The following is a 72089-nucleotide window of genomic DNA, read 5'->3' on the forward strand; positions in this document are numbered from 1 at the left end:
CGAACTATAGGCAAATACACACACACCACGTAGTATAGTGGTTAGCATGCACGGCTCACAACCGAGAGGGTCCGGGTTCGAGTCCCGGAAAGCAGCAAGGTAAAGGAGCAAGCCTCTGAATGAGTAGCCCCTGTTCACTTAGCAGTAAATAGGTACGGGATGTAACTCGAGGGGTTGTGGCCTCGCTTTCCTGGTGTGTGGAGTGTGTTGTGGTCTCAGTCCTACCCGAAGATCGGTCTATGAGCTCTGAGCTCACTCCGTAATAGAGAAGGCTGGCTGGGTGACCAGGAGACGACAGTGGTGAATTACACACACACACACACACACACACACCGCGTAGTGTAGTGGTTGGCTCACAACCGAAGAGGCCCGGGTTCAAGTCCCGGGCGCTGCGAGGCAAATGGGCAAGCCTCTTAACGTGTAGTCCCTGTTCACCTAGCAGCAAGTACATACGGGATGTAACTCAAGGGGTTATGGCCTCGCTTTCCTGGTGTGTGGAATGTGTTGTGGTCTCAGTCCTACCCGAAGATCGGTGTATGAGCTCTGAGCTCGCTCCGTAATGGGGAAAGCTGGCTGGATGACCAGCAGACGATCGTCCTACACACACAGATAGATAAGACCTGGTATCACTGACTGAGGATGGAGGTAAACGAACAAGAGGACGCTCTAAGATCATGAAAAGTCAGTGAGTGCTCTGGAAACATTAGAAAGGTTAGGTTTCCACATAGGACGGGATATTTGGAATGGATTGAGTGAAGATATTTTTATTTTCTGTCACAGCCTATAGCGCCTGTAGGCACACCTGAAGAGATCTGTGGGAAGCGCTGTTCAGCTTTCACCCAATAGTGACGCAGGCAATTTTATTTATAGTGGTAACCATATTAGGACCAATATAACCACCCAAGTGCATCTTCAGTGTAACCACCTAGAATCTGACATGTAGGTAACTTCCACTCGACAAATGGCATAGCTTCAAAGTGGTATGTGGTGAGATTCGAACCTACGTGTGGAAGTCTGCTCGATCCCAAGCTCACCACCTTATCCACTACGCCACTGCCTCCCCAGTGGAGCGTAAAGTGTGCACAAATCTAAGGAAAAGTTGGATAAATGTAGATATGGAGACAGGTCACTATGAGCTCCGCTCGAACCCTGTAATATACTACTAGGTAAATACACACATGCACACACACATACACCATGTAATGTAGTAGTTTGTACGCTCGGCTCACAAACGAAAACCCCCGGGTTCGAATCCCGGGCGCGGCGAGACAAATGAGCAAGCCTTTTTATTGAGTAGCTCCTGTTCACCTAGCAGCAAGTAGATATAGGTACGGGATGTAACTCGAGGGGTTGTGGCCTCGCTTTCCCGGTGTGTGGAGTATGTTGTGGTCTCAGTCCTACCCGAAGGTCATCGGTCTATGTCTCTATGAGCTCTGAGCTCCCTCCATAATGGAGAAGGTTGGCTGGGTGACCAGTAGGCGACCGTGATGAATCAAGGCCGCCTGGAGAACAAGGCCGGTCCACATCCTTGTGACGTCACGTCCCGACGATCTATCCCGCTTGCAGCTGGCTAAGGTGTTTACCAGTGGCCTACAACTCGTCTCCCATCATTCCCCTAATGTTTATAGCTTACTAACCTGTTGTTTTCTCACTTTTAAGCTTACAAAATGTAATGTGTTATGTTATAATGAAGATATTTAGTACTGCACTTACATCTTCATTTCCTTTTCTCTATTTTCATACCCAGTAAGCTCCTACACACACACACACACACACACACACAAACCGAGTAGTGTAGTGGTTAGCACGCTCGACTCACAATCGAGAGGGCCGGGATCGAGTCCCGGGGCGGCGAGGCAAATGGGCAAGCCTCTTAATGTGTGGCCCCTGTTCACCTAGCAGTAAATAGGTACGGGATGTAACTCCGAGGGGTTGTGGCCTCGCTTTCCCGGTGTGTGGAGTGTGTTGTGGTCTCAGTCTTACCCAAAGATCGGTCTATGAGCTCTGAGCTCGCTCCGTAATGGGGAAGACTGGCTGGGTGACCAGCAGATGACCGTGGTGAATTACACACACACACACACACACATACATTATTGTAGAACAAAACGCTCAAGGATAGGTTATCAAATATTAAACAAAAAGTTTAGAAACACATAGTACATTTTATTAATAACTATTCGATCCATCACAAGTCTATACAATTGCTTTATATATAGAAAAAACTCTAGTAATAAGCAATAATATAATATTGATAATAACAATAATAATAATGATAATAAAATAATAATAATAATAAAAATAATAAGGTAACTAGTAACATAATCCTAATAATCTTCTAGCAAAGTCACATTGCCTGCGTAAAGACAAACTTAGTGTGCAATTTTCATTTCAAAGCTTGGATTATCACAGAATACTTGGATAGGTAATTGCACTCAATTAAGGTCAACCCTCATTGTAATATACAATAGCTTTATATACCCTTACCTACTATATGGAATAGAGGTAGTGCAAGCAGATGCCATATTGATTCTTTATTCAAAATGCAGAAAAAAGCTATCAGGATTACTGCATCTGCAAATTACAGAGATCATACTGCACCACTATTCCTTTCACTACAAGTACTGCCTCTCCATAAAATTTATATATTCACTGTCAGTAAACTAATGTATAGATACAGCAACAGGTGTTTGCCCCCAATATTCAATGATATGTTTCTCAGGAATCATCAGGTTCACTCCCATATAACAAGACAGTCATAAAATTCATGTACCATTATGTAGGACAGCCATGATGCAGAAAACATTTAGATATAAAGGTGCAATAATATGGAATAATATTGCAAGACATGTACCACATAAATGCAGCATTGCTACATTCAAACACAAACTTAAACAGTTTGTGTTAAATAATGATCTCAGTAACACATAGCACTATTACTGCAATAATGAGTATTAATAGCTAGAAATATTTATGTATTATTTTTTTCTCTATATATTTCTCCCTTCTCTCACTCTCTATCACTTCTTAAATACTCTGTATATTTCTCAATAGTATTAATATTCACAAAGCTTTACCTATTTTAAGCATCTTATACATGTATTTAATTACAGTTAATGTATTATTTTTAAAGATTTAAGTTAGTAGCTTTTACTCATAATGTAGTCAGTATAAACAAATTTCATAATAAGGTAATAAATTTGTATCTTTGCTTTAATTTTTTTAAAGTATCTTTCCTGTTATTGTCCCACCACTAATTTTCTGATTTTTCTATTGTATTTGATTTTCTTTATCTCAGGTTAGGTTAGGTTAGGTTAACTAATTTTCTAACCTAACCTATCTTAAATTAACTTAACCTAACCTAAAATTAGTGGTGGGGCAATAACAGGAAAGTACCCAATTCGTAACTTAGCAAGTAGATCATGTAAAACAACAAATACCTGTATAGTGCTTACCCTGCTGTGATGAGTTGGAGTGAAATGCTTCCTCCTGATGGCTTGTAACCATTTCCTCCAAAGCTCAGGCTGTTGAGGGAATCAGTATACACTCACTCTTGAACCCCATTTGGGTAAAATTCTAGTTTCTGCCCGTACGCCCCCCTCCATCCCCCAACAAGCTTGGGGACAGGTGGGAATGCGGGGTTTTGGGTGGAGTACATGAAATGCATCGGGGGAGCGCAGTCCCCTGGCTAGGTTAGGTTTGTTAGGGTTAGGTTAGTGCTGTAGGGGGAGGTTCGGGGAGGGGCACAGCCCCCCCTGCGGTTAGGTTAGGTTTATGTTAGGATTAGTGTTGTAGGAGGGGCGCAGCCCCCCCGTTTAGGTCAGGTTACGTTAGGTTAGGTCTATGTTAGGGTTAGGTTAGTGTTGTATGGGGGGCCCCGCCCCCCCCGGTTAGGTTAAGTTAGGTTACGTTTATGTTAGGGTTAGGGTTAGTGTTGTAGGGGGGAGGGTTATGTAAAACTTCCCTATATTTAGGTATATTTTCGAAAATTTGGGGAAATTTCCCTAGATCCTTCAAAGTCCATGTATCACTCAAATATGCCTACCCCCCTAAAACCCTAGATTCTCCACAGGCCCCCAAGCTTGCTGGGACTGGGGAGGGATAATTTCAGTGAAAATTATTCTTGATTTTTTGTATTTTTTCAATTTTTCTTGAAAACTGCAGTTTTTGTCCTTAGAGTTTTCGGATCCCCATATTTCGCGTATTTTGGCTTCCCCCCCCAAAAAAAACCGATTCCCCACAGGCCCCCAAGCTTGTTGGAGGGGTTAGGGGGGTGTAAGTAGAGAATAGGGGGACGGATGTATTGTAAAGAATTACCGAAATGAGTAAAATTAGGAAATTTGTAATGAAAATTCCGTAGACTTTGTAATGGGAATTTTTCCATTTTACGCAAAAAATACGCATTTCCGACGTATTTCATGTACCCACCCAAAACCCCGGATTCCCACCTGTCCCCAAGCTTGTTGGGGGGTGGAGGGGGGAGTATGGGCAGACTCTAGAATTTTACCGTAAGGGCGCGCGAAGCGTGCCCCACTGCTGTCCATTCAAAACTAACTGAGGCGACGACCGGTAGCCGATCGTCGGTTGATAACGTACAGGAGACCCGCGTAACTGTGACCTGGCCTTGTCTCCAGGCGGCCTTGGGTGAACACACACACGGCCCGGTAGCTCAGTGGTTAGAGCGCTGGCTTCACAAGCCAGATGACTGGGGTTCGATTCCCCGCCCGGGTGGAGATATTTGGGTGTGTCTCCTTTCACGTGTAGCCCCTGTTCACCTAGCAGTGAGTAGGTACGGGATGTAAATCGAGGAGTTGTGACCTTGTTGTCCCGGTGTGTGGTGTGTGCCTGGTCTCAGGCCTATCCCAAGATCGGAAATATGAGCTCTGAGCTCGTTCCGTAGGGTAACGTCTGGCTGTCTCGTCATAGACTGCAGTAGATCAAACAGTGAATTACACACACACACACATACACACACACATGCACCTTTCGTCTTTACAGTTCTTTATGGTCACGATTTAAAGTGTTTTAGAAGAGTGATAGACATCAAGATGGATAGACCAGTAAGAAACAAGTTACCAAATTCAAAATATGCTGATGAGGCTCAGGGAGTTAAATCAAAATCAATCATTCAAAGTATGAATCCATCACCAGGAGCATCGGTTCAAAGTAGATTGGTAATGTTAGAGAAGAAATTTGAGGATTTGGTGAAGGAGTTAAAAGTTCAAAGGAGTGAGGATGAGCAAGATAGAGAATTCCGCAAGGCTTTGAAGGAAAGTCAAGAGATTAGAGGAAAATTAAAAACAATTGGAGGATGAGAATGCACACTTGAGAGAGGTTGAAAATATAAGAGACGGTTGGAGGAGAAAATGGAGAAAGTTGTAAAGGAGAAAGATGACTTTAAGGAATTGATCAGTGAGCAAAGTGAGTTTAAAAGAGAGTGGGAACTGAAGAAAACACAATGGACTGAGTCGAGGGAAGCTGAGATGGTTGGATTACAAGAAATAATTAAAGATCAGTTGAATGAAGACAAAAAAGAAAGGACTAAGGAACTGGTTAATGTTATGAAGAATAAGGAAACATTGATAAGAGAAATAGCAGAAAAGAAGAAGAGTGTGATAATATTTGGGATGAAAGAACAAAATATAACATATAAGCCTAAGAGAATTAAAGAAGAATTAAAACGGTAAGAGATCTGTTCAAAAATCTAAATGATGATGAAAAAAAAAGACCTACAAGAAGAAGTGGAAGAGATCCATAGACTGGGTCCGTATAAGGAGGGAGTAAGGAGACCGATTAAAGTAGTACTGAAGTCACAACAAACTGCGGAGGACATTTTATATAGAACATCAAAATTAAGAGAGGTAGAAGGTTGTAAAGAGGTGTACGTAAGAAAAAATAGAAATGAGGAAGAGAGAAGATATAAGGAATTGTTGGAAGAGGCGAGAAGGAAAAATGATGAACGGTCTGAAGAGGAAAAGAAAAGTTTTTTGGAGAGTTATAGGAGAGAGTCAGAAAATGGTATGTGGAAAGAAGGAATGCGGAGGAACCCCTAGAGGGAGCAGTGGGTGGACCGTAATGTATACTAATATAGATGGGATACTGTCAAGTAGATTGGAATTGCAAGACTATATGATGGTGGAGAAGCCTGATATAGTGTGTTTGACTGAGACAAAATTACATGAAAAAACAAAGGTAAATTTGGATAATAAATATAATATATGGAGAAAGGATAGAGAGGGTAAAGGTGGAGGAGGAGTTATGATTATGACGAAGAAGGAGATAAATGTGGATAAGGTTTGGTATGGGAAGAACAACGCAGAAGTGATAAGCATAAGGTTAAAAGTGATGGAAAAGAATTAATAATCATGGTGACCTATGTACCTCCTAAAACAAATTCTTGGACATTAAGGAATACGACAATATGATCAAGGATACTTTACAGAGTTTGGAAAGTGTATTAACTGGAAAAAGAAAGGTGATACTAGTAGGAGATTTTAATTGTAAAGAAGTGGATTGGGAAAATCTAGTAAGTGGTGTTGGAGAGGAAGCATGGGGAGAGAGATTCCTTAATCTAATGATGGAAAATATGATGGAACAGAGGGTGAAAGAAAATACTAGATATAGAGGAGATGATGAACCGGCTAGACTGGATTTGGTGTTAACACGAGAAGTGTACCTATGTGGGATATACAATATAAATGTCCATTGGGAAGAGTGATCATGTGGTTATGGAAATGCAGATGGCAATAACACAGCGAAGGAGAGATGAGACATACAGGAGTGGTAGATTGAATTATAGAAAGATGGACACAGAAAATTTGAAAAATTATTTCAGAACATTAGATTGGGAGAGATGTTACAAATCAGAGAAGTGCAAAAAAATATGAGATTTTTATGAAATATTATAAAGAAGGAGTTATGAAATTTGTACCAAAGTATAAACCGAGAGAGGAAGGAAGAAAGGATTGGTTTAATGCAACTTGTGTTAAGGCTAAAGAAAAGAGAGATGTGGCTTGGAAAAGATGGAAAAGAGCAGGAATATACTAAATAAGGAGAATTATAGAGTGGCGAGAAATGAGTATGTGAGGGTAAGGAGGAGGAAGAAAGAAAATTTGAAAAGATATTGTAGACAAGAGTAAGGAACATCCAAAATTGTTTTACAGGTTCATAAATGGTAAACTTAAAAGAGAGAGTCCATTGAAAGATTAAAAGGAGAGCAAGGGATAGTAGATGACCCTAAGAATATGCGGAATTGCTAAATAATAGGTTTCAACAAGTATTTACTAAAGAAACAATGTTTGTAAAGCCTCAGAATGTAGAAGGAAATGTGCACATGGATGACATTAAGATACCTAAAAGGAGTTATATAAAATGTTGGAGGAACTTAAAGATGATAAAGCGATGGGACCAGATGAAGTTTCAGGAAAATTATTGAAGGAATGTAGAGAAGAATTGATAGATCCATTATATGATATTATAAGGTGCTCATTAGAAACAGGGAAGTACCAGTAGAGTGGAAAAGAGCTGAAGTGGTGCCCATTTATAAGGGAGGCAGTAAGGAAGAGCCTCTTAACTATAGACCTGTGTCTTTAACAAGTGTGGTCGGTAAGATTTGTGAGAGGGTGATAAAGAAATATTGGATACGGTTCCTGGAGGATCATAAGTTATTATCGGATCATCAATTTGGCTTTAGGAAAGGGAGGTCATGTGTAACAAATCTACTGAGCTTTTATTCAAGAGTGGTTGACAAAATACAAGAGAGAGAGGATGGATGGACTGTGTATATTTGGATTTAAAAAAGCTTTTGACAAGGTACCTCACATGAGACTGCTATGGAAATTAGAGATTTATGGAGGACTGAAGGAAAAGTGTTAAAGTGGATGGAAAACTACTTGAGATGGAGGGAGATGAGAACGGTAATAAGGGATGCAAAGTCGGACTGGTTGGTGGTGGAGAGTGGAGTCCCACAAGGTTCAGTGCTGGCACCAATACTTTTCCTTGTCTATATTAATGATATGCCAGAGGAGTAAACAGTTATACTAATTTGTTTGCGGATGATGCGAAGTTGTGTAGGTGTGAAGAGTGAAGAAGATTGTGAAATTTTACAGGCAGATCTGGATAGGATTTGGGAGTGGAGCAAGAGGTGGGAGATGGAATTTAATCTGAGCAAAAGTCATGTAATGGAGATGGGGAAGAGTGGAAGACGGCCAAGAGGGTCATATAAGATGGGTGAAGGAGTAGTGTTGAAAAAGGTGGAAAAGGAAAAGGATTTGGGAGTGATAATACAAGACCATGGGCAGTTTGAGGCTCATATTGACAAGATGTTTGGAGAAACATATAATTTGATTAGAAATATTGGATTAGCCTTTCATTATATGGATAAAGATATGATGAAGAAATTAATTAGTACGGTAATTAGACCAAGATTGGAATATGCTGGGGTGGTTTGGTCCCCTTATAAAAAGAAGCATATAAGGAAGTGGGAGAGATTGCAGAGAATGGCAACAAAAATGGTTTCGGAATTGTCAGAAATTACCTATGAGGAGAGATTAAAAGAAATGAATTTGCTTACCTTGGAACAAAGAAGAGAAAGAGGAGATTTAATACAGGTTTATAAACTGTTGAGCGGTTTGGATGAAGTGGATAATGAGCAAATGATGTTGAAATAGGAAAATTTAAATAGAACTACGAGATCGCATAGTAAAAAGATAGCCAAGGGAGTATGCTTGAAAGATGTGAAGAAATATAATTTCCCGCAGAGATGTGTGGAAGTGTGGAATAGGTTGAGCGAGGAGGAGGTGTCAGCGAGGAGAGTGCATAGTTTTAAAGGAAAGTTGATGTGTGTAGATAGTAGATATGGAGACGGGGCCACACGAGTATATTACCCAGGCCCTGTAAATTACAACTAGGTGAATACACACACACACACACACACACACACACACACACACACACACACACACACCGTAATGGGGAAGACTGGCTGGGTGACCAGCAGACGACCGAGGTGAATTACACGCACGCACAACCGAGAGGGGCCAGGTTCCAGTCCTGGAAGCGGCAACGCAAATGGGCAATTAAGCCTCTTATGTGTTGTCCCTGTTCACCTAACAGTAAATAGGTATAGGATGTAACTCAAAGAGTTGTGGCCTCGCTTTTCCGATGTTTGTGGTGTGTGATGAGGTCTCAGTCCTAACCGAAGATCGGTCAGTATGGGGTCTGAGCTTCCGTAGGAGGAAAGGCTGGCTGGGTGACCAGTAGACGACCATGGTGAATAACACACACACACGCACACACACACACACACACAGCTTAAGTTACAGTACTAAGTGTAGGTTTCAAAACAATGCAAATTTTCATTTTTATATAATGTATCAACAAGAGTCATGAACACCATCAACATTACGTAACAAGTTTTTAATAAGAAGCAAATTCATGCAAGACTATAATATTCAAAATATATACTACAAATATACTAGTGATGTGTTACTGACAAACAAACGTATTTAGTATCAAGTCTTGTTTTTATCCTAGTGTGTAGTCAGGTCATTCAAGTTATGTGCAGTTGTTGTACTTTACCTTCCCCACCCACAACGAACATTCCCACTCCCTTCTCCAAGTTCCCCTTCTCGTCAGTTGACATACCACCTCCTTCCGCGTCAAGAGATTTTTCCACGAATTTTCCGTTTTTCTGTTCCAACGGATGGGAGGAGCTGCTGGAGGTTGTGTGGGGCGGCGTGAGGTGTTGCGGCGTGATGGTGTTGTGACTTGCAGGGCCAACGAGGGACAGCAGCACCGGCAGAAACACGAGACCATGATACAGACCATAGACGCACACACCAAAGAAGATCTGCGGGGTGAAACAGTCTGGGGTGAAGTAAACCTTGTAAAGACGAAAAGGAGCAGAAATTAGGTATAATGGAATGGATGCTGATAACTAGATATGTGGGTAGATATACCTTTTGAGTTGCATGATTATGTCAAGAATTGGTGCGTCACGATAAATTGAATCAACTTTGCAAACACAGAAGGGAGCTTCAAACGCAAAGTTGCAATGAAGTTACGCTATACCTATATATAGTTTGATGTGTCACAACAAACTCGTGACATTTGATAATAGTACATTGGGCATGAAATGTTTCAAGTCTTTAGGAAATCCTTAGCGGAGTCTTGCGTCATCTCACCTTGAAGAAGCTTTGGAAAACGTAGGAAGATGAGTTCGCCAGGAAGGCAAAGGCGAGGAAAGTGGAGAATCCCCCGCTGAGAACTGGCGGTCCAATGGTAGCCAAAGTGTCTGCCGCTCTCTGTGCGCGATCCCCAATCCTTGTGAGGAAGGTGTGTGCCACATGCACCGCGTAGTCCACACACAGGCCCACTGCCAGCACCAAATCGATGCAGGTGACGGTGTCTATGGTAAGGCCCCACCAGTGGATAAGGGCGGCTACATCCACCAGAGTAAAGAGCACGCACAGCACCACCATGCTACTGGCCACGACACTAGCCAGCAGCACCATAGTCGCCACCGACACCACCACCAGTGCTATCCCAAGATTACGAAAAAGTTCTTCCTTTATCACTTTATTGGTTTCCCAAGAGGAGAACGCCCGCCCCCACACCCTCGTCTCGCCGCTCATGTTCGTTCCCTGCACAACGGTTCGCACTGCATCCATTGCTTGCACTTCCTCCCGGGAAGACGACAGTAACTTGTAGCTGAAGTCAATTCTGGTGGCTGTGACCAGGGGCGCGTCCTCTCTGCAGCTTAAGGTAGAGTTGAATCTAAAGTTGCGAGAGCGGTACTGGGCACCTCTGGGCGAAAACAGGAATTGCGTCAGGCGATCAGGAAACAAAGTTTGGTTTGCCGTGATTGCATCGTCCCAGTACTCAACATATTTATCCACCCAGCTGTCAACTTTAGCTACGTACTCATTGGACCGGAGACTTTCTGAAAGCTCTTGTATATTGACCAATTCGTTCGCTAGATCAATGTTAGATAGGTATACAGACCCCGGCTCCTCAGACGAGGGAAAGTAATCTCTTTGTTTTTCAAAGTATCCATACAAGTAAGAGTCCTGTGGGAGGAACCAAATTGGATCAAACTCTTGTCTGAGGTTAGTGAGGCCCCATGTGGATGCAAAGAACAACGCGCTCGTCCAGAGGATTACAATGACTCTCACAGCGGGATGCAGCAAAAACTTGGCGTAGAATCGAGAGAAAAATTCATTGCACAAGTCGCGCTGACTACAACCGCTTGGTGACCACTCCGGGGACATTTTCCAGCACCAGAAGAGACCATGACGCCGGTCCTCCAAGCGGCGTTGATCTAAGGTCAGACAGGCCACGAAGAATGTAGCTTGAAAGAAATACACTGACACTATGCCGATTGCAGAGTAAATGCAAAAATACCTCAGGGCAGGGAGGACAGTGGTACAGCCCACAGCAAAGGCAAGGAAATCTGTCAAGGAAGTGACCGTGATGGCCACTCCTGCACGACCCAGGGCCAGCCCGATCCTTTCCCTCAGCGGTTGTTGCTGCTCCTCCGAACTCAAGCTCTGCCATGCCTCCAGAATTACGAACATGTCATCTATTCCCAACCCGAGCAAAAGAAAAGGAAGAATGCTGTTGACAGGTCCATAAGGAACGCCATAAGCAGAGCAGGTGCCGTAAGAAACAACGATGGCCAGACCCACACATGACAGCCCCATCAGAGAGAGTAGCGGTCGAGCCTCCACGTGGTTGCGACGACCTAACATCAATACCACAAACACAAACACTACTCCAAAGCCTAAGCTGAGAAACTGTAAGTCACTCTGAATGTTTTCGCCGCCTACTGTACCGAAACTGGACGCTGACATAATATAAAACTGTACTTCGGGTGGACGTTGAGCGGGATTTAGTAAGTTACGAACCATTGTTTGTTCCCATTCGTGAGTATTAGCGTCTACTTGGGTGCCTGTCCCTGCATCATTGATCCCAACGCCGCTCTCCAGTGCTGACCTGTTTACCCGCGTGAACCACATGTGAGAGGCAGCCCTGGCACCGAGAATATAACCCTGTTCATCACGTCGCACCTGTGATAAATACTGAGTTACATTAAGAGGAAAGCCCGTGATACTGCTCGTCTGAGCGTCGTTGATTTCATCCAGGATTTGTTCTCGTGTCAAGCTAGTAAGGAAGTCCCGGTCATAGCCGAACACGTCAAGGAGGCCGTTTTCTAGGCACACTTCTTGTATAGATTCCTGAAACTGGCAGTAGTCGTCACGGGGAAGAATACGACTGAAGTCAAAGTCACTGTTGGTTTGACGCTTCTGGCGTACTGTCGCTGCGTCTCGCCGCCGTCTGCCGTATGAGAAGGAGGGGATGATTGGCACTGTCGAGCAGGTGGTGTTCCAGGTGATGCCGGCACTCGTGGTCGTGGTGGTCACTAACTCGTGGACACGCAACATTTCAAGCAACACGTTTTTCTCCAGCACATTGTCTGCCACATAGATGGCCATGTTAAGGCGTGTGTCTGAGACAAAGTTCTCCTCCATCCACTCCTCCACTCTCACAGATTCCGAACCTTCAGGTGTCCATAGCTTTGTGGGACGATCTTCTTGCTCGAATTTTAATAGGCCTACGCCACAGCCTGCCGCCATCACTAAGCATACCACGATGACGACGATAGGGGAGGTAGCGATCAACCTTCCATAAGTATTAAAGGTCAGCTCCATTGCCCGCACCAGCCTAGCGCTTCCAGCACTCAGCAACTTTCCCATTTTCTGCCTTGTCTCCAGCATGGTCACGGTTGCTTTCAGTCACAAAGGGCGATTAAAAAACTAATAAATTTGATAACTTGGTTGGAACGAGTGACAGTGTGGTGGTGAAGGCTGCCACTCAGTGACTGAGGAATAAATCACGAAGATCAATCAATATTTCCTGTTGCTTAACTCTCGTCCCATTTTGTTTGGCTTACTAAACACTCGTTGTGCAATACTACGTGACCCTTATCAGCAACAACGCTCCTTTATAGACTCTGAATGACCTTTTCTTTTTATTCTGTATCATACCCAAATCATTATAAACCTATACACATTGCCACTACCAAGGAAGACAGAGACTTTATATATCCCTTGGCTGCCACATACTGGCCGCCTCAACTATAATATAACACCAATCAACCATTCCAGATATTTTGTTACACAGGTTTAGTAACAATCCCATTACAAATCATCAGTTTATACAATATATATATATATATATATATATATATATATATATATATATATATATATATATATATATATATATATATATGTATGTATGTATGTATGTATATAGATACATCATGTTCACAAAATAGAACTTTATTTAAAAAAGATGAACAATAATAGACACAGCTGCAGATGTACGTCACTCCACTTCTCGGCGCGGATTTACGGCGTAGCTCCGAATTCGGCAACGGTGGCTCGTCATCCCAGAAGGGTAACTTGCAATAAACCTGAGTTACCTTAAGCAGACAGTAGCTATTAAAATGAGTAAATGAAGGCCTTAAGTATAACAACACTTAATGAAATGATAGTGAGTGAAGGGCTAGTAGACGTGATGACTAAGGGAGGAGGAAAGGCGCATTCCAATCACGTATATGGTATACGTAATGCATTCCTCAGATTGTCGAGTCGCATTTTCCCTCCTGTAGAGAAGCGATGCCCGTGTTCTGCATGGCAGTATAGGTTCTTGCCTGACCCTGGTCGCAGGGGGTCCACCTGGGGTGGCCTGCCTGCGGGGCGGCAAACAGGTCACATCCTTGATACACAAACCGCAGTAATTGCCGTCTGAAAGCTTCACTAGCTTCTCTATCTAAGTCATCCTCCTCTTCCAGGTCGTCCATGTCTACTAATTGATCGTCATCCTCCATGTCCTCATCTGAACCATCCTCGTCATCTTCATCTTGCACTAGGGTAACCTGGAAGCCAGCATTTAGCGAAGTGACGGAGGTGGGGACGGTCGCTACCTGCTGAGAGAGCTTGGCCAGTTCAGTGTGAGCATGTTGGCGTGTGAGGTGAGTAATCAATCCCTGCACCACGGGATGGTCTCCTGGTAGCTGTTCCTCCTCCACCAGAAACCTGAGAACATTAGTAAGCAAAATATCACTTAATGTAATACGTGAAATGTGTTACATATCAGTAATATACATCCAGTTCTCACATCGGCCTCTCATTATTTATTTTTCTTACATACTTTTTAACTAATGGGAGTCGCTTGCATTTGTGCCTCCAGGTCATTCGGAGAGAGAATGTTGGTTGTCTTTTTTTTTATATAGTAATAACAATTATAACGCAAATGAATGAGAGGTGAAGGGCGCTACCTTACCTCAAAGTTTCCTCCAGGCAGTCCTCGTAACCCGCTACTACATCGGGGTCCGCCGCGTCTTCCCCGTGCTGCGGGTATCGAGTGGGGTTAGCACCGGGAGGAAACGCGTGGTGGACCTCTTCACCTGCCGCCGCCCCGTCATCATCGCGACTAGATTCTTGCTTACCTGGAGAAACTGGAACTGGCATCTGTAGGAAGAGTGAATTACATTTCCACTGTTAACTAAGTATTATAGAAAAAAAAAATAGGAAAAAGCTAAGCGGGTGACAAAAATTAAAAGACAAGCATTAACCACACAAACTCGCTTCTTCAATCTACGTTTTGTGACAGCGTAGAGATTAAAAAAAAAAAAATGGATGAGGAAGGAAGATTAATAAGCAAGTACAAGGGATAAGTGGGATGGCTGGCCCGCGTCTCTCTCAATCTCTTTGTTGACAGAACCACACAAGCCACCGCTGCGCACAGTCACACCACTTCCTCTCCCACCCGCCTCACACCCATAGTCCCATCACCATTGGGCTCATCCTGCCAGCACTCATTGCCGACTTCATAATAATGACGAAATGTATGTACTCTCTTTAAGGAAAGGAAAGAATAGTTTTTTTTACTTTTCTTTTTTTCTATGCGTTATCAAAAACCGTAAACTTGTAATTATTTGGTAAAGTTTAATAGCAAAGTTGGGTAAAGAAATTCCAACAGTTTTAAATGTAGTACTAATGATTGATTCACACACAAGTAGTCTATACACTTTCGACACAGCAAGCGGTTACACAAACATTTTACATTGGTAATATCAATACTAATGGTGCTTCCGTCAGTTTTCTGTCAATACTTGTATATATATTTAGGATAAACATTTTTTTTCTTTCTCTCAAGACGTGCTCAAACGTTCATTGTATTCAGTAGGACAGGACGTTGATGTAACACTCACTTTCTCACTTAAAAATAGTGACTAGAATGTAGGGGCGGCGGTGGCGTGCGAGCAGGGTGCTATGCGGCCTTCCTGCAGTAGGAGGAAGCGTAGGGTACTGTGGTGCCCCTCATGTCGTGCTCCCCCTCGTGACGCTCCGGCCGCCCATCTGGCCCGTGATAGTTGCCACATATCATGCCGAAAAAAAAAATTACTTGCATATTAGGAGTTCGGAATAATATTTGTAAATTTGCCTCATTGATCTAGTATTTGCGGCACACTTGTGATGCCTTCCGTAAACAGAGAAGGGAAAGTGAATGGAGTAGTTGCGATAAAGCCTCGTCATAAAAGATAAGTGTAAACCGTCATGCTCAGCTGCTGTGATCCTGCAGCTGCCCTCTCCCTCCTGGGGCTGAGGCTGACATCTGCTTCCTCACTGTTACAGCTTGCTCTGGAAATCAATGACCGCTATAATGAAACGCAGACGCCATAATGTAACTGAGAGAGAGAGAGAGAGAGAGAGAGAGAGAGAGAGAATGTGTGTACTTTCAAGAAGCATTAACTCATAAATTTTCCCTATAAAATATTTCAGTATATTATCACCTGGCGTATTGGCAGCATGCTATTTATGAGAAAATTGCTAGGGACGCCTTACTTAAAGTACTCGGGTGCACTGCCAAAATATTACAGATTTTGTGTCGCACTTTGTTCTGCTTTGTTTATGAACATGTTTCTTGATCACATCTCAGTGAAAATACCATGTGTTGACTATCCTTTGTCAGCAGTGTAGATGACGGGAGATGTTGCCTCTATATAGCAGCTCTCTCTCTCTCTCTCTCTCTCTCTCTCTCTCTCTCTCTCTCTTAAAATAAGTAGTCTATAATGCTTTCTTGAGGTTATACACTCCTATTAAGATACAGAATTTTAGGTATAATGAGCCACCACTGCAACCGCCACTGTCAGTGTCATTTATATTGGCCTGCTGGTAACGCAATCATCACGCACCACACTCCCCGACTGTATCATGTCTTGTCCGCTTGTTCCTCGACCCTTGTGTTCTAAGTGCAACCACATGATGCCTCTTATTACGTTGTTGTTGTTATTGTTGTTGTTGTTGTTGTTGTTATTATTATTATTATTATTATTATTATTATTATTATTATTATTATTATTATTATTGTTGTTATTGCTGTTGTTGTTGTTGTTGTTATCATTACTCAGAGTAAATGGCTATTATCTTTTGTGATACCCACTTTTGTATTATAACATGGCTACAAATGGATAGATAAATAAATGGTTGTGGAGAGAGAGAGAGAGAGAGAGAGAGAGAGAGAGAGAGAGAGAGAGAGAGTCGTATATAGACATGTATTAGACAGACAGACAAATAGATAGATAAGTGGGAAGTAAGGACAGGTGTTACAGATACGTAGATACAGGAGCGTCACAAATTGTACGTAGTACCAGGAAGGGGAGGGGCGTGGTGGGGTGAGGTGGGCGCCAGGTGGAAGTCCCGCCTCACTGCCTACCTCCTGCCTGCGTATAGGGAAGCAGGTGTGTGACTGTGATCCCTCACCCACAATCCTTCCGTTGATTCTACACCCTTGTCAATACCGAACATGGCCTACACACAAATAAGCTTTTGTACTGTGGTTTATTGAAGGAAGTAGATAATTAAGATTATTACTCTGAGTTTCATTGATAGAACTTGTCAAGATTACTATAGGATACTGCAGTTTGATCTCTCTCTCTCTCTCTCTCTCTCTCTCTCTCTCTCTCTCTCTCTCTCTCTCTCTTCAGTCAGTGACATAATGGTTTAATGTTTGGCGCCAGCGATCAATCAATTTATATATATTATTTATATATATTATATTTAAATATATATATATATATATATATATATATATATATATATATATATATATATATATATATATGTGTGTGTGTGTGTGTGTGTGTGTGTGTGTGTGTGTGTGTGTGTGTGTGTGTGTGTGTGTGTGTGTGTATATATATATATATATATATATATATATATATATATATATATATATATATATATATATATATATATATATATATATATATATATATATATATATATATATATATATATATATATATATATATATATATATATATATATATATTTACCTAGTTGTACCTAGTTGTAGTTTTACAGGGCCTGGGTTTTATGCTCGTGTGGCCCCGTCTCCATATCTACTTATCCAATCTTACTTTAAAACTATGCACACTCGTTGTAGACACTACTTCTTTATTCAAACTGTTCCACGTCTCAACACATCTTTGCGGGAAACTATACTTTTTTAATATCTCTTACACATCTTCCCTTCCTCAGCTTCTTACTATGCGATCTTGTGCTTCGACTGGCATATTCTTCTCTCAGGATCAGATACTCATTGTCCACTTGGTCCATTCCGTTTTTCAATTTATGAACTTGTATGAGATCCCCTCTCTCCCTTCTCTGCTCCAATATTGGAAGATCCATAGCCTTTAGTCTCAACTCATATGTCATCCCTTCAAGTTCTGGTATCATTCTTGTAGCCATTTTTTGTAATCTCTCCAGCTTCCTTATGTTTTTTTCTTTTTGTGAGGGATCGACACTACTCCTGCATATTCCAATCTGGGTCTTATTATAGTACTTATCAGTTTCTTCATCATTTCTTTGTCCATGTAGTGAAATGCTATTCCAATATTCCATAGCAAATTGTATGTCTCTCTGAAATTCTATCAATATGGCTTGCCGGTTGATTATTTTCTTCCATCGTCACCCCCAAATCCTTCTCCTTTTTTACTTTCTCCAGTTCTACTCCATCTCAAATCTTATAGATTCCCACTGGTCGTCTTTCACTCTTTCCCATTTCCATGACATGGCTTTTGTCCACATTGAATTCCATCTCCCACTTTTTACTCTCTTCCCAGATCTTATTTAGGTCTTCTTGCAGTATTTCACAATCCTCTTTTTGCTTTATAATTCTGCACAGTTTCGCATCGTCCGCAAACAGATTTATGTAACTCTTCACTCTTTCTGGCATGTCATATATATAAATGAGAAAAAGTATTGGCGCCAATACAGACCCCTGTGGCACTCCGTTTTCTACTGCGCTCCACTTGTTTGACTTCATATCTTTGACTACCGTCCTTATTTCTCTCCCCCTCAAATAATTTTCCATCCATCTCAATGTGTTTCCTTTTAAACGACCCTTCTCCTCTAATTTCCACAGTAACCTTGCCTTTTTTTAAATCCAAGTAAATACAATCAACCCATCCCTCTATCTCTTGTACCCTATCAACTATTCTAGAGTAAAAACTCAGTAAATTTGTTACACACGACCGACCTTTTCTAAAACCAAACTGGCTATTTGATAGTAATTTGTTGTCTTAAAGGAACTCGATCCATTGTTTCTTTATTACTCTTTCACACATCTTACATATTACACTAGTTAGTGATACTGGTCTGTAATTTAGGGGTTCTTCCTTCCTTCCGCTCTTATATATGGGAACAACCTCAGCTCTTTTCCATTCCACTGGTACTGTTCCATTTTCTATTGAGCATTTTATGATGTATATAGGACTTGCTAGTTCTTCCCTACATTCTTTCAGTATTCTGCCTGAGACTTCATCCGGTCCCATTGCCTTTTCTTCATCCAGTTCCTTCATTAATTCTTTTATTTCAAGCTTGGTTACTTTAATCTCTTCCATATAGATGGTCTCTATTACCCTGTGGCCTTTCAAATTTGGATTCCTTAGTAAAGACCTCCTGGAACTTATTATTTAACAGTTCTGCCATACTTTTTTTGTCTTCCATCATCCCATTTTTTTCCTTTTAACCTTTCTATTGTTTCTTTTTGTCTTATTTTTCCGTTTATGAATCTGTAGAAAAATTTCGGTTGCTCCTTATATTTTTCGACTATGTCCTTTTTCATAGATCTTCTCCTCTTCCTTCCTCACTTTAACATATTCATTTTTTGCTATCTTGAAGTTTACCTTATTTACTGCATTTCTATTTCTCCTCCACCTTTTCCATGCTCCATCCTTTTTCTCCTTTGCCCTGGCACACTTTGCGCTAAACCAATCTTTCTTTCCTTCTTCTTTAGGTCTATATTTCGGGACATATTCCTTGACTCCTGTTTTGTATATTTCCAAAAAAATGTTATATTTCTCTTGCACTCCCTCAGGGTTTTCTATTTTCTCCCAGTATTTGAAATAGTTCTTGAGATCCTCAATATCAGCCTTTCTATAATTTAATCGGTCTCCTTTGTATGATTCACCTCTATCTTCTTTTCCCCAGTTGCGTCCTTCCCGCTGAGTCGGAAGGACGTCATAATTATCACTCTCCGTGTTTAAATGAGTTGCAGCCCCTACAAGAGAAAATCAGAAGTGATTTAGAGTGAACACGCCTATTCAGTGGCTACTGAGGGAGGTCTAGGCCCGTTTTGCCAGCCAGAAATAAGCCAGAAGAAGACAGAAAATAAGCATCCGTGCCTGGGTTTGGTGGTGCCCCCCCCCCCCGCCACAAAGCCTGCTTCTTCCCACGTGGGCCCAGCACAAAGGACTATGCTCGTCGCATGCACTGTTGAGGTGGAGGTAGGCGTACCAACCCTAGAGGACATGGAGATTGTTGAGGAGCCTCGTCCTCCACCATCTGGCAAGGAAAAACACCAGGAAAATGCTGCTGCTGACCAGATTCCCTGTCGAGATGTACCTCGGACCGTAAACAAAGGCGTCGTCTGTTCTTCCCTGTTGGCCATGGGAAGACAGCCAGTGAGCTTTTCAGCTGGTTTGCTGCCCTGCTGAAACAACACCCAGACCTGCAGCCACTCTACAAGGAGGGACGGAACCAGCCCTATATAACAGTCAGTACTGACTCCTTTTACGCCACCCTGTTGAGCGAGGGCTTTCTGGGCCTGGTTATGGAGTGCCCTGGCGAGGAGGGCACTCACCCTGTTATTATCCATGGAGTGGCGACCCACATCAATGTCAGCCTGATAGAGGTACCAGCTGGATTCCATGGGCTGAAGAGGAGGATGGTGGGGCAGATACCTAGGCTCCAAATGTTGGGAGTGGTGACAGGTAAGGTGCCTAGTGAGGTGCATCTCCTGGGTCTTGAACGTCGGCGTGTGGAGCGGTATACACCTGAACCTGACCTGTGCCGCCACTGTAGTCGCTGGGGACACAAGGAGTGGCGCTGCCAGTCTGCCCCTCGCTGCAGGTACTGTGCTGGCCCCAGTCAAGGGAACCACACGACAGCCCCGGAGCCCCTCAGTAATGGCTCCTGCTCCCACTGCTTCAGAGAGCAAGTCACCTGTAGCAGACTGTGAGGAGGATAATGCAGGTGAATGGACACTGGTCAGCCGAAACAAGAAGCGGTACTACAACCCAATCCCTGCCCGGACTGCCAGCCCCGAGCCGGACCAGGGACCCCTGAAGACTGCTAGCCCCGAGCCAGACCAGGGACATCTGAAGACCGCCAGCTCCGAGCCAGACCAGGGACATCTGAAGACTGCCAGCCCCGAGCCAGACCAGGGACATCTGATGGCAGCCATGCAGATGCTGATTGAGCAGATGTCTTGCCTGACACAGGAAGTGGATGGCCTGAAGACACAGATGCAACACCATCGCGATGAACGGTAAGACTTTCCACACCCTAACATGGAATGTCAATGGTCTACATGCCCGTTTCATTGACTTACACTCTCATGTCCTTCTAAATAAGCCTGACATTATTGCCTTACAGGAGGTAGGGCCAAGGGTGCCTGAGCTGCGGGGTTATGCCTCCCACACCCTCAGTTGTGGTGACGGCAGTAGTCGGGGGATGGCCACTTACATTAAACATGGGATTCCAGTTAAGTTCATGGAAATGGGGGTCACTGAGGGTATTGAATTCATTACTGTTTTCTTGGACACTGTGGGTGAAATTATTTACTTTGTAAACATGTACATTCATGCTGGTGCCTTAAATATTGCAAATTTTCCTGAATATGTTCTTGAAGAGCAAAGTGTTATCATGGGTGACCTTAATGCCAGGCATAAGGAATTAGGAAGCCACCTCACCACCAATGCCAATGGTGTGCGCTGGAAGGTTTTCCTTGACACCACAGATACAGCTGTACTTACTGCGAACCACACACCAACACATGTTCAAGGAGGCAGACTTGATTATGTAGCCCTCATCAATATGCCAACATATACTGCCCAAACTTATCTTGTCAGGTCATTGCTGAGCGACCACTTCGCCCTGGAGACGACTCTCCCGGTGCAGTCCGCCCTGTCAGTGCCCAGGAAGCGCTTGATGGTGCCACCATCCAGGATGACGGACCTCGTCGTCCATGTGGTGGCATGGTACGCTGCCGTGAAGGGCTCCTTTGCTGATGCAGAGGCACTGTACGACAGACTCCTGCACACCATCGAGGGATTCATTGTGACTCCAAGGGTTCCAGCAAGGGCCCATGCTCAACGCTGCTGGACTTACGCTACCAGCCCTGTGATTCTGAACTGCCAACAGATGCTCGCTGCCTACCAGAGACGTTGGCAGCTCAACCTAGCAGACACAGAGTCAAGGGATGCCATGGTTACTGTGGCTCGACACCTCACGGATCTGCGGCAGCAGGAAAGGAAGAAGTACTGGGTCTTCTTCCTGGACATGGTGCGCAGGACCCGGTTCCTCCGGGAGGTGTGGCACCATGTCAACAGCATCCGGGACAAGTCCAGATGGCAGCTGTGTGACCCTGATCCTGCAGGCAGGGCACGAGAACTCGTCTTGCAGTGGAAGGAAGCCTCATCCTTCTCTGGCCTTCCTGTGGAACACCAGGAGACGCTTGATCAGCAAAGACCACGAAGGATGGAGTTGCTTCGCCACAGTGTTCCTCTGCTGGACGACACCTGTGTGCCTATCACGCATGACGAACTCCTCTCAGCAGTCAAGTTGGGCAAGTCAACAGCTCCTGGCAAGGATGGCATCACCTATGATATCCTCAATGCTCTCCTGGAGGTAAAGGTAGACAACCCTATCTTGGATTTATTTAACATGTCTCACACTGCAGGCAAGCTTCCCCCACTTTTGAAAAACAGCCATCGTCATCCCAATCCCCAAAGGTGATGGCACCTTTCGCCCTATTTCTCTCACCAGCTGTCTGTGTAAGATGATGGAACGGGTAATACTGAACAGGCTTATATACAAGGTGTGCCATGTACTCTCTGGCAATGTACATGGCTTCCTAAAAGGTCACTCTACAAGCCATTGTTTTGTTGAGTGTCTTAAAAATAAGGATGCTACCTGCAGAGCTTTCGTTGATCTCAAGGGTGTCTTCGACAGGGCCAACAAAGATGTTATTATGGAGGAACTCATTCTCAAAGGTGTAAAAGGTAGCTTATTAGGATGGTTCAGGGACTATTTGTACAATAGAACAGCACAGGTTTGGTTTCAAGGTGCAGTCTCCTCTGAGGAAGTCTTTGAGCTTGGAACACCACAGGGTGGAGTCCTTAGTCCAATGCATTTTAATGTTTTAATGGACAAAATTGCGCGCTGTTCCTTTCCGTAGGGCACCCAGGTCCTCATCTATGCTGATGACATACTCCTCCAATGCCCCACACCCATGATTCTCCAGTTAGCTTTGTCACAACTGGCAGCGTTGTGTATCCAAATAAGACTAGTAATTAATGAATGTAAAAACAAAATTTCAAGCTAGAGGGAAGGTCTCTCAGCTGCCCACTGTAAACAATGTTCCCATCCCTAGAGTTCATATACACAAGTACCTGGGTGTTCAGATGAGCTTCAGGAAGTCTCTTCAAGCCCTTCAAGCTCTGACTCTCTAAAGGGATCACTGACCCTCCTGTATCATGATCCTTGCACTCCTACAACACCATACCTCAGGAAGATCTTGGGAGTACTGACAAGTGAAGGTGTAGCCGAGGCTTGTATAAATGTTGTTATGTCACCGCTACAACCCGCCTGGAACCCTCACCGTGTCAGTGTTGATATTCACTCTCTGCATCAGCCCAAGAAGGCCTGGCTACCTCATGTGCTGCAAGACATGTTCATGACTAAATTGTCAAAGTACCCACACGTTCAGGCTATTCATGTTTATTGTGATGGGTCAGTCAATGGCAGCAGGTCTGGATATGGGCTGTTCATCCGTGACTACATCTCTGCCAGTCTCTACACTGACACTGAGGTTTCCAGGCAGACATGTCTTCCACTAGAGCAGAACTGTATGCTGTACTGGAGGCGCTCCATATTGTGATGCCTCTTCATAAGAATGTATATTTCTTTATTGACAGCCAGGCTGCATTGTATGCAATCCACTTTCCCCATGGACTGTGATCTAGTTTATAAGTGTTTTGATTTCATCCACGCCCTAGAAGGTGCTGGTGCCACGGTCCATTTCACCTGGATACCCTCTCATGCCGCTAAATGAAAAAGCAGACCACCTTGCTCAGTGTGCCCTATAAGATGACACAGTGGACCCTGGCACTGAGCACACTCTGGGCAAACTCATAACTAAGTCCAGAGATTGTTGCAGTCAGGTTGTCCACTTTGGCGGCTAGTGCACTCACCACCGCCATTAACTGCTGGGTAGCGTCGGTGGCAGGCAGTTCCTGAGTGATACCTGCCTGGGACACTGTGTATCTTAGACTCTCCATACTTGTACTTCTTTTTTAATCACGTTCTGTACTCTTTCCTCTTCTTTGTTTACTAGATCTTTCAGCTTCTCTTTTTCTTTCTCGGCTTTACCGAGTCCTTCTTCCATCTGTTTCTTGTAGTTAGCTACTTCCTTTTTCAGTTCTTTATTTTCCGCTCTTAACCTAGCTTCGTTTTCTTCCACTTTTTTTTATCCTTTCTCTCAGTTTTTGAAACTCTTTTTCCTGTTCTTCATTCTCTTTCATTCCCATACTCTCCTTTATCCATTTATCTAGTTTACGTTCAATAGTCAACACTCTCTTAAATAGTGAAGTATTCGCCGTATCAAAACCTTCGAATGCGCTTACTCCCTCATCAACATAGTTATCATCATCTTTCATTATTTCCCTAATCTCATGCCTGCATTTAGATGGAATCTCTTCTTTACTAATGATTCTCTAACACTTGATTTCATGAAAAACGAGTCTACACTACTCGTCCAGGCCACAGCAAATACTATACAACAGGTAGTGAAGATCAGCTGAGAGCGATCGCCTCTGCGTCCTTCCTCGACCGCGTCTGGTCTGTGTGTGTGTGTGTGTGTGTATTGCATATATATATATATATATATATATATATATATATATATATATATATATATATATATATATATATATATATATATATTACGTTGACTCCACTTATTTGTAATGTTTCGACCTTTTATAGTTCACATTATTTTGTAACGTATAGCAGTCATATGCTACACTATGATAGTAGCTATACATTCACTTCCATAAACAATTTTGTGGTATACTATTATAGTAGCTATATGTTACGGTATATTCAGTACATAATAAAAATCGGTACCGCAGCTCCTTCGATCGCTTTCTAGTCGATCTCTTCTTTCCTAATGGTCATGTACACGCTTATCAGCTTAGCTCATCTACATAGACCACTGTTCTCCTTATCATACCATATTTTGGCATTCCTCTTCATAACCCTACTTAGGTTGACACCGTCTCTATTCCTTATCACACATCCATACAAGGCCGTTTCTATAGCTATAGGGCCAGGTGGACTAAAGGTGATTGCCTATAGAGCCCCAAGCCACCAGGGTAGCTTGGAAAATTTAAATTTGACAAGCCATCTATGGGCCCTGATGAAAAGTTGAAATTTCCATTTGGAAATTTTTAATTTTCAAAACGTCTACAAAGATGCAAGTTAATTGCATCTTTGTAGACCATCTAAAGGGCTAGGAATCGCTTTATCACAGTTTGACAAACCCCTCAAGGATGAATGAAATACATATACCTACCTATCTATCTAGGGCCCCCTAAACAGCATCTTGCCTAGGGCCCCCACAAAGCAAAAAACGGCCCTGCATTCATATATAACCTTACTCTCAACATTGCTGTCGCGCTCTCCAATTTGCATTGGTCTTTCTCTGTACACCTCACTTATTATTTTTTCTGCCACATATCTTTTTGTCTACACCTGTGCTTCGCTACTTAATATCATCATTATTATTATTTTTATTTTTATTTCTGCCACGCGTATTAGTGTCTACACCTCTATTTCGCTTAACACCGCAGCCTCTCTTCACATTATCTCACCCCTACCCTTGCACAGAATATATTAGGGATGGCAGTTTTGGTCCGAGTAGTACTCGGTTTTTGGATTTGAGTGAGTACTACTCGGTTTACTCGGTTTTCATAATTCAATTACATGTTCAATTTATGCGTTGAAAATGTAATACAAGCCTTTAAACTAAGGAGTAAAGATTTTTTTTTTTTTTTCGGTATTTTGTTGGGGAAGAAGGCGGTGCATGCCGCACAACCACCCAGACATTAAATCTCCCGGATGGGAGATTTAAAGTCAAACTCTGACAAATAAAGTGAGCTAGCAATTTCCCATTAACCCCTTCAGTCTTCACTACTGACCGCCGGAACCCGCGCTTGGAGCCATATCCGGGCTTGCCGCGCGCTCGAGGATTTGAATCCAAATTATTGAAATTAGCCATAAAACTTCACAAAATCATCATATATATATATATATATATATATATATATATATATATATATATATATATATAGATATATAGATATATAGATATATATACATATATATAAATACTCAGAATTACATTAGTGTGACTTGGAAAATTTCCCATTAATCCCTTCAGTCTTCACTACTGACCGCCGGAACCCGCGCTTGGAGCCATATCCGGGCTTGCCGCGCGCTCGAGGATTTGAATCCAAATTATTGAAATTAGCCATAAAACTTCACAAAATCATCATATTTTTATATATATATATATATATATATATATATATATATATATATATATATATATAAATACTCAGAATTACATTAGTGTGACTTGGAGAGAGAGAGAGAGAGTGTGTGTGTGTGTGTGTGTGTGTGTAATTCACCACGGTCGTTTGCTGGTCACCCAGCCAGTTTTCCCCATTACGGAGCGAGCTCAGAGCTCATAGACCGATCTTCGGGTACGACTGAGACCACACCACACTCCACACACCGGGAAAGCGAGGCCACAACCCCTCGAGTTACATCCCGTACCTATTTACTGCTAGGTGAACAGGGGCCACACATTAAGAGGCTTGCCCATTTGCCTCGCCGCGCCGAGATGTGTTTCACTGTTTGATCTGCTGCAGTCTCTGACGAGACAGCCAGACGTTGTTACCCTACGGAACGAGCTCAGAGCTCATTATTTCCGATCTTCGGATAGGCCTGAGACCAGACACACACCACACACCGGGACAACAAGGTCACAACTCCTCGATTTACATCCCGTACCTACTCACTGCTAGGTGAACAGGGGCTACACGTGAAAGGAGACACACCCAAATATCTCCACCCGGCCGGGGAATCGAACCCCGGTCATCTGGCTTGTGAAGCCAGCGCTTTAACCACCGAGCTACCGGGTGTGTGTGTGTGTGAAAAAGATAACCCACGAAGGATACAATATCACCGGATGAGAAACAAACACCACACACGACTAGAACAGCCAGCCGTCTCCCTGACACACACACACACACATACACACAGGTTGTACCATGGTACAATAACTTTTTGATGTCTCGTTATTGTACCATGGGTTGTACTACGTCACAGCAGGCTGCGGCAAGGCGGGGCCAGCTGCCTTCACACCTTGTGATGCCCAATAAATAAAAACGGGTGGAGACGTTACCCACAATAAAAAAATTAAAACACACACACACACACACACACACACACACGAGAGAGAGAGATGGAGGGGTGGAGGTGACGGACAGGATCTCTCTCTCTCTCTCATCAATGGAGAGATTGGAAAGAAAGTGAAGGAGCGAAAAGGAGGCAAGTCTATTGGTCGAAGTGGAATAAAACAGGGTCAAGTAATATGACATGACCTTTAGGAAAGGGAGATGGAGGGAAGGGAGGAGTGAAAGAGAGAGAGAGAGAGAGGAGAGGGAAGGAGAGAAAGGAATGAGAGGGAAGTGGATGGAGGTAAGGAGTTATAGGGAGAAGAGAGGAGGAGGAGTAAGGAGGTAGAAGCAGGGAGGATGGAGACACGTGACGCTGAGCCCCGCAATGATAGTCTAAGCTTCTGGCATTCTTTTTTTTTTTTTTTTTTTATTCTATATCCATTATACTATTATTTTTTTCTATTTTAGTTATATCTAGAAAGAAATTATCTGCTAATGTCAACTATAAGTGGATGCACATAGTTCACATTCGCATATTATAATAACATTGAAAGTCAAGTGAAATATGGTCTCATGATATACGGCCTACCTTGTACTGAAGAAGTTAAAAACCTCAGTCTAACTACACCAAGAGATTAGTTTTCTTGCACGATTCTCTCCCTTACTATATTCTTACTTTTTTTTTTTTTTTTATCTCCGCTCAGGTTACGTTAAGTTAGATTAGTGAAAAGTAATCATTTCGTACTCGGTTTACTCGGTTTCACAGTGTAATCAATACCGAAATACTCGGTTTGCAGAAAGTACTCGGTTCGCCCATCACTACAATATATCCCTACCTCATTCCAGCTCTCGACCAAGGATATTCCTTGATCTCGACATACCCCTCAGACTCTCTCTCTCTCTCTCTCTCTCTCTGCTTAAATACAACTTTCTGACAAATGCCGTTCTTCTATGTATTTTCATCAACACTGCACATTTAAACTACTGTTATAATAGTATTTACATGACCCTATTAAAAAAATTATCTGTATCTCGACCCATTTACCCCTTTTCCTATTGTAAGAGAAGGGTGCAGGTTGACTGGTCACCACTCAGCCTCAGCAGACGTGGGAGAGTTTTGAGCATCCCGCCTGAGGCTAAGACCAGTCACTATTCACTAGCAGCAGTGTCAGTGAATGGACAGTGATCAGCTGATGTTGGCCTCTTGTGACGGTGGGCTGATGTCATTGCCTGTTGTCGAGCGGGGCACTGCCAGGCGGGGAGGACAAGAAAAACTCCGAGTTTGGATGATAATAAGTAATTTAGTTCAGAGTATGATGTAATGGAAAAGTTGTGCGCGAACTGTCGTAGAAATCAGGAAAGGTTTACTTTAGTAAGGAGTGTAGTACAAAAGTGGAGAGTGGATTGAGGAGTGCCTTCCGATGCCATAAAGAAGATGGTAATCTGTGTAGTGGACAGTAAGACCAAGGGCACTGTGATTAGATAGCAGCGTGTATGATAGTGCATGATCATCTCACACCGGTGATCACTCTGGCTCTCTAGGAGGTACTGGTTGTGTGTCTGGGTTATCTTCAGTAGTAATAACAGGAACTTTGTGACTTGTCGTTTAATCATAGTGATTCATCTTATTCACAAGTATTCATTGAGTGTATCTTTCCAATCATCTTTAGTCATTCTTTGTGCATCTCATCATTCAATGACTTCGTAAGAACAGGTATTGGTGCCATGTCTTTCAACCATCAATTTAATTTATCTTCACAAGTATTCATTGAACCGCATCTTCCATATCATCCCTACTCCTTCTACTGTGTATATCTCACCATTCCCACTGCACCAAGATGCTACCCTCAGCCCTATGGCTTATAAGTACAGGCAAATATGTATCTTGTCTTTCAACCATCAATTGCATTAAGCCACATAATCCTTGTCATCCTTACTCATGTCTTCTTGGATATCTTACCATTCCAAGTACTTTTTATTGCTAAAATGAGTCAGCTGATTGGGAGATGTATAGGTAGCCATATATGGGAGGACATGTTTGTTTAATCAAAAAGCATGAAGCATCCATAACCAAATAGTTATGGAAAGATGTATGAGAAGATGCATGTGACACTCGGGAAAACAGGAGAAAACCAAAGAAAATCAAATGTTCAGTATTTCAAGTACACATACCTATAAGTCGTAGTTTGAGCTCCTATGATATAGTAAGGTGGCATTGTGGATAAAGTGGTGAGTGTGGGATCAAGCAGATGTCCATTCGTAGGTTTGAATCCCACCACATATCGCCTTGTTTCTTTGCCATTTGTCGAGTGGTTTAAAGTTACCTACACATCACCATGATACTCAGGTTCTAGGTGGTTACATCAAAGATGCACTTGGGTGGTAATATTGGCCCTAATATGGGTACCACTATAAATAGAATTGCCTGCACCTTTAATGGGTGGAAGCTTAACAGTGCTTCCAATACTCTTCAAGTTACCTACAGGTGCTATAGGCCAGGACATAAAAAAAAAATCTCAACCAAAGGCTGATGGGAATAAGAGCGTGAATGATGCACGTATAAGTGCATGGTACTTTTTGATTCCTGGCCTGGTGCATAGATAGAAGTTCACACCATAGCTCACCATGTCTTCAAAGGTTTATGTCAGGTTTTTTTTTTTTTTTTTCAGGCCCCCACTTGATGAGGTAGCATGGCTTTACTTCGGATGGCTGTGGTGGTGGGAGCGGTGGCCCTTGTCTGGGGTGCCAGCCTCCAGGAAATGTCTTTGGGAGGCTGGACAGTGCCACCATTCACCCTTTGCCAACTTCTTGGTCTAGCAGCACTGGTATACATTGCCTGTGGAGGATACTACACCCTATGGCTTGTGTACATGACTCTACCACGGGATTTGAGGTGAGTGTTGTCTCTGTCAGCTTCCCTTTGCTGACTGAGGATGGGCACTGTAGGATATTCCCTTTTTCTAGTTATATGTATGTCTCTATATGTTTTGTGATAGTGTGATATTGTTATGGGGTGACTTTTATATGTTTTAATCCATCATTTTACCTTTTTTTTTTTGCAGAGCTGGTATAAGATATCTGAAAGTTCTCATAAAACTGAAAACAGCATCATACTTTAATAGCAATATACCTAAGCTATTTATGGAGAATGTACGCAAAAATCCAAACAAAGTTGCTCTCATATTTGAAGATCAAAAATGGACTTTTGCACAGGTTAGTAATGATTCTTCATTTTATGTTTTATGATGTAATGACATTAAGGAGGAGGCAGTAGACACCAACTGAAATGATAATTTACTCCCAGCAAGGTCTAATAGCACTAGCTCAGGTAGTGCTGTGAACTTTCCATTAAAGCTAGTTGTGATTTCACTGAACGTTTCCCTTTGTGTCTCACAACTAAAAGGGGCAGTCACAGCCTACACTCTAAAGACAATTCTCCTTCTTCTCACGAAACTGCATGCACTTACCACACATAAACCCTTCACTTTAAATTAAAAATTGAAATATGGCGACTCCAAACCCAGCCTTTTGGGGAGGAGACCAGAAATGCCCCCAAGTCGGACTCCTCTCTTGATGACGACCTCAAATGTCTTGACACCTCCCTCAACTTTTTCTACATTAACTTCTGCAACATTCACAGTCTTAGATCTAATTTTCAATCTGTGGAACACCACCTCTTCTCTTCTAAACCTCATCTTCTTTTCCTCACCGAAACACAGCTGTCTCAGGCTACTGACAGTAACCCCTTCTCTGTTCACTCCTACTTTCTCTATTCTCATTTTCATTCTGAAACTGGATGTTGCGTCTGTGTGTGCAATGACTTTACATACTCTCGTGCCTGTGCTCTCGAATCTTCTGAGTTTTCCACCATCTGGCTTCGACTCAATAGTCACTCTATAACTAAATTTATCTGTGCTGTCTATCTCTCCCCTAGCTCATCTGACTATATTAAATTCTTTGACTATTTAACTTCCAAAGTGGAGCACATTCTGTCCCTCTACCCTTTTGCTGAGATTTCCATTCTTGGAGATTTCAATGTTCACCACCAGCTTTGGCTTTCCTCTCCCTTCACTGACCACCCTGGTGAACTAGCCTTCAACTTTGCTATCCTCCATGACCTAGAGCAACTGGTGCAACACCCTACTCGTATTCCTGACCGTCTTGGAGACATGCCCAACATTCTTGATCTCTTCCTCACCTCTAATCCTTCTGCTTATGCTGTCACCCTTTCATCTCCGTTGGGCTCCTCTGATCACAATCTCATTTCTGTATCTTGTCCTATTTCTCCAATCCCTCCTTAGGATCCCCCTAAAGCGGCAGTGCCTCTGGTGTTTTGCCTCTGCCAGTTTGGGGACCTGAGGAGGTATTATGCTGATTTTCCTTGGAATGATTACTGTTTCTGTGTCAGAGACCCATCTCTTTGTGCTGAACGCATAACAGAGGTGATAGTGTCTGGCATGGAGGCGTACATTCCTCATTCTTTTCTCAACCTAAACCTTCTAAACCTTGGTTTAACTCAGCCTGTTCTCGTGCTATACATGATAGAGAGGTTGCCCACAAAAGGTACTTCAGCCCTCCATTTCCTGAATCTCACGCACATTATATTTTAGCCCAGAATCATGCCAAGTCTGTTCTTCAACTTGCTAAATAGAAAACATCAAAATCTTTCAAACTCAAACTCCCTTCAAGACTTCTGGCATCTAGCCAAAAACATCTCCAATAACTTTACTTCTTCATCTTTCCCTCCTTTATTTATTTTCATCCTGATGGCACCACTGCCATCTCTTCTGTCTCTAAAGCTGAACTCTTCTCTCAAACCTTTGCTAACAAGTCTAGCTTGGATGATTCTCGGCTTGTCCCTCCCTCTCCTCCTCCTCCTCCTCCTCCTCCTCCTCCTCCTCCTCCTCCTCCTCCTCCTCCTCCTCCTCCTCCTCCTCCTCCTCCTCCTCCTCCTCCTCCTCCTCCTCCTCCTCCTCCTCCTCCTCCTCCTCCTCCTCCTCCTCCTCCTCCTCCTCCTCCTCCCTCTGACTATATCATGTCTTCAGTCAAATTAATTGTAACGATGTTTTCCATGCTTTCATTGGCCTAAACCCTCGGAAAGCTTATGGACCTGATGGGGTCAGTCCTATTGTTCTTAAAAACTGTGCCTCTGTGCTTGCCCATTGCCTGGCCAAACTCTTTCAACTTTGTCTATCGACTTCTACCTTTCCTTCTTGCTGGAAATTTGCCTACATTCAGCCTGTTCCTAAAAAGGGTGACCATCCTGATCTCTCAAACTATCGTCCTATAGCTGTAGTCTCTTGCTTGTCTAAAGTTTTTTAGTATATCCTGATTAGGAAAATTCTTAAACATCTTCAATTCACAATCTTCTATCTGATTGTCAGTATGGCTTCATCAAGGTTGCTTCACTGGTGATCTAGCTTTCCTTACTGAGTTCTGGTCATCCTCTTTTAGAGATTTCAGTGAAACTTCGTGTTCAACATACCAAAAGCTTTTGATAGAGCCTGGCATAAAGCTTTGATTTCAAAACTGCCCTTGTACGGTTTTTATCCTTCTCTCTGCAACTTTATCTCAAGTTTCCTTTCCGACTCTTCTGTTGTTGCTGTGGTAGACAGCCACTGTTCTTCTAAATCTATTAATAGTTGTGTTCCTCAGGGTTCTGTCCTGTCACCCACTCTTTTTCTGCTATTCATTAATGATCTTCTTAACCAAACTTCTTGCCCTATCCACTCCTATGCTGATGATACCACCCTACATCTTTCCACGTCCTTTCAGAGATAACCAATCCTTCAGGAAGTCAACAGATCATGCAGGAATGCCACAGAACACCTGACTTCTGATCTTTCTAAGATTTCCGATTGGGGCAGGAAAAACTAGTAGTTTTCAATGCCCCAAAAATTCAATTCCTCCATCTATCGACTGAACACAACCTCCCAGATAACTATCCCCTCTTCTTCAGTGACACTCAACTGTCTCCCTCTTCCTCTCATAATCTTAACTGGAAACTTCACATCTCATCTCTTGTTAAAACAGCTTGTATGAAGTTAGATGTTCTGCGGCGTCTCCGCCAGTTTTTCTCGCCCCTCCAACCGCTAACTCTGTACAGTGGCCTTATTTGCCCTGTATGGAGTACTCTTCACATGTTTGGGGGAGTGTTCCACTCACACAACTTTATTAGATAGGGTGGAATCAAAAGCTTTTTGTCTCATCAACCCCCCTCCTCTGACTGACTATCTTCAGCGTCTTTCTCACCGCTGAAATGTTGCAGCTCTTTCTATCTTTTAATGATATTTTCATGCTAACTGTTCAACTGATCTTGCTAACTGCATGCCTTCCCTCCTCCTGCAGCCTCACTGCACAAGGCTTTCTTCTCCCTCTCATCCTTATTCTGTCCAACTCTCTAATGCAAGTACTCTCAATCATTCATACCTTTCATTGGTAAATTCTGGAACTTGCTACCTGCTTCTGTATTTCCATTTTCCTACAACTTGACATCTTTTGAGAGGGAGGTATAAAGACATTTGCTTCCTAATGCTGGCTAACGCTCTACTTATCTTTTAGAGAACCATCACTCAAGTGGGCCTTTTTTCTTTTAATATTGTATTGCTCTTGGCTGGCCTCTCCTGCACACACACACACAAAAAAGAAAATTCTACAGATGTACATGACCTTGTGTAGTACACATATCCCTTCCTTTAGGAATTTCAGAGATACAGAGAAATTGAGTTAAGTAGCCATGAGAGGCAATCTCAAGACATGAAGGTAAACAGTCCAGCATGTTGCTTATGAAAAATGATCACCAAGAGTTGAGTGGTCCTTTGGTTACTGTTAGCTGGTCTCATTTCACAGCTTGCTGGAAGGAACAATGCATCCTGGCCACCTTAAGAATTGAATGATGTTTCATTTATTGTGCAGAACTAAATCTGGCTGGTTGCATGAGTTTGCACAAGCTAGAAAATTAAGGAATGATAGCTTATTGCCATATTGTTGACAACTCATGTCCTTTTGTTCTTATTACTATGTATGTTATTTTACTTTTTGTCCTTTCTGTAAAATATTTGCAGTGTTTTAACTGTTTCACTTTTTTTGCTGAGGAAAAGGCAACTTGCGTAGTGGTCACTGTATTGAAACTTGTAGAAGCAACTTGGTATAGGAACACGACTGTCGCCTTTACCCTGTTTATTCCTTTTCCCCACTCCCAACTCACAGAACAACTTTACAGGTAGTATTCGAAGCTTCAGACACAATTTTTTATACATATCAGTGAAGCACTCATCCAAACATGATCCAACAGTGTTAATATCATTCGCTCGTACAACAGTCATACTGAAAGACAGAACAAACTAACTGCTCATTCACACACATACACTACACTTCCCCCTGATCCTATAGATCACAGTATTGACACAGCTGTGTAGGACGATGCTCTCGTGTACTCCGTCGTAGCTGTGGTCTTTCTGGGCTGCCTCTTTCTTCATCTTCCTCCTCGGTTCTTTCTTCGTTGTCCGGATCCATAGCAGGGGCTCATAACTGGAACAGTATGGGGTATTCCTCTTCCGCATCCAGCCTCCTCGCGGGTGGCACCTCTTCTGGGGTAGGCGGTAGCGGCGCAGTGGCCAACCATAGGTCCCGTATGTGGCGAGGCATGCCGTCAACCTCAACACTCTGTGCCGATACAATTCTTGTCACCGTGCCCTGGAGGCTCCTGGAGTTGCAACGCCTGCTGGAGTGACGAACCCATACACGATCTCAAACGCTGTAGCGATGCGTGCCGTTCCATGGTTGCTGTTGACTTATCCCATCAATGCCGAGCAACCTAACTTCATATTGGAATATCTGGTTGGCTGGGGTGGATGCCGCGCTGTTCCCTCTCGGCATCACTTTATAGAGGTAGATTGCCTGTGCCACCAGACAGCCTGTGCGCGCCTGTATTGTCTTCACCGTCCGGTGACACCGCTCTGATATACCGTTGCCTGATGGGACGTTAGCACAGCGGTACCGAAGAGCTATGCCCCAACGATCAGCAAACTCTGTGAACAATAAGCTGCGAAAACTAGTAGCATTGTCAGTCAATAATTCCTCAGGTGCTCCTCGCTCCAAAAACACTGACTCCAACTGCTCGATGACGTTGGCAGTGTCTTGACGTCTTATGTTTCTCCAGATGGTGTAGCATGATGGTTCGCAATCTATAAGAGTGAGGTAATGTTTATTATTAACATGACATATATCCATGCTTACCCTACTCCAAATTCTAGGGACGCCAAGTTCTCTTTGCCATTTTTCTGGTGCTGGATCAATTGACTGACACTATCGACATTCTTGAACAACATCACATACCTGTTGTCGCTGAACTAAAGAAAAAAGCTTCTTACAAAAATATAGTGTGCGCCTAATACCTGGGTGTCCACTGGTCTCATGGATCGTGGTTATTTCTTCCGGAGTGACGGTGTCGGCAGCTCCACATACCAGGTGTTCACGGTCTGGGCTAAGCCACTTCTTCGGCACACGAGTGAGAGTGTCTGCTTTGTTTTCTGTAGATGGTACTAAGTTTACATCCAGTTTTAAGTTGTATTCCTCAATGATGGTCCTTAGTATCCCAAGACGCCGACGGATCAACATCTCACTCAAGGCCTTTGTTTTCACCCGGGCCTTTTTTGACAACATATCTTGAATCCAGTGATAAAAAGTTACCTTCTTCATCTTCCACGCTATGGCAAGGTTCAATCCCTTGATAACTGCATCTAGCTCAGCGAGGTTAATGTGCACGCACTCGTCCCGTCTCAACCAACACGCATCTTCAATAATGTCACCATTCACTTCCAAAGCGGCACCTAGGGCAAGAGAGCTTGCATCCACCCACAGCAAAGCATGCTCCCCCTCAACGTCCCACTGTCCTCTGGCCGGATCTGAACTCTCCACTTTCTTCAAAGTCTCTTCCAGCATTGAACGCAGCTTTGAGTCATTAACCTCGTCATCCCAGGAAGAGGTTGCTGTTTTGACTTGTTTCTTTATAAATGCCGCCGCCATTCTCAGCCAGCCGCCCACAGGTAGGTGGCTTGTCAACTGGCCGCACAGAGAGAAAACCGTCCATTCTGTTAATCTTTCTGGCATGTCTTTGATGATGTTGTCCCTCTTCCAAAAAAGGCCCCGTTGCTCCCCCCAGACTCTCATGCCAAGAACTCGAGCTCTTTCATAAACACTTTCTGCGGGTTTGCAAGTCAAGCCATAATGGGACAAGTGACGTACAACATCTGCTACAGAAGCTACATCTTCGTTTACCAGCATGTCGTCCAGATACGGCGAGACAGCAGTGTTAATTCTCTCGTCCCAACTTAACACAGTGCTCAGAATCTTCTTCAGGACGAGAGGCGCTATGTTAAGCCCGAATCCCATTCTTGTCAGGCAATACCTTCGTCCTCGAAACAGCACCGTCTGGCACGACCACAGCGATTGGTGCACATGGATATGCAGGTAGGCTTTTCGCAAATCCACGAGAGCTACTCTCTGTCCTTGCCTGCACCACTCTCGAATCTTCTCTGCGCAAACGTCTGCTTCACCTGTGTGCGCGTCAAGGTGAGAATTAAGTTCACGAAAGTCTAACACAGGGCGAACTTTTTTCTTATTCTGCTGTACAACAGCCATCAGGGGAATAGTTCCTCTCACTGGCCCATGAAAACTCTCTTCTTATAGGATCAGCCAACAATCTTCGATCCACCGACACAGTTCATTTTCGTATTCCTGCCGAACATTTCGTGATACTCTGTACTCTGGAACTGTGTTATGCAGATGCTGTGGCCCCACTCCACTCTACCACTTCCACAGCATAGTCCATTTGTTAGCTTTGTTATAAGTTACTGTAAAGTCCCTTTCTTCAATGTTTGTCGACAAAGCACTTCCCGCCACTGACACCACTTCCGATTCCTCGACACCAAATTTAACATTGTCCAGGGAATGCACTCTCACACCACCCAGAACACTTATGCTGCTCATACCCATGACAAAGTCGAAACCAAGCAGCCTGTCTCGCATCACGAGTGCACTCACTGACACAGATGATCCTAACAGCAACATAATTTTCACCTGGCCCGTCCCTACACACTCAAAATGGTCACCACTTATTGTTGTTATGCTCATACTGGCTTTCCTTCACTGTGAGCACATGGGGGCGTACACAATACACTTGGTGCAACCGGTATTAATCAGGGCATCACATTTCACTCCGTCAACAAGCAGTTTAACAATCGGTAGGGCGCTCGTTACTGATAGTCTGGAGAAGTGGCTGGTGCCTGAACCACCTCCCCTGTGGCGTTTCCCGGGCACGAGGAAGCAATATGACCAGGCTGCCCACAACCAAAGCAGCGCACGTTGCTTCGGCTTCCCAGGCATCCACTGCGCCCGACCCGGCAATCACGAGCATAGTGGTTCGGTTGTCTACACTTGCGGCAAACTACCTCGGCTGCCACCGGAGCTGTTGTGCACCATCGTTGACTTGATCTGTGGGAGGGTACTGTTGCTCCTGCGCCGATTTCTTCTTCTGCCAGGACAGCACGGGCTCGGTTAAAAAATTTCTGTGATGTTCAAGTTCTCCAGACGTGAGCCGGCTCTCAGGATGCGGTTGACTGATGCAGGTAGACCGACCATGAATGCACAGCCTAGGCCAACGTATGGAATTCCTCCAAACAAGGCGGCCAGGCGGCGCAGGTCAGCCAAATACACATCGACCGACTCTCCATCTCGAAGCCAGCGGGTGACAAACTGATCGTAGGCGACAAACTTGTCCACAGCGAAGGCAGAGATCAGCGCAGCTTTTACTTGTTTGAAATTTGTCTTGTCTTTGCTGTCTAGTTGCTGGTAGATGGAGAAAGCACCTGCGACGAGTCGAAGAGGCACAACAGTGTGGAGCTCTGTGATTCCTTGTAGAGTACACACCAGCTCCAGCTTTTCCAACCATTCCTCTACCGGCTATGACACTCCATCGAATTCAGGTATAAGGCGAAGGTCCATTATCTGGCTATCTTCACGAGAGTCTTTGGATGCCATAACGACAAACTGACGGGCCTAGATAGCTTGTAGAAGCAACTTGGTATAGGAACACGACTGTCGCCTTTGCCTGGTTTATTCCTTTTCCCCACTCCCAACTCACAGAACAACTTTACAGGTAGGATTCAAAGCTTCAGACACAATTTTTATACATATCAGTGAAGCACTCATCCAAACACAATCCAACAGTGTTAACATCATTCGCTCGTACAACAGTCATACTGAAAGACAGAACAAACTAACTGATCATTCACACACATACACTACAAAACTATTACTATAACTTTGAAATATAAACAGTTTACATATATCAGAAATGTATGAATATATACTTGTTGATAGCATGTTTCCTCAACAGATTGATGAGTATAGCAACAGGGTAGCCAACCTGATGGTGTCAGAGGGATACAAACATGGGGATACTGTGGCCTTATTCATGATGAACCAACCAGAGTATGTCTGCACGTGGCTGGGCTGTGCCAAGGTAAGTGTTCCTTCTTAGTTCTAGGTAGTTAATTTTTCCTAAAGGAGAATTAAAAATAACAGTATGTTCAGGTTTCTCTCTCTCTCTCTCTCTCTTTCTCTCTTTCTCTCTCTCTCTCTCTCTCTCTCTCTCTCTCTCTCTCTCTCTCTCTCTCTCTCTCTCTCTCTCTCTCTCTCTCTCTCTCTCTCTCTCTCTCTCTCTCTCTCTCTCTCTCTCTCATTATAAGCAATGGAAAATGCTCTTTTCTGGTTTATCAATGATTATATGCTGTATATTGCTAAAATTTTCCCTTGGTGTGTGTGTGTGTGTGTATGTATTTACCTAGTTGTAGTTTTACAGGGCCTGGGCTTTATGCTCGTGTGGCCCCGTCTCCATATCTACACTTATCCAATTTTTCTTTAAAACTATGCACACTCGTTGCTGACACTACTCCTTCACTCAAACTGTTCGAAGTCTCAACACATCTTTGCAGGAAACTATATTTTTTAATATCTCTTAGACATCTTCCCTTCTCAGCTTTTTACTATGCGATCTTGTTCCTTCTTAGTTCTAGGTAGTTAATTTTTCCTAAAGGAGAATTAAAAATAACAGTATGTTCAGGTTTCTCTCTCTCTCTCTCTCTCTCTCTCTCTCTTCTCTCTCTCTCTCTCTCTCTCTCTCTCTCTCTCTCTCTCTCTCTCTCTCTCTCTCTCTCTCTCTCTCTCATTATAAGCAATGGAAAATGCTCTTTTCTGGTTTATCAATGATTATATGCTGTATATTGCTAAAATTTTCCCTTGGTGTGTGTGTGTGTGTATGTATTTACCTAGTTGTAGTTTTACAGGGCCTGGGCTTTATGCTCGTGTGGCCCCGTCTCCATATCTACACTTATCCAATTTTTCTTTAAAACTATGCACACTCATTGCTGACACTACTCCTTCACTCAAACTGTTCGAAGTCTCAACACATCTTTGCAGGAAACTATATTTTTTAATATCTCTTAGACATCTTCCCTTCTCAGCTTTTTACTATGCGATCTTGTCCTTAGAATGTCATATTCTTTTCTCAGAATCAGATTCTCATTATCCACTTGGTCCATTCCGTTGATCAATTTACAAACTTGTATCAGATCCCCTCTCTCCCTTCTCTGTTCCAGGATTGGTAGATCCATAGCATTTAGTCTCTCCTCATATGTCATCCCTTCAAATTCTGGAACCATTCTTGTAGCTATATTTTGTAGTCTCTCCAGCTTCCTTATGTGTTTCTTTTTATGGGGGGTCCACACAACTCCTGCATATTCCAATCTGGGTCTTATTATAGTACTTATCAGTTTCTTCATCATTTCTTTGTCCATGTAGTGAAATGCTATACCAATATTCCTTAGCAAATTATATGTCTCCCTGAAAATTCTATCAATATGGCTTACGGGTTGATTATTTTCTTCCATCGCCACTCTCAAATCCTTTTCCTTTTTTACTTTCTCCAGTTCTACTCCATCTCCCATCTTATAGATTCCCACTGGTCGTCTTTCACTCTTTCCCATTTCCATGACATGGCTTTTGTCCACATTGAATTCCATCTCCCACTTTTTACTCCATTCCCAGATCTTACTTAGGTCTTCCTACAGTACAGGCAACCCCCACTTAACGAAGGGATTACGTTCCTAAAAACCCTTCGTTAAGCGAAACTTTGTTAAGCGAACCAATTATAACAAGTTTAACCCCTGACTTGAACTTCCATTGAGAGTAAACAAAGTGAGAGTGCATCATAGTACAATGAAAGGTTTAATGAAAGTAAAAATTATGAAGTTAAACATTTAGGCAGTTTAATTTAAGTCATTATAATGTACACTAATGTATGTATGTACGTAACTTTATAATGTTGATGATCTTAAATTTATGAAGGGAGGGAGAGTGAAACGGGAAAGACACTAACCGGCAACCTGTGGAATGTAAACAAAGGGCACATCATTGTATCACATACAAAACTTATGTACCACATTTCCTCAAGGCTTTCCATTTTATCCATTGTAGAGTCACGAGTTCAGGTGGTTCTTTTAGCTTGCAAGGAAGATATGATCTCACCAGCCTTCTTAATAGTCTGCTGACTTGAAAATAGTAGAGACAGTAGATGGAGTCAAGATGGTGACGAGCAATGCTATTAGTTTTCTGGCCTCTCTCGTGTCTGTGAATAATATCCAGCTTCACTTCGAAAGTAAGAGACTTCCTGGTCTTCTTAGCAACGCTAGGCGACATTGCAGGTCATTTTGGTGGTAAATTTAGCGAATGAAGACGAGCTGCTGCTGACACTATTATTGTTTTGAACTAGGGGAGTGAGTGGTGCGCGTGTTGTCCACGAGAGGCACTGATGTATTCAAAAGCCTGTCGGCTTGCATGATATGACGGTGCTTTCAAACTTGGAAAAATTTACCTGGATAAAGCTTCGTTAAAGCGAGTTTGATGTTCATTAAATGAGCAGATGGTAGTAAAAGGAAACTTTCGTTGTAGCGAAATTTCTTTGTGTGAATCTTCGTTAAGCGAGGGTTGCCTGTATTTCACAATCCTCTTTTTGCTTTATAACTCTGCACAGTTTCGCATCGTCCGCAAACAAATTTATGTAGCTGTTCACTCCTAGCATGTCGTTTATAAATATGAGAAAAAGTATTGGCACCAATACTGACCCCTGCAGCACTCCGCTTTCTACTGCTCTCCACTTGGACTTCATATCTTTGACTACCGTCCTTATTTCTCTCCCCCTCAAATAATTTTCCATCCATCTTAATGTGCTTCCTTTTAAGCCACCCTTCTCCTCTAACTTCCACAGTATTATTGCATGTGGCACTTTATCAAATGCCTTTTTTAAATCCAAATAAATACAATCAACCCATCCCTCTCTCTCGTGTACTCTGTCAACTATTTTAGAGTAGAAACTCAGTAAATTTGTTACACACAACTGACCTTTTCTAAAACCAAATTGGCTATTTGATAATAATTTTGTTGTCTTCAAGGAACTCGATTCATTGTTTCTTTATTACTCTTTCACACATCTTACATAATACACTAGTTAGTGATACCGGTCTGTAATTTAGAGGTTCTTCCTTCCTTCTGCTTTTATATATGTGGACCATCTCAGTTCTTTTCCATTCTACTGGTACTGTTCCATTTTCTATTGAGCATTTTATGATGTTGTATATAGGACTTGCTGGTTCATCACTACATTCTTTCAGTATTCTGTGTGAGACTTCATCTGGTCCCATTGCCTTTTCTTCATCCAGTTCCTTCATTAATTCTTTTATTTCAAGCTTGGTTACTTTAATCTCTTCCATATAGATGGTCTCTCTATTACCCTGTGGTCTCTCAAATTTGGATTCCTTAGTAAAGACCTCCTGGAACTTATTATTTAACAGTTCTGCCATACTTTTTGTGTCTTCCACCATCCCATTTTCTTCTTTTAACCTTTCTATTGTTTCTTTTTGTCTTATTTTTCCATTTATGAATCTGTAGAACAATTTCGGTTGCTCCTTACATTTTTTGACTATGTCCTTTTCATAGGTCCTCTCCTCTTCCTTCCTCACTTTAACATATTAATTTCTTGCTATCTTGAAGTTTACCTTATTTACTGCATTTCTATTTCTCCTCCACCTTTTCCATGCTCCATCCCTTTTCTCCTTTGCCCTGGCACACTTTGCATTAAACCAATCTTTCTTTCCTTCTACCTTAGTTCTATATTTCGGGACATATTCTCTGACTCCTGTTTTGTATATTTCCAAAAATAAGTTATATTTCTCTTGCACCCCCTCAGAGTTTTCCATTTCCTCCCAGTTAGCGTATTTGAAATAGTTCTTGAGATTCTCAATATTAGCCTTTCTACAATTTAATCAGTCTTTTTTGTATGATTCATCTCTATCGTCTTTTCCCTCATCTATATCCATTTCTACTAATACATGATCACTCTTTCCCAATGGGCAATGTGTGTGTGTGTATTTACTTGTTTGTATTTACTTATTTGTGATTACAGGGCCCGAGCCGTAGCTCTCTATGTCCTGTCTCTTTGTCCACACTTGTCCAATTTTTCGTTCATTTGACTGACACTCGCCGCACACACCATATCCACGCTCAGTTTGTTCCATGCGTCAATGCTCCGATACGGGAAGCTATACTTCTTGATGTCGCTCGTGCAGGAGTCCTTCAGTATTTTCTTTGGGTGTCCTCTTAGGTAATCACTGGATGCCATTGTGATCAGGTTCTCCCTATCCAATATGTCCACTCCATGTACTATTTTGAACATTGTTATCATATCCCCTCTGACTCTTTTTTCTTCCAACATGCTTAATTCCAGCCTATTTAACCTCTCCTCATACGGTACCTCCTTAAGGTCTGGTATCATTCTTGTTGCTAACCTCTGCACTCTTTCCAGTTTCTTGACATGTTTCTTCATGTATGGTGACCAAATTACTGATGCACATTCCAACTGTGGCCTAATCAGGGTGGTCAATATTTTCTTTATCATGTTCCCGTCCAGGTAATTAAATGCCCATCCTATACTTTGGAGCATGCTGTACGTTTTTCCAAATATTCTATTAATGTGCTTTTCTGGAGACAGATTACTCTGTACAGTCACTCCCAAGTCTTTTTCTTCACTGACTTCAATTACAGTCTTACCCCCCAGCTGGTAGTCTTTATATGGTCTATATTTACTTCTACCCATTCTCATTACACAGCTTTTGTCAGTATTGAATTCCATTTGTCACGTCCTGCTACATTCATATATTTTGTCCAAGTCCTTCTGCAGTATATTACAGTCATGCATATTCCTCACTCTCCTTATAATCTTTGCAACATCTGCAAACATATTCATATAACTTCTCACTCCCTCTGGCATGTCATTTACATAGATCAGGAACATGATGGGACTAAGCACCGAACCTTGGGGAACTCCACTGGTTACCTTCCTCCACTCTGACTTCACTCCCTTCACTACCGTCCTCATTTCTCTACCTGTCAAATAATTTCTCATCCACTCCGTCAGATTTCCCCTTACTCCTCCAATACTACTTAATTTCCACATCAATCTGTTATGTGGTACTTTATCAAATGCTTTTTTTAGGTCTAGGTATACACAATCAACCCATCCATCCCTCTCTTGTAAAATATCGACCACTCTTGAGTAGAAACATAGCAAATTTGATACACACGATTTCCCTTTTCTAAAGCCAAACTGTTTCTTACTTAGTATTTCTTTGTTTTCCAGGAACTCACACCACTTGCTTTTGATCACTTCTTCACATATCTTACACATAATGCTGGTCAAAGAAACAGGTCTAAAATTCAATGGTTCCATGCGACATCCACTTTTGTAGATTGGTACTACATTTGCCCTTTTCCATTCTACTGGCACCTGTCCCGTGTTGATAGATGTTCTTGTTAAATCTAAAATTGGATCTAGCAACTGCTCTTGACATTCTTTTAACATTCTTCCAGACACACCATCTGATCCCATTGCCTTGTTAACATCTAATTGACTCAAAACTTTTACAATGTCACTCTTTGTTACTATAATTTCTTGCATCCATCTTGTCACAGATAACATCCGTCGATTGAATTGTGTTTCTTCTATGAATACTTTGCAGAAATTCTCATTCAATTTTTCAACAATGACACTTGTATCTTCATATATATAATCTCCAACCTTTAATTTGTCAACTGTTTCTTTTTTTTGTAATTTACCATTAATGAATTTATAAAACATTTTGGGATCACTTTCACAATTCTCCACTATTCTCTGTTTAAATTCTTGTTGTGCCCTTCTTCTCACTTGAACATATTTATTTCTTGCATTCCTATATGCTTCTCTCTCCACTTCCTCATTATTTCTCTTGTATTTTTCCCATGCCTTTTCCTTCTCCGTTTTTGCTTGTCACAGGTTTTGTTAAACCAATGATCTCCCTTTAAGATTTTCTTAGTATATTTTGGCACAAAGTTCTCTGCGGCCTCACTATATATTTCCATAAATTTTTCATATTTTAACTGCATGTATGAATCCTGGTACATTTCGGACCAATCCACATTTCCAAAGTAATTTCTCAACTCCTTATATCTTCCCTTAGCATAATTTAGGCATTCCTCCTTGTATCCAACTTCATTATCTTTGCTGAACCCAACCTTTACCTCAAATTTCAATAATTCATGATCACTCTTCCCCAAAGGACACTCATGCTCAATCTCATTTTCTAGAATTACTCCCTTTGTGAATATCAAGTCCAGTCTCGACGGAGCATCACCCCTCCTTCCCCTTGTTGGATGCCTCACCCACTGTGTCATCAAATTTCCCACCGCATAATTTAATAGCTGCTCACCCCATTCTCCACCATTCCCCACTTCAAATTCCTCCCAATTGACGTCTTTACAGTTGAAATCTCCAACTATAACCATTTTTGCTTTCTTTGCAGCTTCATTTCTCATTCTTTCCAATGTGCTTTCCACCATACTACGTATTATACTGATCGTTTGACCATGCACTTGTTTTTGGTGGTACATACACAGTTGCAATATTGATATCTTGCCTTCCATCAGTCACCACCACACCCACCACTTCCTCCTCGTCTCCTCCAAGGCACACATTTTGCACTATTAAGTCTTTGTGTGTGTGTGTGTGTGTGTGTGTGTGTGTGTGTGTGTGTATTTACCTAGTTGTATTGTACAGGGTTCAAGCGGGGCTCATAATGTCCTGTCTCCATATCTCCATTTATCTAGTTTTTCTTTAAATTTATGCACACTATGTGCTGTGACAATTCCATTATCCAATGCATTCCATTTTTCCACCGTTCTGTGTGGAAAACTGTATTTTCCAATATCCTTCACACACTGCCTCATCCAGATCTTCTTTTCATGTTCTCTTGTCCTTCCATCTTCTTCCGTCAACAGCACCAAATCTTCTTTGTCTATCTTTTCAATATCATTTACTATCTTGTATATTGTTATTAGGTCCCCGTGTTCTCTTCTATCTTGTAAGGTTAGCAGTCCCCTTTCCTTCAATCGTTCTTCATATGTGAGGTCCTTTAATTCTGGCACCATCTTTGTAGCAATCTTCTGTATCCTTCCCAATTTTCTTATATCCTTTTTAGAGCTTGGAGACCATACCACAGCTGCATATTCCATCCTTGGGAGTATCATGCTTGTGATTATTTTTTTCATCATATCTTTGTCCATGTAATGAAATGCCACTCTTACATTAGTCAACATCTTATATGATAGTCCAAATATCTTGCTATGTGTTTATCAGGGCTTAGATTTTATTGTATGATCACTCCAAGATCTTTTTCCTCCTTAGTCTTCATTATTTGCTCCTCTCCCATCAAATAGTTCCATACTGGTCTTCTCTTACTCTTTCCTAGTTCCATTATGTGGCATTTCTTGGCATTAAACTCCAATTTCCACTTCTTGCTCCATTCATAGATCTTGTTTAAATCTTCCTGCAACAGCAGACAGTCCTCTCTGGTTTTGATAACTTTTAGCAACTTTGCATCATCAGTGAATAAATGTATATGACTGTTTATCCCAATGTGAATGTCGTTTACATAAACTTGAAACATAATGGGGGCTAACACTGACCCTTGTGGCACTCCGCTAGTTACTTTACCTGAAGATGAGTATGTATCTCTGATCACAGTTCTCATTTCCCTATCCTTCAAATAATCTCTTGTTCATTCGAGCAAAGTTCCACGCAGTCCTCTAGTGTGTGTGTGGGTGTGTGTGTCCATCCATAGGTGGGAGTTGTGGCAGCGCTGATCAACTTCAATCTGCAGCAGACCCCACTGGTCCATTCCATCCAGGTAGCAGACTCCAAGGCCATCATCTGTGGTGTGGAGCTGCAGAAAGGTGAGGAAGGGCAGACTGACACATCAAATATTAATCTCCATATTTGTGATCAATCAAAGCCAATCCTCATACTTTTGAAGATATGTAGTTGTTGATCAGGTGGGAAGTACTAGTATGTTCTTTGTCATTGGGGTTAAAATGTTGAAGATATGATTGTTATTACTAGATTATCATTGTTAATCATCTTGCAGCCCTGAAAGAAGTGAGGAACCAGCTGAGTGTTCCAGTGTATGTGTCAGGGTGTCATAACACAGCTCCAGAAGTCAGTGGTGAGTTGTAATGTTGATGAGAACTCCTCTTTAGCATATACATGTCACTCAGTCTTGTACCTTAGACTTAAACATTGACACAGATTTTCCATAGTAAACTGTTATATATGGGCCATTTTTTGCCTCATAACTTTGGTTACTCCATTACTCTTTGGGGACTGGCCCTCTCAGTGGGCATTCTGTTCAACCTTTCTGGTTATCCTTGGCCAGAACTCATCTTAAATAATAAACCAATTCATTGTTCTAAAATGCATAGTATTTATATATCAATGTTTACAAAATCAGATGCTAAGAACCTGGACCAGCTGCTGAGCACTTCTAGTCCCACCCCACCCCTTAAGATAGGCTCAGTTGGCACTAATGACAAATTGGTGTACATCTACACCTCTGGCACCACTGGTCTGCCCAAAGCTGCCATCATCAAGCACTCCAGGCAAGTTACTACTCAATGAAAATTGTTTGTCTTAACTCTTGAAGTGTTTGTGGATTATAGATTGATGCCTTATTGCTTCATTGTCTGTAATTCCCATAGGTACTTGTTCTTTTGTGCTGCAGCCCACCACATGGCCACCCTGAGGGAGGAGGACATCATTTACAACCCCCTTCCTCTATACCACACTGCTGGAGGCATGGTGGGCATGGGCCAGGTGAGTTCCCAATATTCCCTTCCTTGCTTACATTACCTGTATGTACATAGACAAAAAGGTATTTCCATTATGGGAGCAGCATAAGAAGTGACACTATTATTGAGTAGTTAGGATTTTGATTTTAAGATGTAGCTGAAATTCTTGATCCTACACTGCACAGGTGCTTGTGTTCAACTGCACTGCTGTCATCCGCCGCAAGTTTTCAGCCTCTCAGTTCTGGATTGAGGCCAAGAAGCACAATTGTACTGTAAGTAGTGACTCCGGGTTAGTAACAGTAAACTAGTAATTGATAGAGTGCCTCGTGTCTTCTTGACCTTTTCGAGTCTCTTGGGAAGTGAATCACCCAGGTGGTGGAGATACTGAGCATCAATATTGTCCCATATGTCCTGAATAGTGGCTTGGAGGCATGGGAGGGAGGAGGTATCTCTCTCTCCTTTAGCTTCAGTTTTATGTACGCCCACAGATTTTCTAAAGGGTTAAGGTCTGGCAAATTTGCGGACCAAGGTTTTAAAAGGCTGACATTGCAGAAATCAAACCAGTCAACAATTAACTTTGCTGTATGGCACAGTGCACCATCTTGCATGAAGGTATCAGCATTGCACTGTTCCATACACTCATCTAACTCATCTAGAATTAGCTCATAGTAGTTATTTTGGTTCATACGAACATTCTTAGGCAAAAACACTAATTTTCCAAGACCATAATAAGAAAAACAACCCCACAATATCAAAGAATCTGGGTTTTAATATGTGTGTTGTGTAGCGTGGATCATAACGGTTACTAACGGGTGTGCAGTACACACAGTTTCTCTGGTTGTCTGTAACTTGAAAGCTTGCCTCATCTGACCAAAGTGCCTTACGCCACTTACCTAACTCCCAATCTTTGTGCTGAGACATAAAATGCAAGCCTACTGTTAAGGTGACCATTTGTGAAGCAAGGTTTTGTAACTGCGCGGCAACTCTATTATCCCATGTTGCCTTTCACATATCTACGCACAGTCCTTTCACTCACCCCAGCCAGCAAAGAGGGTTCCTGGCCTGAAGTTCCTTGTTGTGTATGTGAAGGTTGGCCTCAAAGCTGTCTTTGAATAATGTTCAGAGTTATGTAGCTCACACTGCGCTTACGCCCTTCAGGCTTGTAAGGTGGTGGCAAAGCATCTCTTCCTCCCTCACGATAAATTTTGGTCCAATGTTGAACAGTTCTGAGAGCTATGCCATTGTTCGTGGCAATTTCTTGATATGACTTATTCCCCCTCACTAAGGCACAAATGACTGAGATTTGGGCCTTACTAATTAGTTTCCTAGGTCCCATAATACAGTAGGTAGTAACAAGGCACAATGGTAAGCTCACGCATCCACAAAAAGGGGCTGTGAGGGGGGGGATGAAAGAAAATTCAAATGCAAGTGCATGAACCACAGGCAAATGTTGACTAAGGAAACATATCATCTACTTTGACTACTAGAGTTGCAGAGTTGTCAGATAGCGACATACAGCGAATCCCGCCGTATGTTTAAGAGTTAGGAAGGGATGAATGAAATTTGGTCAGAATGGAAGTCGTGGCCCCTTTCGCGCCTTCTGCTCTGACCAGCAGTGTACCTTAAGATGAGTTCTTTCCCAGGTTGGTCAGTACGTGGGAGAGCTGTGCCGCTACCTCCTCAACACTCCAACCAAACCTGAGGACACCCAACACAAGGTACAGATATGCTTGTGTCATGGAAAGCCTCACCTAGTGAGGCTTCCTATCATATTAGAGAATCCAATAGAAGTGAGGGTGTCAGTCATAGAATATTGTCATCAGATTTATAGATATAAAATAATGACTCAGTAATAAATTAATGTTAGCTTTAAGAATGAAAAGAAAGAATTTTATTCATCACTGTGTGACATGCATATAACTAAGATTCCCATCAGTGTGACAGATAAGTGGGCAGCCGTTATACTCTGCATTGTGTGAATATCTATCACTGTTTAACATCTCTTGAAATCTGCAGGTAAGAGTGATGTTTGGGAATGGAGTAAGACCTCAGATCTGGGAGCAGTTCACTTCCCGCTTCAAAATGCCAGTCATCGCTGAGTTTTATGGATCAACAGAAGGGATTGCAAACATAAGTGAGTGTAGCTGTGGTCACAGTCATCCCTCTAATAAGGCAATGAGGCAGTCAGCTGCTGTCTTGGGAACCTTAAGATCATGATTTGTATGTTAAGTCCTCAAGTGAGAGGTGACATTTTGGCCCAGCTGGACTTTATATTATGCCTTGTGCTTTCCTTGCAGTGAACATGGATGGCAAACCTGGTGCATGTGGGTTTGTGTCAGTGATAGTTCGCCATGCCCTGCCTGTGTACTTGGTCAAGGTGGACCAAGAGACTGGGGAACCTTTGAGGGACAAAAATGGACTCTGCATTATGTGTAAACCTGGTGAGAGAATGTTAACAAATATATTTAGCTTAGAAAGATCATTACTGGGCTGCATCCTATACTCCATCAAGACAAAGCTTAGGTGCACATGTAGATGTTTACTTTTAACCACTCTTTCAAATCAGGAGAGCCAGGAGAATTTGTGGGTATGATCAGAAAGAATGACCCAATGCGTGACTTCCACGGATATGCAGACAAGAAGGCTACACAGAAGAAAGTCATTCAAGATGTATGGAAGAAAGGGGATGCAGCATTCAAGTCTGGTGAGTAAGAGAAGTATATTAACAGCTGTTCTTTGCCTAACCTCCACTGGAGTATGTTAGGATGATCCATGTGCCTCTATGGAGTTGAGAGTGTGAATGATTTTTGTGTGAGTGTGTGGTGCTTTGTCTGGGCTACTCATTGTGGGATTAATGATGTGTTATATAGAGATAAGTAAAACAAAGGAATTTCAAAAATAGTAACACAATAGATTGATGGGAATTATCAGGCACCAAACAATTAGTACATGCAACCCCTGCTTAACGAAAGGGTTTCGTTGAGCGAACCAATTATAACAAGTTTAACCCCTGACTTGAACTTCCATTGAGAGTAAACAAAGTGAGAGTGCATCATAGTGCAGTAAAAGGTTTAATAAAAGCTAAAATTATGAAGTTAAACATTTAGGTAGTTTAACTTAAGTCATTATAATGTACACTAATGTATGTATCTAAGTAACTATAATCTTGATGATCTTAGATTTATGAAGGGAGAGAGAGTGGAACGGGAAAGACACTAACCAGCAACCTGTGGAATGTAAACAAAGGCGCATCATTGTACCACATACAAAACTTATGTACCATATTTCCACAAGGCTTTTCATTTTATTCATTGCAGAGTCACGAGTTTAGGTGGTTCTTTTAGCTTGCAAGGAAGATACGGTCTCACCAGCCATCTTAATAGAGTCTGCTGACTTGAAAATAGTATAGACAGTAGATAGAGTCAAGCCATGGTGGCGAGCAATGCTATTAGTTTTCTTGCCTCGTGTCTGTGAATAATATCCAGCTTCACTTTGAGAGTAAGAGACTTCCTGGTCTTCTTAGCAACGCTAGACAACATTGCAGGGCATTTTGGTGGCATGTTGAGCAAGGGAAGACAAGCTGCTGCTGACGCTGTTATTGTTTTGAACTAGGGGGAATTAGTGGTGCGCGTTTTGTCCATGAGAGGCGCTGGTGTATTCAAAAGCCTATCGGCTTGCGTGATATGGCAGGGCTTTCGAACTTGAAAAAAATTACCTGGATAAAATTTCGTTAAAGCGAGTTTGGTGTTCGTTAAATGAGCAGATGGTAGTAAAATGAAACGTTCGATGTAGCGAAATTTCGTTGTGTGAACCTTTGTTAAGCGGGGGTTGCCTGTATATATATATTTGTCTTTTGGTGTTATATTCATTTCAACATTGGTGGATTGGGATGAATTATTCAGTCATATGATACCAGGCCATAACTCTATATCCTGCAGGTGACATCCTGGTGATGGATGAGTTGGGCTACATGTATTTCAAGGATCGAACTGGAGACACCTTTCGCTGGCGGGGAGAGAATGTGTCATCCACTGAGGTGGAAGGGGTGGTCTCCAAGATGGCCAGCAACAAGGATGCTGTAGTGTATGGAGTCGAAGTAAGAGTCAGTCTTAAAATTGACCTTTATCTACCAGCTGATGGTCTGATATATATATATATATATATATATATATATATATATATATATATATATATATATATATATATATATATATATATATATATATATATATATATATATATATATTCGTACAAGGGTTCCATTCCACTGTCTGTATGCAGGTTCCTGGGGCTGAAGGCAAGGCTGGAATGGCAGCAATTGTAGACCCAGAGGGCAACCTTAATCTGACAGATTTTCTTAAAGGGATGAAGAAGAATCTGCCTCCTTATGCCTGGCCCCTGTTCTTGAGAATACTGAAGGAGATTGATGTCACAGGTATGTCAAACTGTAGACATACAAATATTGATGCCTTGTTTTGAATGCATTCTTCAGTGGATTGTCAGTATAGTATGTATATAGACAGTAATTGTAGTGATTAAGTTTTTTACTGTGAATATTTCTGAATATTTGCAGTATGGTGATGTGGGGTTTTACTTAACAAGTTTATCTGCTCTCTCCTCAGGTACTTTCAAACTGAAGAAGTTAGCCTTACAAAAAGAAGGCTTTGATATAAATGTGGTTAAAGATGAGCTTTACTTCTTGGATGGGAAACTTGGCAAATATGTCAACCTGACTCCAGAACTTTTCACCAAGATTAACGATGCCAAAGTTGGACTGTGAATAGTATTTAAGTTAAGTACGTGCAGGGTATTCATTTCTTTAAGGAACTGTCTTCCACCGTGTTTCTCCATCTCTTGAATAGCACTGATAGTTACACATGGACCTGTTGTGATCAGAGTTATCCTATCCTTTCATAAATTACAGACCTCTATGGCTGTAAACAAAGCACATATCAGTAAGTTGCATGGCAGCCAATGCTAACAGGTTTTGCATATGTTACTACAGTTTGACACATTTTAAACCAGTTTTGTATACTGAGTGGTGTGCAAGCAGTCCATTAAATAGATATTTATATCAAATGGTTAGGCCTTAGCAAGTCACTCATAATAAATAAATAAGTATATACCAGTGACTCAATATTACTAGTCTGGGGCTAGTATGCAGCATACCAACCATTACCTCAAACCAAAGTTGCCTTCATGGTGGAGTATGACAAGTAAGATGACTTGAAATTATTTTGACATAAGATGTGGCATCTGGTAAGAGAATGTGATAAATTCTGAAAGATTAAGTGTTCTACTTTCAGCCCACAGTTTGCACTGATAAATTCTTGAATGGTGAGTGAAAACTTGAAGGAGATGAAAGGTACAGGATCAATAGTAGTGAAATTTTGTAAGCAAATGGATATGTGACTATTTTTAGCAAGGTATTACAGTAGTAGGTACATTATATCTATATAATGATATAGGATCATGAAGTGCAGTGTTGGCATCACTGTGGCAAATGAGATCACTGAACTATTGATGTTATCTGCAAGCTCATAAAAATTTTTAACAGGTTTCTAAGAGTTGAGTGAGAAGGTAAAAATCCTGAGTAGGATGGAGAATGTTGCTTACAAAATTTTTAGAAGGCCCCTTCCATACTCTTGTGTGTCTGTGTGTGTGTTTTAAAACCTGTGAGTTTCAGTGGACTATCAGGATGTAGAGGCCTTGCTCAAGTAATATTCATAACCATGTGCAGAAAATGCTGTAATCGAAAGTTTATTATGTGCCAACACACACACACACACACACACACACACACACACACACACACACACACACACACACACACACACATTAAATGTAGATATGGAGACAGGGCCACAGGCGTAAAGCCCAGGCCCTGTAAAACTACAACTAGGTAACACAAACACACACACACACACACACACACAACACACACACACACACACACACACACACACACACACACACACACACACACTGTAGTGTAGTGGTTAGCCTTCGACTCACAATTGAGAGGCCGGGTTCAAGTCCCGCAGCGGCAAATGGGCAAGCCTCTTAATGTGTGGTCCCTGTTCATCTAGCAGTAAATAGGTGCGGGATGTAACTCGAGGGGTTGTGGCCTCGCTTTCGGTGTGTGTGTGTGTGATGTGGTCTCAGTCCTACCTGAAGATCGGTCTATGAGCTCTGAGCTCGCTCTGTAATGGGAAGACTGGCTGGGTGACCAGCAGGCACACACACACACACACACACACACACACACACACACACACACATCGTCGCGGAGGTGGTCGCTGAGCTCCAGAGCAATCATCTATAATTCTACAGTTACCTAAGAGTAACCAAGGTGGGAAAGGAGCTGGTAATGTTTGTCCCGTCTCCATATAGTCATGTTAACTGTTGATTAGCAAAATAATGTCCAGTGAAGGTAAATATAAACTGTAGCCTGCGTTTGAGCCATCAGCTGGTTTGTTTACGTCTGCGCAACATGGCGGCCGTGAACTCGAAAGAGGAATCAGACTTCACAGGGTTTCAAGGAATAATGGAGAAGAGCGCTTATGTGAAGAAAATTCTGGAGTTAGAAGGTAAAATTGAAAAACTGTTTGAAAAGTATGAGGGCCTGGAAACGAGTTATGACAATGTAAGAGAGACTGTGCCGATATGAAGAAGGAAAATGCAGCACTGAAAGAGGAAGTTAAGCTAATTAAAGTGAATTGCGAAAAATGTGGAGAATCTCTAGGAAAAGTGATGGAGAAGCAGGCTGAATGGAAAAAAGTCAGGAAGTGGAAAGAAAGGAGGTAAATTACAAAGTTGCAAGTCTGGAAAAGGAAATCAAAGAGTCAGGGAGAAAACTTTGGGCCTTGCTGAAATTATAGATCAACAGATCATAGAAGAGAAGATAGCTGAGAAAGTGGTGAAGGTTATTAAGTCAAATGAGACATTGGTGAGGGAAACTGTAGACAAAAAGAGATGTGTGGTGATATTTGGTGTGGAGGAGGATAAGACACCGAGTAAAATGGAGAGAGAAAAACATAAAAAGGTGATAAATAATATCATTAATGTGGTGCAAGAGGAGGAAAAGACCTAGTACAAGAAATAGAGGACTTCCATAGAATTGGAAAGTTCACAAGAGAAGGTATGAGGCCAATAAGAATCAAACTTAAGTCACAAAAGGATGTAGATGAATTGGTGGAGAAGTCATGGAGGCTAGCCCAGCAGGAAACAACAAGGAAGATTTGGTTGAGAAGAGATCTCGGTGAAAAGGAAAGAGAAATGTTAAATGAGTTGAGAAAGGAGGCTTTGAAAAAAATGAAGAGAGGACAGAAGAGAGAAGAAAGAGTTTTTCTGGAGAATCTTGGATATGAGACTGAGGAAGTGGTTCATAACCCAGAAAAGTACAGCAAGAAAGGACTAAAGAAACTTACATATGAGCGAAATGTAATGTATTCCAACATAAATGGAGTGATATCGGGATTTTAGAACTCAACGATTACTTGAGGGACAAGAACCCAGATATTGTGGGTCTTACTGAAACAAAACTGAGAGAGGGAGAAGACCTGATGAAGGTTGGAGAAGGAAATATAACGTTTGGAAAAGAAATAGAGTAGGTAAGATGGGAGGAGGAGTGATGTTGCTGGTTAAAAAGATATAAAGGTGGATCAAGTGAAAAAGGTATGGGAAAGGCAGAAGTGCTAAAGATCAGAGCAGAAACTAATGAAGGAAAAAGAGGCACTACATAGTGGTGTACGTACCACCTAAGACAAATGCATGGTCAGTACAGGAATATGAAGAAATGATAAGTGATACAGGAACATGTCTGGAAGAAATGTTGGGTGGCTGTGAACGAACTATAATGATGGGAGATTTTAATTGTAAAGAGGTGTGTTGGGAGGACTGGTCAATGGAAGGATCAGAGACAACATGGGGAAATACACTATTGACACTGGCAATGGAAAATGTGTTAACTCAGTGGGTCAAAGAAGATACTAGGTTTGGAGGAGAGGGAGCATCGTCAAGACTGGACTTGGTCTTTAGTACAGAGCCAATGGTCATTGAGGAGATGAGGGTGGAGTGCCCTTTAGCAAAGAGTGATCATGCAGTTTTGGAGTTCAAGGTGATAGACGAAGAGAAATCTAGAAGAAATGAAGAATATAAAGTGGGAAGATGGAATTATGCCAAGACAGATTTTGGAAACCTAAAGAAATTCTTTCAAGAGACAAATTGGATGAAATTCAAGAGTGCTAAGGAGCAAATGAAAAGTGGAAGGAATTTATAAAAATATACAAAGAAGGTGAGAAAAATTTGTACCAATAAGACAACATAGAGAAGTTGGAAAGCAGGACTGGTTTAACGATAGATGTGAAAAGGCTAGAACAAGAAAAGAGGATGCATGGAAGAGGTGGAGAAGGAAAAGACGGATTAAGCAGTGGGAAAGTTACAAAAGAGCAAGAAATGAATATGTGTTGATTAGAAGAGAAGAAAGAAAGAAACAAGAAAAGGATATAATTGATAAATGTAAAGACCAACCAAGGCTTTTTTACAGACATGTGAACAACAACATCAAAAATAGAGAAAGTATTGAAAGTTTAGAAGTAAATGGAGTATACAGTGAAGATCCCAGGGAAATGGCAGAGGCTATGAATGGATGCTTTCGGAAGGTATTCACAAAGGAGACTGCTTTTGACAAACCACTGGTAATGGAACAGAAAGGGATTATGAAGGAGTTTCAAGTAACGGTGGAGGAGATCAAGAACATGATGGGGAGTTTAGAAGTGAGAAAAGCTGTGGGACCTGATGGGGTATCAGGATGGATTTTAAGAGAATGCAGGGAGCAATTGGCAGAAAAAGTTTGTGAAGTAATTGATGCCTCATTAAGGGAAGGCGTAGTGCCCCAAGACTGGAAAAGAGCTAACATTGTCCCAATCTATAAATCAGGTAACAAGAGAGACCCATTGAACTATAGACCAGTGTCACTTACAAGTGTGGTAGCTAAGATGTGTGAGAGGGTGGTGAAGACTAGATGGACAGACTTCTTGGAGAAAAATGACATACTTTGTGAGTGTCAATTTGGTTTTAGGAAAGGGCGTTCATGCACGACAAACCTGATATGTTACTATTCGAGGGTGATAGATGTAATACAGGAAAGAGATGGTTGGGCTGATGGAATATATCTGGATTTAAAAAAGGCCTTTGATAAGGTACCACACCAGAGACTGATCTGGAAACTTGAAATGGTAGGAGGAGTGCATGGCAGTTTACTAAAATGGATGGAAGACTTTTGGTAGGAAGAGAAATGAGAACAATAATTAAGGACAGACCATCAGAATGGGGATTGGTGGAGAGTGGAGTTCCACAGGGATCAGTGTTGGCACCAGTAATGTTCGCAGTCTACATAAATGACATGGTGGATGGGGTGTCCAGTTATGTGAGCCTATTTGCAGACGATGCAAAATTGTTACGAAAAGTGAGATGTGACAAAGATTGCGAACTACTCCAGGAAGACTTGGACAGAATATGGAAATGGAGCTGTACATGGCAAATGGAGTTCAACACGACAAAATGCAAGAAAATAGAGTTTGGCAAGAGTGAAAGAAGAATCAGGAGTATGTACAAGATAGGAAATGAAGACATAAAACCAGTCATGAAGAAAAAGACCTTGGGGTGACAATTACCAATGACCTATCGCCAGAGAGACATATAAACAAAATAATTGGAGAAGTATTGAACTTATTGAGGAACATAAGAGTGGCGTTCGTATATCTAGATGAAGAAATGATGAAGAAAATAATTACTGCAATGATAAGACCGAGGCTTGAATATGCAACAATACAGTGGGCTCCGAACTTAAAGAAACACATAAGGAAACTAGAGAAAGTACAGAGGGCTGCAACGAAAATGGTGCCTGACTTAAGAGATTTGACTTATGAAGACAGACTGAAAAGAATGCAACTTCCAACCCTGGAAAACAGAAGAGAAAGGGAGACCTGATAGCAATATACAGAGTGATGATTGGCATGGAAAAATGGATAGGGAAGATCTGTGTATGTGGAATGGAAGAATGTCGAGAGGGCATGGGAAAAACTAAAATGGCCACTTATAGGAGAGATGTGAAAAATATAGCTTCCCTCATAGAAGGGTGGAAGCATGGAATAGTTTAGACGTGGAAGTGGTCAACGCAAGGAATATTCATGATTTTAAGAAAAGCTGGACATTAATAGATATGGAGACGGGACAACACGAGCATAGCTCTTTTCCGTATGTTACAATTAGGTAAATACAATTAGGTAAATACACACACACACACATCGTCGATGGCGGAGGTGGTCGCTGAGCTCCAGAGCAATCATCTATAATTCTACAGTTACCTAAGAGTAACCAAGGTGGGAAAGGAGCTGGTAATGTTTGTCCCGTCTCCATATAGTCATGTTAACTGTTGATTAGCAAAATAATGTCCAGTGAAGGTAAATATAAACTGTAGCCTGCGTTTGAGCCATCAGCTGGTTTGTTTACGTCTGCGCAACATGGCGGCCGTGAACTCGAAAGAGGAATCAGACTTCACAGGGTTTCAAGGAATAATGGAGAAGAGCGCTTATGTGAAGAAAATTCTGGAGTTAGAAGGTAAAATTGAAAAACTGTTTGAAAAGTATGAGGGCCTGGAAACGAGTTATGACAATGTAAAGAGAGACTGTGCCGATATGAAGAAGGAAAATGCAGCACTGAAAGAGGAAGTTAAGCTAATTAAAGTGAATTGCGAAAAATGTGGAGAATCTCTAGGAAAAGTGATGGAGAAGCAGGCTGAATGGAAAAAAAGTCAGGAAGTGGAAAGAAAGGAGGTAAATTACAAAGTTGCAAGTCTGGAAAAGGAAATCAAAGAGTCAGGGAGAAAACTTTGGGCCTTGCTGAAATTATAGATCAACAGATCATAGAAGAGAAGATAGCTGAGAAAGTGGTGAAGGTTATTAAGTCAAATGAGACATTGGTGAGGGAAACTGTAGACAAAAAGAGATGTGTGGTGATATTTGGTGTGGAGGAGGATAAGACACCGAGTAAAATGGAGAGAGAGAAAACATAAAAAGGTGATAAATAATATCATTAATGTGGTGCAAGAGGAGGAAAAGACCTAGTACAAGAAATAGAGGACTTCCATAGAATTGGAAAGTTCACAAGAGAAGGTATGAGGCCAATAAGAATCAAACTTAAGTCACAAAAGGATGTAGATGAATTGGTGGAGAAGTCATGGAGGCTAGCCCAGCAGGAAACAACAAGGAAGATTTGGTTGAGAAGAGATCTCGGTGAAAAGGAAAGAGAAATGTTAAATGAGTTGAGAAAGGAGGCTTTGAAAAAAATGAAGAGAGGACAGAAGAGAGAAGAAAGAGTTTTTCTGGAGAATCTTGGATATGAGACTGAGGAAGTGGTTCATAACCCAGAAAAGTACAGCAAGAAAGGACTAAAGAAACTTACATATGAGCGAAATGTAATGTATTCCAACATAAATGGAGTGATATCGGGATTTTAGAACTCAACGATTACTTGAGGGACAAGAACCCAGATATTGTGGGTCTTACTGAAACAAAACTGAGAGAGGAGAAGACCTGATGAAGGTTGGAGAAGGAAATATAACGTTTGGAAAAGAAATAGAGTAGGTAAGATGGGAGGAGGAGTGATGTTGCTGGTTAAAAAGATATAAAGGTGGATCAAGTGAAAAAGGTATGGGAAAGGCAGAAGTGCTAAAGATCAGAGCAGAAACTAATGAAGGAAAAAGAGGCACTACATAGTGGTGTACGTACCACCTAAGACAAATGCATGGTCAGTACAGGAATATGAAGAAATGATAAGTGATACAGGAACATGTCTGGAAGAAATGTTGGGTGGCTGTGAACGAACTATAATGATGGGAGATTTTAATTGTAAAGAGGTGTGTTGGGAGGACTGGTCAATGGAAGGATCAGAGACAACATGGGAAATACACTATTGACACTGGCAATGGAAAATGTGTTAACTCAGTGGGTCAAAGAAGATACTAGGTTTGGAGGAGAGGGAGCATCGTCAAGACTGGACTTGGTCTTTAGTACAGAGCCAATGGTCATTGAGGAGATGAGGGTGGAGTGCCCTTTAGCAAAGAGTGATCATGCAGTTTTGGAGTTCAAGGTGATAGACGAAGAGAAATCTAGAAGAAATGAAGAATATAAAGTGGGAAGATGGAATTATGCCAAGACAGATTTTGGAAACCTAAAGAAATTCTTTCAAGAGACAAATTGGATGAAATTCAAGAGTGCTAAGGAGCAAATGAAAAGTGGAAGGAATTTATAAAAATATACAAAGAAGGTGAGAAAAATTTGTACCAATAAGACAACATAGAGAAGTTGGAAAGCAGGACTGGTTTAACGATAGATGTGAAAAGGCTAGAACAAGAAAAGAGGATGCATGGAAGAGGTGGAGAAGGAAAAGACGGATTAAGCAGTGGGAAAGTTACAAAAGAGCAAGAAATGAATATGTGTTGATTAGAAGAGAAGAAAGAAAGAAACAAGAAAAGGATATAATTGATAAATGTAAAGACCAACCAAGGCTTTTTTACAGACATGTGAACAACAACATCAAAAATAGAGAAAGTATTGAAAGTTTAGAAGTAAATGGAGTATACAGTGAAGATCCCAGGAAATGGCAGAGGCTATGAATGGATGCTTTCGGAAGGTATTCACAAAGGAGACTGCTTTTGACAAACCACTGGTAATGGAACAGAAAGGGATTATGAAGGAGTTTCAAGTAACGGTGGAGGAGATCAAGAACATGATGGGGAGTTTAGAAGTGAGAAAAGCTGTGGGACCTGATGGGGTATCAGGATGGATTTTAAGAGAATGCAGGAGCAATTGGCAGAAAAAGTTTGTGAAGTAATTGATGCCTCATTAAGGGAAGGCGTAGTGCCCCAAGACTGGAAAAGAGCTAACATTGTCCCAATCTATAAATCAGGTAACAAGAGAGACCCATTGAACTATAGACCAGTGTCACTTACAAGTGTGGTAGCTAAGATGTGTGAGAGGGTGGTGAAGACTAGATGGACAGACTTCTTGGAGAAAATGACATACTTTGTGAGTGTCAATTTGGTTTTAGGAAAGGGCGTTCATGCACGACAAACCTGATATGTTACTATTCGAGGGTGATAGATGTAATACAGGAAAGAGATGGTTGGGCTGATGGAATATATCTGGATTTAAAAAAGGCCTTTGATAAGGTACCACACCAGAGACTGATCTGGAAACTTGAAATGGTAGGAGGAGTGCATGGCAGTTTACTAAAATGGATGGAAGACTTTTGGTAGGAAGAGAAATGAGAACAATAATTAAGGACAGACCATCAGAATGGGGATTGGTGGAGAGTGGAGTTCCACAGGGATCAGTGTTGGCACCAGTAATGTTCGCAGTCTACATAAATGACATGGTGGATGGGGTGTCCAGTTATGTGAGCCTATTTGCAGACGATGCAAAATTGTTAAGAAAAGTGAGATGTGACAAAGATTGCGAACTACTCCAGGAAGACTTGGACAGAATATGGAAATGGAGCTGTACATGGCAAATGGAGTTCAACACGACAAAATGCAAGAAAATAGAGTTTGGCAAGAGTGAAAGAAGAATCAGGAGTATGTACAAGATAGGAAATGAAGACATAAAACCAGTCATGAAGAAAAAGACCTTGGGGTGACAATTACCAATGACCTATCGCCAGAGAGACATATAAACAAAATAATTGGAGAAGTATTGAACTTATTGAGGAACATAAGAGTGGCGTTCGTATATCTAGATGAAGAAATGATGAAGAAAATAATTACTGCAATGATAAGACCGAGGCTTGAATATGCAACAATACAGTGGGCTCGAACTTAAAGAAACACATAAGGAAACTAGAGAAAGTACAGAGGGCTGCAACGAAAATGGTGCCTGACTTAAGAGATTTGACTTATGAAGACAGACTGAAAAGAATGCAACTTCCAACCCTGGAAAACAGAAGAGAAAGGGAGACCTGATAGCAATATACAGAGTGATGATTGGCATGGAAAAATGGATAGGGAAGATCTGTGTATGTGGAATGGAAGAATGTCGAGAGGGCATGGGAAAAACTAAAATGGCCACTTATAGGAGAGATGTGAAAAATATAGCTTCCCTCATAGAAGGGTGGAAGCATGGAATAGTTTAGACGTGGAAGTGGTCAACGCAAGGAATATTCATGATTTTAAGAAAAAGCTGGACATTAATAGATATGGAGACGGGACAACACGAGCATAGCTCTTTTCCCGTATGTTACAATTAGGTAAATACAATTAGGTAAATACACACACACACACACACACACACACACACACACACACACACGTGATCAGCTGATCTCACTACCTGAGGTTGTGTTTACAGAGGCCTGGTCAAATTGTGTGACTTGTGTGGCAATAGTCTCCAGGAATTACATTGAAAGGCACCATGAGTCAGAAAGAGCTTACACCCATATGCAGGTATGAGAATAAGGAAAGAGTTCAGGAAGAGGATGATTATGTTGATGAAGAAGAGGGAAGATTTGGAGGTTTCGATGAGGCAAGCACTACCCTCCAAAGGCGAGTTTTAACTTTGGAGAAAAAATTAGACAATTGGATAAGGGAGAATATGAGAAGTAAAGAGAGCGATGTACAGGAGAAAGAGTTTTTGAACTTGAAAGAAAGGATAAAAAAGGTGGAAGAAAATGAAACTAGGCTAAGAGTAGAAAACACAGAACTGAGAAAAGAACTACCCAAATATAAGAAACAGATGGATGAAGGACTCGGTAAAGTAAAGAAAGAAAAAAAGGACCTGAAAGATCTAGTTAACAAAGAAGAGGAAATAGTACAGGACATAAATAAGAAAGAAATACAGGCATGGAGAGTTCAAGATTAGAAAGACAAGGATAATCTTCAGGAGGTGATCGAGGAACAACTGAAAGAAAGAGATGAGAATATGGCAAACAAAATGATAGGAGTCCTTAAGGAAAAAGAAAACCTAGTAAGGGAAATTGCAGAAAAGAAAAAGAGTATAATCTTATTTGGACTGAAAGAAAAAAATGTAAAATATAGACCAAGAAGGGAAAAAGAGGAAATGAAATCTGCCAAACCCCTACTAAAAAATCTAAACGATGAAGATAGGCAGAACCTAGAGGAGGAAGTAGAGGAAATGCACAGAATGGGACCTTATCAAGATGGAACAATGAGGCCAATTAAGATACTACTAAAATCACAAGCAGCAACAGAGGAGATATTATATAGAACAACAAAACTCAGAGAAACAGAAGGCTGCAAGGATATATATATATATATATATATATATATATATATATATATATATATATATATATATATATATATATATATATATATAAATAAGGAAAAATAGAAATGAGGAAGAATGGAAGAGCTACAATGAACTGGCAGCAGCAGTAAGGTAAAAAAATAATGAAAGGTCAGAGGAGGAGAAAAAGGCATTTTTTTTGGAGAATTCTAGGAGACAGGATAAGGAAATGGTATATAAAAAAGAAGGAAGAGAAAACAGTGGAGCAAGTGTAACTAAAAGTGATAAGGGCAAGAAACTAAAAATGATGTATACGAACATAGACAGGGTTTTATCAAGTAAATTAGAATTAAAAGATTACATAAAGAAAGAAAAACTGGATATTGTATGCCTGGCTGAAACAAAACTAAATGAGGCAATCAAAATAGACATAGGTAATAGATATAATGTATGGAGGAAAGACAGAGAGGCTAAAGGAGGAGGAGGAGTCATGATAATGTTAAGGAAAGAGATGGTGGTAAACCAAGTGGAATATGGGGAAGGAAAAGCAAAAGTACTGTATATTAAGATGCATATTAATAAAAAAGAGTTAACAATCATTAGAACATATGTGCCACCAAAAACTAATTCATGGACCAATCAAGAATATAAAGACATGATAGATGACACAATAAGGAGTCTAACGATAACCATTAAAGAAAGGAGAAAAGTGATATTAGTAGGAGATTTCAACTGTAAAGAAGTGGATTGGAGAAATTATGAAAGTGGTATAGGGGAAGAAGCCTGGGGAGAAAGATTCCTGAACCTAATGATAGATAATAAGTTGGACCAAAGAGTAAAGGAAAACACAAGATTCAGAGGGAACGACGAGCGGCGAGATTGGACCTGGTTTTTACAAGGAGTATACAAATTAATGATGATATAAGATATAAGTGCCCATTGGGAAAGAGTGACCATGTAATATTAGAAATGGATATAGAAGAGGGAAAAGTGGATAGAGACGAATCATACAAAGGAGACCGATTAAATTACAGAAAGGCTGATATTGAGAATCTCAAGAACTATTTCAAATACGTTAACTGGGAGGAGATGGAAAAATCAGAGGGGGTACAAGAGAAATATAACTTATTTTTGGAAATATACAAAACAGGAGTCAGGGAAGATGTCCCAAAATATAGACCCAAAGAAGAAGGAAAGAAAAATTGGTTTAACACAAGGTGTACCAGGGCAAAGGAGAAAAGAGATGGAGTATGGAGAAGGTGGAGGAGAAATAGAAATCCAGTAAATAAGGAAAACTTCAAGACAGCGAGAAATGAATATGTTAAAGTGAGGAAAGAAGAGGAGAGGAATTATGAAAAGGACATTGTCGAAAAATGTAAGGAGCAAACGATATTGTTCTACAGATTCATAAATGGGAAAATAAGGCAAAAAGAAATAATAGAAGGGTTAAAAGGAGAGAACGGGATGGTGGAAGACCCAAAAAGTATGGCAGAACTGTTAAATAGTAAATTTCAGGAAGTCTTTACTAAGGAATCCAAATTTGAAAGGCCACAGGGTAATAGAGAGCCCGTCTATATGAAAGAGATTAAAGTAACCAAGCTTGAAATAAAAGAGTTAATGAAGAAATTGGATGAAGAGAAGGCAATGGGACCAGATGAAGTCTCAGGCAGAATACTGAAAGAATGTAGGGAAGAACTAGCAAGTCCTATATACAACATCATAAAATGCTCAATAGAAAATAGAAGAAGACCCAAAAAGTATGGCAGAACTGTTAAATAGTAAATTTCAGGAAGTCTTTACTAAGGAATCCAAATTTGAAAGGCCACAGGGTAATAGAGAGCCCGTCTATATGAAAGAGATTAAAGTAACCAAGCTTGAAATAAAAGAGTTAATGAAGAAATTGGATGAAGAGAAGGCAATGGGACCAGATGAAGTCTCAGGCAGAATACTGAAAGAATGTAGGGAAGAACTAGCAAGTCCTATATACAACATCATAAAATGCTCAATAGAAAATAGAACATTACCAGTAGAATGGAAAAGAGCTGAGGTGGTTCCCATATATAAGAGTGGAAGAAAGGAAGAACCTTTGAATTACAGACCAGTATCACTAACTAGTGTAATATGCAAGATGTGTGAAAGAATAATAAAGAAACAATGGATCAAGTTCCTTGAAGACAACAAATTAATATCAAATAGCCAATTTGGTTTTAGAAAAAGACAGTTGTGTGTAACTAATTTATTGAGTTTCTATTCTAGAATAGTTGATAGAGTACAAGAGAGAGAGGGATGGGTTCATATTTATTTGGATTTAAAAAAGGCATTTGACAAAGTACCACATACAAGATTACTATGGAAGTTAGAGGAGAAGGGTGGCTTAAAAGGAAGTACATTGAGATGGATAGAAAATTATTTGAGGGGGAGAGAAATAAGGACGGTAGTTAAAGATATGAAGTCCAATTGGAGAGCAGTAGAAAGCGGAGTGCCACAGGGGTGTCAGTATTGGCACCAATACTTTTCTTCATTTATATTAACGACATGCCAGGAGTGAACAGCTACATAAATCTGTTTGCAGATGATATGAAACCGCAGAGTTATAAAGCAATAAGAGAATTGTGAAATACTGCAAGATCTAATTAAGATCTGGCAATGGAGTAAAAAGTTATCGCCGTGGTACAGTGGAACCAAGCGCTCTTTGGGGTCCGAGGGTCTCCAAGCGCACGGGTACGAATCCTGTCCACGGTCTGAGTAGGTTGGGCTTCCTCACTGGGAACGGTTTCCTAGCGGGTGGGCTTTGAGATAGGAGGTACCCTAAAAAGTATCTCCTTTAGCCCATTAATTCCCGTGAAAAGCCCACATGGTATAAAAAAAAAAAAAAAAAATGGAATTCAATGTGAACAAAAGCCATGTCATGGAAATGGGAAAGAGTGGAAGATGACCTGTGGGAATCTATAAGATGGGAGATGGAGTAGAACTGGAGAAAGTAAGAAAGGAAAAGGACTTAGGAGTGACGATGGAAGAAAACAATCAACTGGTAAGCCACATTGATAGAATTTTTAGAGAAACATATAATTTGCTAAGGAATATTGGAGTAGCATTTCACTGCATGGACAAAGAAATGATGAAGAAATTGATAAGTACTATAATAAGACCCAGATTGGAATATGCAGGAGTAGTGTGCACCCCTCATAAAAAGAAACACATAAGGAAGTTGGAGAGACTACAAAAAATGGCTACAAGAATGGTTCCAGAATTTGAAGGGATGACATGTGAGGAGAGACTAAAGGCTATGGATCTACCAACCCTGGAACAAAGAAGGGAGAGAGGAGATCTGATACAAGTTTATAAATTGGTCAATGGAATGGACCAAGTGGATAATGAGAAACTGATCCTGAGAGAAGAATATGATATTCAAAGCACAAGATCGCATAGTAAAAAGCTGAGAAAAGGAAGATGTCTGAGAGATATTAAAAAATATAGTTTCCCGCAAAGATGTATTGAGACGTGGAACAGTTTAAATGAAGAAGTAGTGTCTGCAACGAGTGTGCATACTTTTAAAGTAAGATTGGATAAGTGTAGATATGGAGACGGGGCCACACGAGCATAAAGCCCAGGCCCTGTAAAACTACAACTAGGTAAATACACACACACACAAACACACACACACACACACATATTGTTGTGAGCATGACACATCCAAAGCTGGAATATGCAGCAGTGGTGTGGTCACCAAGCTCTTAAAATAGATATAAGAAGATTAGAACGGATGCAGATGATAGCTACAAAGATGGTACTGGAACTAAAGGGCCTAACATATGAAGAAAGGCTGAAGGAAATGGAACTGCCACCCTTACAAGATAGAAGAGAACGAGGAGACTTAATAACAATGTATGAAATAGCAAGTGGCATTGAAAAAAATAGACAAGGAAGACTTGGTGCTGATGACAGAAGCAGCTAGAAGGACAAGAGGATATGTAAAGAAGATTAGTATGAGGCAGTGTTTGAAGGATATTGGAAAATACAGTTTTCCACATAGAATAGTGAAAAAGTGGAATGCATCGAATAATGAAGTTGTTACAGCACATAATGTGCATAACTTTAAAGAAAAACTGCATAAATGGAGACAGAACACTATGAGCCCCGCTCGAATCCTGTACAATACAACTAGGTAAATGCACACACACACACACACACACACACACACACACACACACACACACACACACACACACACACACACACACACACACACACACACACACAAGAGATTGAGTGAAGAAATTGAAGAAGTTTATAGACTGGGGAAGTACGAGGAGGGAAAAACATGTCCATTAAAGATTAGAATAAGATCACAAGCAGGCGCTAAGGAAATCCTGCAGGCTCATGGAAGCTGGCAAGGAAAGAAGCATACAAAGATGTATTTTTGAGACATGATCTAAATGAAGAGGAAAGACCTAAACCCAGGCAGCTATGGGAATCAGCCAAAGAAAAAAAAATCAAACAGAACAGCTGAGGAGACGATGAGCTACTACTGGAAGGCCAAAGACATGATACTGAGGAAGTGTTACACAAGGAGGAAGAACAAAAAGGGAAATAAGCATCACTGTAGAAGAGGAAGAGTATTAAAAGTTGCTTACACGAACATAAATGGTATTTTAATAGCAAAAATAGAGTTAAATGAAATTATTATTTAAGAGAAAACAACCCTGACATCATGAAATTAACTGTGACAAAATTGTATGGAAGACTTGAAGCATTGGATATTGGGGAAAATAGTTACAATATATGGAAGAAGAATAGAAAAACAAAGAAAGGAGAAGGAGTGATGTTACTTGTAAAGAAAGAGCTGCAGATGGATGAAATAGCTTATGGAGAAAGGAGAGCTAAAGTGCTGCAAGCACGAGTAAGAATTCAAGGAGAAGGAAAAATGGACTTAGTCATTGTTTATGTCCCACCCAAAACAAACTCATGTGGAAATGAAGAATAAGGGTACATGCTTAATGACACCAGAAAATGTTTACAGAGACTAATGGAAAAGAGTAAACACATAACAGTGATGGGTGACTTTAATTGCAAGGAAATGGTTTGGGAAGACCTGACAACTGAGGGAGGAGAAAAATCTTGAGGAGAAATACTATTGAATCTAGACAGTAGACAATATCCTAACTCAATGGGTGAAGGACAGCAGTATAGAGCAAATGAAGAACCATCACGATTGGACCTAGTATTTGATAAAGAGCCAGAGATACTCGATAACTTGGAATATGAGTCCACTCGGTAAAAGTGATCATGTATAATGAAACATGTGCCAGTCAAGAAAATAGACAAGCCTAGACGCAAGGAGTGGTTTAACAGAAGATGCGAGTTATCAAGGATGGAAAGAGAAAACATCTGAAATAGATAGAGAAGAAATAGAAGACAAAATCATTGGTTAGACTATACCCGGAAAAGAAACGAGTACGTCAGGATTCGGAAAATGGAACAGAAAAACTACGAGAAGGATATAGTGGATAAATGTAAGGACCAGCCAGAATTGTTTTACAGATATGTAAATGACAATCTGAAAAAGCAAAGGAGAAATAAGCAAACTAAAATACAACAGTGAAACGTACGAAGACCCGGAAGATATGGCAGGAGTGATGAACACCTGCTTCCAGTCAATCTTCACCAGAGAAAGTGGCTCCCAGTGCCAAGCCCCAGTCAAATCAGCTGATGGTATTTATGAAATACAAGTGTCAGTAAAAGAAGTAAGGAAAATTATAGAAGAACAAGATGTAAGGAAAGCCTCAGGTCCTGATAGAGTGTCAAACTGGATTGTAAAGGAATGTAGTCAGCAGTTAGCAGACAAAGTCCACAACATCATATGAGTTCCTTAACAGAGGGTAAACTACCAACAGACTGGAAAAGAGTGGATATTGTACTCATATTCAAAGGGGGAAATAAGGAGGATCCATTAAAGTCTATAGACTTTACCAGTCTCATTGACCAGTATAATAGCAAAAATATGTGAAAGGATAATAAAGATAGAAATGGATGGAATATCTGGAGGAGAAAGGTATGTTCACAGATAGAGAGTATGGGTTGAGAAGAGGAAGATCATGTGTCACAAATTTAGTAAGCTTCTACTCAAGAGTGGTTGACATGTGCAAGAAAGGGATGGCTGGGTGGACTGCATCTGTTTAGATCTAAAGAAGGCATTTGACAAGATCCTGCACAAAAGGTTACTGTAGAAACTTAAACAAAATAGAAGACTTAAGGGAGGACTTCTGAAATGGATGGCAAACTATCTAAAAGAAAGAGAAATGAGAACAATTATAAGAGATAAAAAATTGACCTAGAAAAGAGTCTCAAGTAAAGTTCCACAAGGGTCAGTATTAGCACCAGTAATGTTTGCAGTATATGTGAACTATATACCAGAAAATACAGACAGTTACATAAGTCTATTTGCAGGTGACACTAAATTAACAAGGAGGGTGAATAGAAAACAATCAGACTTGGATAAAATAACACTCACATGGAAAATAAAATTTACCAGTAATAGAAAAAAGTGCAGCATATTAGAATTTGGAATGAGCAAAAGAAGGCCAAGGGGAGTTTCCTTAATGGGGAATGAAGAAATTAGAAAGAAGTCTGAAGAAAAGGACTTAGGAGTAACCATTGTAAATAACTTGTCACCAGAAAAGCACATAAATAGAATTACAGGAAATGCTTATGAACTTTTGAGAAATATAAAGATGGCATTCACTTACATAGAGGAAGATATGATAAGAAAAAACTTATAATAACTCTAATATGCCCAAAATTAGATTATGCAGCTACAGTATGGTCACTGAACAAAAAGAAACACATAAGGAAACTAGAGAGAATACAGAGGGTAGCAACAAAGCTTACCTCAAATTTAAGTGAACAGTCATATGAAGAAAGGCTATAAATAGTAGGTCTTACAACTTTAGAACAGAGAAGGGAAAGAGGAGATCCAATAGCAGTGTAGAGAGCGATGAATGGACTGGAAAAATTATTTAGAGAAGACTTACTAATCTGGGACACCAGTGACACAAGAGGACATGGAAAGAAATTAAGAAAGGACATCTGCAGGAGAGATATCAAGAAGTTCAGCTTTCCATAAAGATGTGTAGAGTTGTTGAATGTTTTAGATACATGAGTTGTTGAAGCAAGAACAGTCAATAAGTTCAAGAAAGGACAACTGCAGGAGAAATATCAAGAAATTCAGCTTCCCACAAAGATGTGTAGTGTTGTGAAATGGTTTAGATAAGAGAGTCATTGAACCAAGAACAGTCAATAAGTTCAAAGAAATGTTGGATTTTCATAGATATGGAGACACAACAGCATGAGAATAGGTAAATACACATACACACACATACACATACACACAAGCCTCTTAATGTGTAGCCCCTGTTCACCTAGCAGTAAATAGGTACGGGATGTAACTCGAGGGGTTGTGGCCTCGCTTTCCCGGTGTGTGGAGTGTGTTATGGTCTCAGTCCTACCCGAAGATCGGTCTATGATCTCTGAGCTCACTCTGTTATGGGGAAGACTGGCTGGGTGACCAGCAGGCGACCGTGGTGGTGGTGAATTACACACACACACACACACACACACACACACACACACACACACACACACACACACACACACACACACAAACACATTTGTAACTATCCATTAAATATTTTGCTTTGAATAATAGAGTATTTTAGTATCAAGTTTAACATAGGAAACCCAGTATTTCACCTCTCCATTACCTATCCTGCTTATCCACTGCCATGATTATAACATCCTTCACCTCCTCTCCTTTACTTTCCTTGGCTGTCCAGTGATTTGTACCAACCTGTAAATCCTTCACTCCTCTACCTCCACTGCATATGCATTGGCCTGTAAGACATCCTTTACCACAACCACCACCACCACCACCACCACCATTACCAGTTCCTCCTCCTCTTCCTCCTCTTCCTCCTCAAATTTTTAACGGATTCACAAATAAGAATATTGAAAAATATTTATCAGTCAACTGATCAAATGTCACTAAAAACAATTGATATAAAATCATAAGTAAACATTTCATAACAAATGAAGCCAAACACTTTTTCTTTAATCATGTAGTAAATAGTATACGGAACGGCCTGCCATCAAATGTTGACTCAGGTACTATTGAGACATTCAAAGTTCACCTAAACAAATACTTTGAATATAATCCATGGTTGTCAGTGTTCATTTCTGAATAACATGCACATTTTCTGATCTCCTGGGCCTCTGATTGTGCTCAAAATTGCCCATTAACTTTAATTATTCTCGCCCTTTATACGTGACACAGATAGCTCGGAGTAAATGGTCACTACTCTTTGCTCTCAATCTGTGAAAGGCTGTGGATTGTCAAGAGCCCTGACAGTTGGTGACCATCATCAGGATTTGAGGTACCAGGGGTCATCGCAGAAGGGGGTAACTATACACTGCTGGTCAGAGCAGAAGGCGTGGTACCTGTGACATCCTATGAAGGAGATTAATGACACAGAAAATATGTTTCAATGAGAGAATTCACCTAAACAAATTGATAGTGTGCCCTCGTGCCTTCTTGATCTTTTCGAGTCTCTTGGGAAGTGAATCACCCAGGTGGTGGAGATACTGAGCATCAATATTGTCCCATATGTCCTGAATAGTGGCTTGGAGGCATGGGAGGGAGGAGGTATCTCTCTCTCCTTTAGCTTCAGTTTTATATACGCCCACAGATTTTCTATAGGGTTAAGGTCTGGCGAATTTGCAGGCCAAGGTTTTAAAAGGCTGACATTGCAGAAATTAAACCAGTCAACAATTAACTTTGCTGTATGGCACGGTGCACCATCTTGCATGAAGATATCAGCATTGCACTGTTCCATATACTCATCTAACTCATCTAGAATTAGCTCAAAGTAGTTATTTTGGTTCATATGAACATTCTTAGGCTAAAACACTATTTTTCCAAGACCATAATAAGAAAAGCAACCCCACACCATCAAAGAAAAAGAATCTGGGTTTTAATGTGTGAGTTGTGTAGCGTGGATCATAACAGTTACTAGCAGGTCTGCAATACACACGGTTTCTCTGGTTGCCTGTAACTTGAAAGCTTGCCTCATCTGACCAAAGTGCATTACGCCACTTACTTAAGTCCCAATCATCGTGCTGAGACATAAAATGCAAGCCTACTGTTAAGGTGACCATTTGTGAAGCAAGGTTTTGAAACTGCGCAGCAACTCCATTATCCCATGTCGCCTTTCACATATCTTTGCACAGTCCTTTCACTCACCCCATCCAGCAAAGAGGGTTCCTGGCCTCAAGTTCCTTGTTGTGTATGCAAGGGTTGTCCTCAAGCTGTCTTCGAATAATGTTCAGAGTTATCTAGCTCACACTGCACTTACGGCCTT

General features: G+C 41.4%; 3 protein-coding genes across 5 annotated transcripts; 1 reads left to right on the forward strand and 2 right to left on the reverse strand.

Annotated features, from left to right (window-relative positions):
• Positions 1 to 9348: 9348 nt before the first annotated feature.
• LOC123513116 (protein patched homolog 3-like) lies at positions 9349 to 13156 on the reverse strand. Its single transcript, XM_045269995.1, has 2 exons — positions 10182 to 13156; positions 9349 to 9847 (listed from the first exon to the last, which is right to left on the reverse strand). The coding sequence occupies exons 1-2, from the start codon at positions 12771 to 12773 to the stop codon at positions 9548 to 9550; spliced, it is 2892 nt and encodes a 963-aa protein (XP_045125930.1). The 5' UTR covers positions 12774 to 13156; the 3' UTR covers positions 9349 to 9547.
• A 168-nt stretch (positions 13157 to 13324) lies between these two features.
• Positions 13325 to 15766, reverse strand: LOC123513127. The gene is made up of 3 exons (XM_045270019.1): positions 15278 to 15766; positions 14347 to 14534; positions 13325 to 14099 (listed from the first exon to the last, which is right to left on the reverse strand). Exons 2-3 carry the CDS (start codon positions 14532 to 14534, stop codon positions 13640 to 13642), a joined length of 648 nt encoding a protein of 215 aa, XP_045125954.1. The 5' UTR covers positions 15278 to 15766; the 3' UTR covers positions 13325 to 13639.
• A 12429-nt stretch (positions 15767 to 28195) lies between these two features.
• On the forward strand, positions 28196 to 52662 carry LOC123513121 (long-chain fatty acid transport protein 1-like). Of its 3 annotated transcripts, none has more exons than XM_045270004.1 (16): positions 28196 to 28645; positions 29770 to 29993; positions 30163 to 30313; positions 38499 to 38624; positions 46369 to 46480; positions 46672 to 46749; positions 47035 to 47182; positions 47282 to 47396; positions 47557 to 47643; positions 49015 to 49089; positions 49388 to 49505; positions 49669 to 49812; positions 49938 to 50075; positions 51310 to 51467; positions 51653 to 51806; positions 51994 to 52662. In XM_045270004.1, the coding sequence occupies exons 2-16, from the start codon at positions 29791 to 29793 to the stop codon at positions 52149 to 52151; spliced, it is 1965 nt and encodes a 654-aa protein (XP_045125939.1). In that variant the 5' UTR covers positions 28196 to 28645; positions 29770 to 29790; the 3' UTR covers positions 52152 to 52662. The 3 variants fall into 3 exon arrangements, with proteins under 3 accessions (XP_045125939.1, XP_045125938.1, XP_045125940.1); XM_045270003.1 differs by having other exon boundaries at positions 28196 to 28396; XM_045270005.1 differs by lacking the exon at positions 28196 to 28645 and adding an exon at positions 28694 to 28814.
• The last annotated feature ends 19427 nt before the right edge of the window (positions 52663 to 72089 follow it).

Source organism: Portunus trituberculatus, chromosome 35, assembly GCF_017591435.1.
Source record: "Portunus trituberculatus isolate SZX2019 chromosome 35, ASM1759143v1, whole genome shotgun sequence".
Lineage (NCBI taxonomy): Eukaryota > Metazoa > Arthropoda > Malacostraca > Decapoda > Portunidae > Portunus > Portunus trituberculatus.

Coding starts and splice junctions, on each gene's coding strand:
- LOC123513116 (XM_045269995.1), bottom strand. CDS start 12,773: ATGCTGGAGACAAGGCAGAAAATGGGAAAGTTGCTGAGTGCTGGAAGC. Junction 9,848..10,181: donor TTTTCCAAAGCTTCTTCAAG/GTGAGATGACGC, acceptor TTCACCCCGCAG/ATCTTCTTTGGTGTGTGCGT.
- LOC123513127 (XM_045270019.1), bottom strand. CDS start 14,534: ATGCCAGTTCCAGTTTCTCCAGGTAAGCAAGAATCTAGTCGCGATGAT. Junction 14,100..14,346: donor TGCCTGGAGGAAACTTTGAG/GTAAGGTAGCGC, acceptor TAATGTTCTCAG/GTTTCTGGTGGAGGAGGAAC.
- LOC123513121 (XM_045270004.1), top strand. CDS start 29,791: ATGGCTTTACTTCGGATGGCTGTGGTGGTGGGAGCGGTGGCCCTTGTC. Junction 30,314..38,498: donor AAAAATGGACTTTTGCACAG/GTTAGTAATGAT, acceptor TTTCCTCAACAG/ATTGATGAGTATAGCAACAG. Junction 49,813..49,937: donor CTGCATTATGTGTAAACCTG/GTGAGAGAATGT, acceptor CTTTCAAATCAG/GAGAGCCAGGAGAATTTGTG.